Source organism: Mauremys reevesii, linkage group 12, assembly GCF_016161935.1.
Source record: "Mauremys reevesii isolate NIE-2019 linkage group 12, ASM1616193v1, whole genome shotgun sequence".
Taxonomy (NCBI): Eukaryota; Metazoa; Chordata; order Testudines; family Geoemydidae; genus Mauremys; species Mauremys reevesii.
The window spans coordinates 26,075,219-26,142,247 of record NC_052634.1 but is presented as its reverse complement, the minus strand read 5'-3'; the positions used below and the strand labels follow the sequence as shown (position 1 = coordinate 26,142,247).

The following is a 67,029-nucleotide window of genomic DNA, read 5'->3' as shown; positions in this document are numbered from 1 at the left end:
GAAGAACAAAAGGGTCAAATGGGGCCTGGAACCCTTTAGAAGAATCCACCCCACCAAGTACCAACACTTGTCGCTACCTGCTCTCAGCTCCACTGAGAATGTTTTGGGGTCACTCCTTGGCTTTATCAGCCTAGGGGGTCTCAGAAAACACTGATTGACAGTGGCACACTTGGTTAGCATGCAATACTGAGAGGAGCTATGCTGAGATTGTGAGTTCAAACCTCACCTATAGCACTGGTTTTCATTAACAACATGGCATCACCCTCTCATTTGGCCCTGTGGAATGTAGAACTCCAACCCAGGGAACCCTGAGAAGGAAAGGAGTCAATAATGCCCCCTTCCATTATTACCTCCTCTCCAGAGCTCAGGTCAGAATCTACAATCCTTTCTTCCCCCAGCCCCTGTGCCAGGATCCCTCAAGCAGAGCCTAGAGTCCACCATGGCATCTGTGCTATTGAGAAACACTAATTACCACAATCTAGTTGAAACAGGGTCAGTATGAAGTCTACCCTGCCATCTGTTGTCAAGGCCTTTTGGGGCTGATGTCATTTGCATGGTTACACCCACCCCGGATTGCATGATGGGATTGCTTGTCCAAATGGCCATTTCAGTTGCTGCGGCATCCCCAGTCTCTTTCTTATTGCAGCAGGAGTAATCCAGTGTATTTTCCTGTTGATTTTGGATCAAGGACAGAGTAACTGTACCTGGCATTTGAGGCCTGGGAGTGTCACCCTCGCCTCAAAAGTACTCACCGATAAGGGGTATGGGTTCCTAATGGCAAAACATGGTGGGTAGAAATGGATTTTGGGTGTGGGTGTGGGGTCAGTCATAGTTTGGTTGATGTCCTTTCTGGTGTAAAAAGACAGACAGTTTTGAATCTCTTAAAATTGTTGTTGGTGTTGCAGTTCCTCATCATAAGCTTATGCCATTAGATTTTTTTTCACAGTGTATTTTGGTCCTTAGAGGTAAAAGGTTGCTCTGTGTGTGGTGTTACAGAGTGAAATAGCAAATGTTAGTTACAAAGTTGGTGCATGTCCTGCAAAAGTCATGTGCCCCCACCACCGTGGTTCTGGTTGCAGTCAGGGTCTTCTCTTGTTAGAAAGGAGATGAAGCCTCTTCTGGTAAACTAGCATTTCACACTTGGTAATGCTTCTCTCCTGACTGGTGGCGGGGTTTAGTGCCAATGCTTATATATCACCTTACAACATGGGCTACGGCTATTATAGGTGAGAATAATGCATGCAGCAACTCACGAGCTTGTCAAACTCTAAACATGTTTTTATAAAGCTAATGCCTGTTTTAACAACACTAACAAACAGGTGAGCAAGACTAGTTTCCAGCCATGCGTTTGTCACTTTTCAGTAAGGCCTAGGGGCCTTGGCATGAGCTGGCACCTGGTCTGCCAGTGTCAGAAGAGGATCTGCCCTCTCTTATCCCCAGGTGTCTGTACTGGGAGCAGTACTGTTCAACTTATTCATAAATGATCTGGGGAAAGGGCTAAACAGTGAGGTGGCAAAATTTGCAGATGATACAAAATTGCTCAAGAGAGTTAAGTCCCAGGCAGACTGCCAAGAGCCACAAAGAGATCTCACAAAACTGGGTGACGGGACAACCGAATGGCAGATGAACATCGGTGCTCATAAGTGCAAAGTAATGCACATTGGCAAACATAATCCCAACTATCCCTATAAAATGATGGGGTCTAAATTAGCTGTTACCACTCGAGAAAGAGATCTGGGAGTCATTCTGGATAGTTCTCTGAAAAAAATCCACTCAATGTGCAGCGGAGCGTTGGGAATCATTAAGAAAGGAACAGGTAATAAGACAGAAACTATCATATCGCCTCAATATCAGTCCATGGTACGCCCACATCTTGAATACTGCGTGCTGATGCGGTCGCCCCAACCTCAAAAAAGATATATGGGAATGGGAAAGAGTCAGAAACGGAAAACAAAGATGATGAGGGGATATGGACCAGCTTCCGTCTAAGAAGAGATTCATAAGATTGGGACTTTTCATCTTGGAAAAGAGACGACTAAAGGGGGATACGAGGGAGGTCTATAAAACCATGACTGGCGTGGAGCAAGTAAATAAGGAAGAGTTATTTACTCCTGCTCATAACACACGAACTAGGGGTCACCAAATGAAATTAATAGGCAGCAGCCTTATAACAAACAAAAGGAAGTCTTTCTTCACGCACCACACAGTCAACCTGTGGAACTCTTTGCCAGAGGATGTCGCGAAGGCCAAGACTGTAACAGGGATCAAAAAAGCACTAGATAAATTCATGGAGGATAGGTCCATCTATGGCGCGGGTCGGTGCGTGCTGAACAGTTAAGTCAAAACAGCTCCGTCCGTCAGAGGTGTGCAAAGGGGAAAACCCGCTCCTGGGTGATGCGGCCACGCCTACCCTAACCCCCAGCGTAGCTAAGGGCATTCGGGGAGGCGGTGGGTGGGCCTAAAGTGACGGAAAGCCCTCCTCCAGCACGGGGTTGTGACAACCTAGTCTCCGTAGCACAGACAGGGTAGTTACCAAGAGACAGGAACAGACAGCGAAAGCCAAAGCGGCCCCAGGGCAGGGGGCGAGGCTGCCTGTTGGCTTAGGGGACCAGGTGGGACAGGCATTTTGGACAGGCCGTCCTCCCGTCAAAGGCTGAAGAGCCTGAGAAAGAGGGCCGGGCAAGAAACTACAAGCAGGCAAAGAAGCAGAGCAGGCAGGCAGGCAGCTCCCCTTAGAGCCAAAGAAGGCACCAGTCCAAGCCCCCCCAAAAACAGACTAGAAAGTAGACCAGCTGCAAAAGACCAGGGAAAACCAAGAACACAGAGAACCTTATAAGGCCTGAGTAAAGATTCAGAGCTGAGCTTTGCTTACAAGGAGGAATGACAAAGGTGCCCCAAAATACAGGGCCTGTGGAAAAGAGCATTCCCAAAGGTACAGAAAAAAACCCTGCTTTTGTTAGAGTCTGCTTTGCCTAAGCAGCCCATTTTTGGTTTTCTATTGTTCTAACCAATTACTAGGGGAAAGCATGAACGCAGTCCCCCACTACCACAAATTATGCAATTAAGTTCCCCACATTTGGGGAAATCACAGGAGATCAGTACACCCATAGTGCAATGGATAAGCCTCATCCTAGGAAAACCACCTTTGTGATCATGGTATCTCCCCTGCTAGGTAAGTATGAGTTCCTGCTGCCTGGCCGCTGCCCGCCCTCGCTCGCCCCGCACTTATAACACACGGGGCGGACCGACCGCCGGCCTCGCCCACACCGGCCCCCACTGCCGACAGCTGCCCCGACGCGTCCCCCGGAGCCCCTCCCTTCCCCACGCTGAGCTCCTGGTGCCAAAGTCGGGCCCTGCCTGGCAGCCTGCGTCCGCTCCCACAATGCTCTGCTCGCACACAGATCTGCATACCCGCTCCCACGGCTCCACCCCTCCGCTCGGGCCCCTCCCGCTGCCCGCCCGGGCCGCCGCTCTTGCCTGCCCTGTAGTGGTAGCCGGGTCCCGTCCCAGGAAGCCAGGCCATCAGAGAGACGACGTGGCCCACCTGCTGCTGGGGAAAGAGCGCAGCTTGCATTTTGCTTCTCTCTCTCTCGCTCTCTCCCTCTCTCTCTCCCCCCACCGGAAGTTGGTCCAATACAAGAATGACCTCCCCTGCCTTGTCTCATGTCAGTTTCTCCTCAGGGCAGAAGGTTGGGCGTTGTCAGCCACTCTCCAGAAACTGGACGGCCACTCGATCCCTTTTGTTACCTGCCAAGTGAGGCTGAGTGCACTGGCAGGCAGCGCCGTTTGAAGAGGTGGAAGATTGGACAAATGACCGGGGAGGAGTATAAAAATATTGCTCAGGCACGCAGGAGTGAAATCAGGAAGGGCAACTCATGCTTGGAGTTGCAGCTAGCAAGAGATGTGAAGAGTAACAACAAGAAGGGTTTCTTCAGGGATGTTAGCAACAAGAAGAAAGTCAAGGAAAGTGTGGGCCCCTTGCTGAATGAGGGAGGCGACCTAGTGACAGAGGATATGGAAAAAGCTAATGTACTCAATGCTTCCCCCCCTCCCCCTTCCCCGTCTTCATGAACAAAATCAGCTCCCAGACTGCTGCACTGGGCAGCACAGCATGGGGAGGAGGTGACCAGCCCTCTGTGGAGAAAGAAGTGCTTCGGGACTATTTAGAAAGCTGGATGAGCACAAATCCATGGGGCCGGATGTGCTGCATCCGAGGGTGCTAAAGGAGTTGGCAGTGCTGCAGGCTCCTTTGGTCAGTTCCCATGCAACTGTGTTGGGGGAAGGGCAGTGACAGCCTGAATTGTTCCTTATCCCGGCAGAGCCAGAGGACTGAAAGCAGCAACATCAAACCCCTGTGTAGCTCGCAGGAATGGACATAAACACTCCCTGGTATCTGAGGAGATGTTCAGCTTTGGTCAACTACAAGGCTAAAGGGAAAGAAGGTGGCGCCAGGTATAAAGAGTGAAACACGACACATCATAGTTATGCCCATGGCGGCTGCAAAATTTTTTGACGTACTTCTTCTTATCAGCAGTGTATTGTTTTCTCTGGAGCCTAGGCCTTGACCAAGAAATTTGTACTTTGCTAAAATAATCGACTGCCCCTGGTGAAGACAATGGTCTTGACACCCACTGGGGTGTCCCTACACAGGTACAAGTACTAACAACAGTGGCTTCCTTTTAGCCATAGATTTTAATCAGGGCAATAAATTGAAACAAACCCCTGTTAAATCATTTCTCAGCCCAAGTCCTTCACCCACATTCCCTAGAGCATTGGGCCACCATGTGGACGTTTCATTTCTGACCTCAGTTTCACACAGAGACAAAATTTCCTTTGCACAGATCCATGAACAGCAAAACCTCCCTGTGTCTCTGGTCTAAGACAGGGCATTCGATGCCAATGAACCTTTTTCTCCTGCAATGGCGACGGTCAGACAGAGGGGTCATGGCACCTGCATCCCTGTCAGGGAGATATTGGCTCCGCTCTTTCTTTCTTTCTGCTGCTGTTGTTAGTCCATGAAACATCAGGGATAGAATGCAAGACTGAATTCACGCACCAGCCCTCAGTGCCCCAGAGAAATCCTGCCCCCTGCTATTGGAACGATGTGCTGGAGATTTGACTAGGAAAGGGACTGTCTGAATTGTCAGAGTGGGGAATGAACAACAATCTACAGCAATGTCGTTCACACAAACACACTCTCATGCTGCTCCAGCCGGAAAGGAAATGGGCAGGAATTCTCGCTGTTCACCCAAGGACACACTTACACTGATGCGCAGCCGTGAGTGTGCTGGGGAAGCTGGTCTGAGCAAACAATTTGAAGTGACAATTCAGTGAGAACAAAATCATCATGCAGTGAAATGGACACATGTCAAGTAGTTGTGGCCGAGTGGTTAAGGTGATGAACTAGAAATCCATTGGGGTCTCCCTGCGCAGGTTCAAATCCTGCCAGCTGCGCAAGTGCTGAGCTGTTGTTGTTGTTATTGTAGTCTTAGTGCCTGAGCATCCATAGTGCAAACTGGAGATAAATCTAGTTTCACTCTGTCTACACTTAAAATGCTGCTGTGGCACTGCTATAGCACTTTGGAGTAGACAGTGACTGGAGGAATTTTCCCATCCCTGTAACAGCTGCATGGACAGAGCAATTCTTCCTTTTCTTTAGCACTATCTAACCCGGGATTAGGTCACCTTAACTATATGGGTTTATGGGGGGGTCACACACTGGGAGACATCGCTTTGCCAGTTCAGTGCCCAGCGTACACCAGTCCTTAGATCCCTCTGGGTATTTCAATGCAGGCACTGACCTGTGAGAGGAAAACATCAGCTCACAAACACAGAGACTGAATTTCCCACATTTAATCTCGCTGCACTTTCCAGAAAGTCACAAAATTCAATTCATTCTTGCTAGGACAGAGAAAAAATAAGTGATACTAAGTTTTTGGCTTGATTAAATAAAATTAAGTGTTTAATTAATATAGTAAAAATCTGTACTGATTCCTCTAACTAACACCATAGCGTTAAATAGGAACAGAGACAAATCTTGTCAGTGACGACTAATTTCACAAATGATCTTCCCATTATTAATTTCCACATTGCCCCTATTGGAGGTCTGGGCATCTCCAGTGTCATTGCTCTGCGTTCACCTTCCCCTAGAATTGTTCTCGGACATTCGACTTCCTCTGCGGCATGGGGCTCGGGTCACTTGCTGGAGGATTCCCTGCACCTTGAGGTCTTTAAGCCACAATTTGAGGACTTCAATAACTCAGACATAGGTTAGGGGTTTGTTACAGGAGTGGGTGAGTGAGATTCTGTGGCCTGTATTGTGCAGGAGGTCAGACTAGATGATCATAATGGTCCCTTCTGACCTTAAGTCTATGAATCTAGTCCCAAATTTGGAAAACTGTGCAGTTCAGAATGTGAATAGTGACCCCGTCTCCTTCCTGCACCTGCTCTACATTGCTCCACAGCAGCTTCTCTACCTGCAGAGTCACCCCAGCACGGCAGTGCAGCCGCCCAGGGTTCAGCAGGGGCCCCTGGCAAGGACAGTGGGTGCAGCTAACAGCCCAGTGTGCCTGGCCCTGAGGCAGCTGTAAAAAAGCAACACTCCCCCCAGAAGTACAGAGACTGAATTCCCCAACTATAACATCATGACCCCCTGTAGAAAGCCACACGTGTCAGTTGTATTTTCACAGGGAGATGCAAAAATCAAGTGACCAATTTTTAAGTTGAGTAAATAAAGTTGAGGAGATAGTTATTAACCTCACAAAAATATACTAAAGATCCCTCAACATAACACCTGAAGGTGAAATATGAACAGAGACAAACCTTGTCAGCAAAGGCTCATTTTCCAAACAATCCTCAAAATGTTACTAATTCCCACCCCTCCTCCACAGGAGCTCTGTGCAGTGTCACTGTTCTGCAGGCAGCTTCCCATTAAATGCTGTTGGGGGACATTCCCAGACCTGGAAATGTACCAATGACAGAATTTGAAGAGCAAACCTGGCTCCCTGCACCATGCGGGATTTGAGTGTTTTGTCCCTGTCACTTAGTCTTTGTCAATAGTACAGACGCCAGGGGCAGGACTCCAGGCTCTGCTTGAGGGATCCTGGCACAGGGGCTGGGTGGGAGAAAGGATGGTAGATTCTGACCTGGAGAGGAGGTAATAAGTGAAGGGGACATTTTTTATTAGCCCCCTCCTGAGGGTCCCCAGGGCTGGAATTTTACATTCACAGGGCCAAATAAGGGGGTGAAGCCACTTGGTTAATGAAAACCAGTGTTTCAGATCAGGCTTGAACTCACAACCTCAGCATAGCTCCTCTCAGCACTGCCCTATAAGTACTGTGCACTAACCAATTGCGCCACTGGAACACCTCCTAAATATGATTTTCTGAGACCCCTAGGTTGATACAGGCGAGGAGTGACCCCAAAACATTCTCAGTGGAGCTGAGAGCAGGTAGCGACAAGTATTGTACTGGGTGGGGTGGATTCTTCTTAAGGCTTCCAGGCCCCATTTCACCCTTTTGTTCTTCCCTGTGTAATAACAGAGCTGGTTCAGACTCAATGGAGAGTCTTGCTGCAGACCAACAGATCTGAAATCACTGATAACCAGCTCTAAGCATTAGTCCTGCTTTGGGACAGTGTCTCTCATGCAAGAAACTGCCCAGTCTGCGCTAGCAGGGAGGCTCCCTCACTAACAGCTGAAATCAGGGAGAGCTGTGTGAAGTGCAGGGCCCCAGGGGTGCCTGAACAGGGGGGAACAACACCCCAGGTCCCCAGAGGAGGAGAGGTGTGTTGGGCTCCAGCCTGGGACTCTGCCTCCCTCCTGCCTAGCCCTGAGTGTGAAGCCTGGCCCTGGTCCTCCTTCCTCTAAATGCCATGTGAGCAAGAGGAAGAGTGTGGCAGCTGCAGGGACCAAAGTTGTGGGCATCAGGTGAAGCAGCAAGAAACAACCATATGGTCAACCCGCAGGAATCTCTAGCCAGACTGTTAAGTTCTAGGACCCCAACCTATAGCATCCAGCCCATTGAACCAGCCAGACCAAAGACCTATCTCCAGTGGGTATCAGTCACCCAGCAGGAGGGAAAAACCTCACTCTAGTTCACCTTGACAGAGGGTAGCCAAGCAAATTGAGCTCCAAGGCTTTGCAGCAAACTAACATATCTCCAGAAGGTCCCACTGAGATTTAAACTCAGATTCCAGGATTCAAAAGGTCGGAGCTCCACCACCTTTTGTACTCACACTGTGAATGTGAAGAACAAGACTCCAACCCCATCATTCTTCAGTGGCCTGGAGGACCAGAGAGATGGGCCCTTCCTCCAATCACCCTCTGCCCGTCAAGCTACCCTGGAGTTGTTAATGTGCATTTCCTGAACACCCACCATGTCCAAGTCCAGCTGCTCCAAGGCAATGAACATCAAGTGCCTCCTCCTGGTCCCCCAACTCCCTTCCCCATGGCCACTTTCACAGATGCCCCTTCCCTGGTACTGCCCTCCCTCAGCTGCACAGAAGAGTTTTCATCCTCTCTACCTGCCTGTCACTGCCCAGCACCCCCTCTAGCACTCTCTTCCTGCCATATTGGGTCCACCAATAACTCACTTAGGAGAGACAGTTCCTGTCCCTCATTGTTAAATGTCAGGCCAGCCAATTAGGGGCAGAAGCCCACAGTATCTTTTCCTACTGCAGAGCCCAAGGACTCACCTTGGGTTCAGGGACCACTGTGCTCCCAGAAAACAAGCCACCACTGTGCAAAGAGGGATAAGAGAACCTGCCAAAGCCTGGGATTGAACCAGGGACCTTTAGATCTTCAGTCTAACGCTCTCCAAAACTGAGCTACTTTGGCAGCTCTATAGCAGTATTTTGGCCTGTTGCTTCTCTGCCCGAGATATTTTTGCAGCAGTTGCAGACAAAAAGGACGTCATTGGGAGCGGTCCATGAAGACAAGACTCGCTTTGGCTTGCCTTGCTCAGCTTGACTTGCTGCCTCACCCTGTTCCTGCCCTAGTGCCTGGGTTGACCTGGTGGTGGAAGGGGACTGGGGGCCAGTGGCGCGGGGAGGAAGTTGAGCTGGACCCTGAGCTAGACTAGACCCTGGCAGTGAGAGTCTGGCCACCACTTGCCGCCCCACCCTGTTGTCCTGGCTTCCCCCACTGGGCGTCATTTCGGGAGGGAAGTGGGGCTTCTGCCTCCCCTCCCCGATTTTCACACCGCAGAGGAGTGTGAACAGGAAAACGAACGGCTGCTCCACACCCCCACCGGAGGAACCCGACGCCCTTAGCTGCTCCCCCTGCTCCCCCCCAGCTATGCTACTGAGTGGAAGCGTCCTGTGCCCAGCACACAGAGGTCGATTAATCAAAACCCTCTTCTGCCAGCACCGGGCTTCCTGCTTCTTACACTGGGCCTGCAAGCGAGGGGGCAGCTGGCACAACACCAAGAGTCTAACCTGTGAGGCAGGAGGCGGCTGATGCCCGCACCCTGCTGGGGAGCTCCCAGAAGTTATTAAGGGACAGAGACTCCTCAATGACCTTAGTAACAAGAGTTTGGGGGTCACCGAGGCCAGTAAGAGGGTCACTGTGTCAGCCCTATAACCCTGGGTGTCAGGTCACTGTGCAGCTTTGATCTAGAGCTTGGATCCCAACAACCAACCAGCAGCCCACAGCCTCCCCCTGGGTCTGCCCCACCTGGTTACTTCTTACAGGCCGACCTTACCCCCCTTCCAGCCCCGGATTCGCCCCCTAATCATCCTACTGCCACTCAGAGCCACAGCCGTGGAGGTGCTGAAGGAGGCAGGGGTGACTCTAGGGTGGGGTTCTTCTCTAAAGATGGCTGGCAGAAAGGTGGTGCTCAGCTCTGCCAGGGACCTGCCCAGGTGCCTCGCTGCCAGGGGATGCAGACGTTTCTGTAAGGCCATTAAATGGGGTATTTGGCTTCTGAGTGAATGTGAGGAATGTGCAATCCTGAGAGGGAATTTCCATCCTTCTTTTTACTGCTCTTCAGGGCCCCAGTGGCCTAATGGATAAGGCATTGGCTTCCTAAGCCAGAGATTGTGGGTTCAAGTCCCATCTGGGGTGAAAAGCTCCTTCCTTCTTGTATATTGCAACAAAGCCTTGGTGTTATTTTCCCCAAGGAAGCTGGGAGACGTTTGAACCCAAAGTACTGGATCTTGGGAGCAATCCCCCAGAAACAGCATCTTCCACTTGACAAATCCTTTCTAGACCCATCAGTAGCAAACACTTAATACTAGTGTTTGTCTGAAAATAGAAGGAAGGGGGGTGTTTACTCCGACGCCTCAGTGAGTGAAACAGACAGAAAGAGCAAGGCTATCCTGAAAGAGAATGGATCTGTCTGGAGACAAAGCAGAACCTGAGAATGAGCAGCAGTGTGAAAAGAGGTTCAAATGTTTGTTAGGTGTTAGTTAGATTGGTCTGGCAAATGTCAAGAAAATACCAATGCTAGTAGACTGATGCAGACACTGGTTGTTTCTGATCTTTTACTGAGAGTTCATTGAGAAATATTTTCCTTAACTATGTTATGGAATATTGGGTGGGCTATGAAGGCACCATTCTTCCTGCTTTTGCCCTTGGAGACAACATGGCACCTTCCAGTCAACTGCTAGAGAAGACAACACAGACAGGGATGGGCAGGGCAGACTGGAGCTCCATGGAGATGGTGGGACCAGGTCTCATCAACAGGGATGTGGCCACCCCACCATGCACAAGGCTGAGCCAGCAAGTGTGGTGTGTGCTTCACCATGCCCCTACTCACTGCACGTGGTGGTGGAGGGCAGTTACTGAGTTTGGTTAGTCTGGCAAATTTAGGGCTTGGCTACACTTGCAGAGGTAGAGCACTGGGAGTTAAACCACAGCAGGGAAACCGCTGCCGTGTGTTCACACTGACAGCTGCAAGCGCACTGGAATGGCCACATTAGCAGCTCTGGCAATGCCACAGAGAGCAGTGCACTGGGGTAACTATCCCAGTGTGCAAGTGGCTGCAACGTGCTTTTCAAATGGGGGACGGGGGTGGAGTGTGACAGGGAGTGTGTTGTGTGTACGTGGGGGGAGCGACAGTGTGTTTGGGGGGCTGAGAGTGTGTCAGCATGCTGTCTTGTGTGTTCAGACAGCAGCAGACCCCCCTCTCTCACACACACTCACAACAGCAGCATTCCACACTAATGGTTGCTTTGTCCCGGAGCAGATAAGCAGCCGGCTGTCAGAAACGGAGCTTTGAAAGGGGATATCTGCATGCCTGCAGCCGATTTCAAAACAATGACCAGAGTGGGCACTTGACTTCAGGGGATTATGGGACATTTCCTGATGTCAAACATAGTGCAGTGATGCAAAACGTCGTCCACACTGATGCCAGGGCGTTTCAGCAGGGCTCAGCAAGCGTTATACTTCTCATGGAGGTGGATTACCAGGAGCGCTCCAGCTGCAGAGCCCAGGTGCTCCATGTGCCTTGCCAGTGTGGACACCTCAGGAGTTAGGGCACCCGGGGCTGCTTTAATGCGCTCTAACTTGCAAGTGTAGCCAAGCCCCTAGACTATGTCACTTGTGTGACTTACTTGTGCTATTGTAATAAATACAATAGACGTGCAATGGTCAGAAATTGCACCAGCAGAGATGTATATTGCAGGGAAACCGTAAGGAAATTAAGAGTTTAAATTATCCTCCACATGTCCCGCATCCCACTAAAATGAATCCAACCCACAGGTCACATGGGCAGAAGTATCAGTGTCAGGATGCTACATTGTTAGCACAGTAAATGAAGCTGCAAAATAAATGATGTTTAAATGACCTCACTCTATTTTTTACAATCCGGTATTAAGAGGTAATAGATACAGATGGACACCAGGCAGGGTCACTTGGAGGACGAAGCCTTTATGCTTCCATCCCCCACCACTGTCAAGTTTTAGCCAATTAGGACAAGTCAGCAAATAAGAACAACCTCAGGGCTCAGTAACTGCTGCAGGTAGCAAAGTCCTACAGGGAGCATTTTCTGGCACTACACCTGCGCAGCTCTGCTCCCCGGCTCTTCTCCGGCTCCTGCTCTCTCCTTAGCTCTGCCCCACTCTGGCCCAGGCAGTTCCAGCTCCCACGGAGGATGGGACCCCCTGGCCTGGTGACTCCCTCATTACACTGCCTGGCCTGTCAGTGCGGCTAACTTGGAGCTTTGGCCTCTCCCCATTGCCCCTGGGGACTGTCAGTCTCAGGGGCCTGATTTCCCAGTGGGCCTTCCCCCTTCTATTGGGACTGTGAAGTAGGCAACCAAAACCCCCACTAAGTTTTAGTAAGGGGTCAACAGTCCCTTACTCAAGCCGGCCCTGTGAGGGTCACCGATGCACAGAGACAGCAGCATGAGCTGGTCCGATGGTGTAATGTTCCATGGGCATCCTACTAGATTGCCAGCTGCTTTTCAACTGCAGTGTGGAGACTGTTTGTGTGTGGGGAGAGATAGTGAGTGTGTTGGGGAAGAGTGAGTGTGTTGAGGTAGGTAGGAGAGGATCATTATTATCCCTACTTGAAAGAGGGAGAAAAATAAGGCTGAGAAAGGAGAATTGACTTGTCTTAGGTCACACAGCCAGTCAGTGGCAGAGTTGGGAATAGGACCCAAGAGCCCTGATTTTCAAACTAACCATCAGATCTTGAATTTCAGACATTGAATGACCTGAATAAAGTGCTCTCAGATGAGCTCCACACCAACAACAGTGACAGTAATTATTCAGCAAGTATTTGAGGAGAACTGCAATGTTAGAGAGAATCATGAACTGCTCAGAGACAATTAATGCAGAGAAGCAGCAAAATTCATCAAACATAGAACTGGTTCTGACTTATTGACTTGGTCTTCAAAGAAAACAACAAGGACCTGAGTCTCCTCCCTGTCAGTAACCCCCTGCTCAGCCAATCAGGGTAGAGACTGAGGACAGGAGGCTGAGAGTTCTCACCAGAGAGCCCAAAGGATGGCCCAGGTCACCGGTGGGGATCACTGCCCGAGCACTATTTCAGCCCCACATATTTGGGTGGACCTCCCACAGTGGGAGCTGCCGAGCACTCCCCCACAACACACACACACACCTCGTTCCTGGTGTTGGGAGGGGAACAGGTGAAAGGAGCAAGAGACAAAGAGAAAGGAGGGAGGGATGGATGGAGGAAAAGGTGAAACAAAAAGGACAAACCCTAATGACCACAGTGATTCTAAGGGACAAAATCCCAGGTGCGGAATAAAATTCTGCCTCCTTGAGCTTCTGTTTTCCATGCCTAAAATTCAACTGTCACCAGATGGATCAGACTGAACAGGTTTCAAACCTCAAGGAGGCTCTTACCTTCTAAACAGGGACGGCTGTTTTCTAGTAAAATCAGGAAAAGGGAAGGAGAAAACTTGAAAGAGGTTCCTCCTGGCGCTCACGTCCGTGAACCCGAATACTCTCTCAGTACTCAAAGAGAGACCTGGAGAAGGAGATTTGCTGAAGCAAAGCCACAGGGGTCTCTGAGGTTTCCCTGGCCCCTCGCCCCGTCCTGCCTGCCTGATGTCAGCATCTCTCTGTGAGGTCACCACCTCCCCACCACCTTTGACCAATAGTCTGAGGTCCTGCAAAAGGCCTTTGTGATGTCACTGCCACACCCCTCCCTTGCTGTGCTAATGTCCTGCCCCTGGCCAGGCACTGTGGAGGTTTGAGCTACTCCCTGTGGATCACCCCACTCAAGGAGCGTTCGTTCTAGGAAGCAAGCCGGCTAGACAGGAAAACATCAGATGCTGCTCCCAATGCTATGCTCAGTTTTTCAGAAATTAGTCAACTTTATGGCCAGAAGAGACCATTAGAGCATCTAATCTGACCCCCTGCATATCACAGGCCTCCTGTATCACACAATAGCTACTTCTGGAGCAAACACATTCCAGAAAAGCATCTAGTCTTCATTAAAAGCAGCAAAGAATCCTGTGGCACCTTATAGACTAACAGACGTTTTGCAGCATGAGCTTTCGTGGGTGAATGCCCACTTCGTCGGATGCAAGAGTGGAAATTTCCAGGGGCCGGTAAATATAAGCAAGCAAGAAGCAAGCTAGAGATAACGAGGTTAGATCAATCAGGGAGGATGAGGCCCTGTTCTAGCAGTTGAGGTGTGAAAACCAAGGGAGGAGAAACTGGTTCTGTAGTTGGCAAGCCATTCACAGTCTTTGTTTAATCCTAAACTGATGGTGTCAAATTTGCAAATGAACTGGAGCTCAGCAGTTTCTCTTAGAAGTCTGGTCCTAAAGTTTTTTTGCTGGAGGATGGCCACCTTAAGATCTGCTATTGTGTGGCCAGGGAGGTTGAAGTGTTCTCCTACAGGTTTTTGTATATTGCCATTCCTAATATCTGATTTGTGTCCATTTATCCTTTTCCTTAGAGACTGTGCAGTTTGGCCGATGTACATAGCAGAGGGGCATTGCTGGCATATGATGGCATATATTACATTGGTGGATGTGCAGGTGAATGAACCGGTGATGGTGTGGCTGATCTGGTTAGGTCCTGTGATGGTGTTGCTGTTGTAGATATGTGGGCAGAGTTGGCATCGAGGTTTGTTGCATGGATTGGTTCCTGAGCTAGAGTTACTGTTGGGGCCTGGGGCTGAAGCCAAAAGTCTGAGCCCCACCACCCAGGGCTGAATCCCTCAAGCTCTGGTTTTGCCCTCCCCTACCTGGGGCAGGGCTCAGGCTTTATCTTTCCTGCCTCTGTCCAGTATGGAGGGGCCTGGTCCCTCTTTCCAGGATCATGTAGTAAGTTTTTTTTTTGGCAGAAGGGGGTTGCAGTGAAAGGAAGTTTGAGAAACCCTGGCATAGAGCCTCTGAATATGTCTAGACTTGGCTCCCTGGGGCATGGTGGGTGATCAGACACTGAATGTGCAGCCATGGAGACACCACACACCAGCCTTGCCTAACAGGCAAGAATCAAACCTCCACAGAAAGACGCCCGTTGCTTTCTAACCCAGCTCCCTAAGCCCTCAGCCACCACCACTTAACCCCACTCTTCTTTTACCACTAGCTCCTGCACTCCCTACCCTTGCACCTCCTTCACCCCTAACTCCTGCCCCCTCCTGTGCCCCCTTTGCCCTTAACAGGGGCGGCTCTAGACACCAGCGCGCCAAGCAGGCGCTTGGGGCGGCCGTTTCCCGGGGGGGCGGCATTTGGCTCCGGTGGAGCTCCCGCCGGCATGCCTGCGGCAGGTCCACCGGAGCCCGGGACGAGCGGACCTGCCGCAGGCATGACTGCGGCGGGTCCCGTCTTCCCGCGGCTCCGGTTGAGCTCCCGCAGGCATGACTGCGGCAGGTCCGCTCGTCCCGGGCTCCGGTGACCTGCCGCAGGCATGCCGGCAGGAGCTCAACCGGAGCCGCGGGAAGAGGGGACCCGCCGCGGGACCGGGGAAGGGCGGCGCAGCGCTCCGCGCTGCTTGGGGCAGCGTCATTTCTAGAGCCGCCCCTGGCCCTTAACTCCCTGGGCCACCAGCCATTGCCCCTCTCCTGCAGCCCCTTCACATGGCTCCAGTGCTGGGGCCCCACACTTGTTCTCCCTTTCCCTGGGCTTTGCCATCACTAGCCCCTGCTTAGCGAGTAGGGTTCAGTGGTCCCCAAAATGTGGGGCATGACTCCTAGGGGGACACAGAGGAACATTCATGGGGACACCTCAGGGCCTGAGCCAGCCCCCATGGAGGGAGCAGCACTCAGCCCCACTCTGTCCCAGCTCTTCCCCAACCCCACCCTCAGCCTGGGCCTCTGGCTCCCAGCTCGGCCTCGACCCCCTTACCCCTGTCTGCACCCCTCTCCCCAGCAAGCAACAGACCCACTCCCAGCCCCGGTTCTTGACCGTGGCTTCTGATGGGCCACAGCCATGGATGAGGGCACAGTGTGAAATATTTGGGGACCACTAGTTTAGGATGACGTTCTCAATCACTTCTATGAAGTCCAATGAAAGCTATTCCTCACCCACCCACCCCTCCATCAGGACAGACTAGGTATGTTCTGCTGCCCTTCACTCATGCAGGAAGGATAATAACATTTCATTCAACTCAATCCTAAAGTGATTTGTAACCCACCACCAGCAAAAACTGGTCATTTTGGGGAAGCGGCCCCATCATGCTGCATAGCTAGGCAGAGTAGGTGTGTCTGTGCAAACACGGTCTGTTCCTGAAGTCTTTCCCCCAGCTCCTCACTAGATGTGAGGGGGGAGCTCATTCAGCCCCTGCTTCCGCTTAGTATTTAAAAACTCCTTATTGTCCCTATCTCTGCTGGCCTTAGATTTCTCCACCTGTCCCTTTCTTGACAGTTCAAGTGAGGTGGCCAAGTGGTTAAGGTGGAGAACTGTTAATCTCTTGTGCTCTGCATGCATGGGTTCAAATCCCCTCCTAATCAGATGCATTTAGTTTTCACCCCTCCTTTATAGACAACCATCTCCCCCTTTGGTACAATAACAGAGCCAACAGTGTTGCTTCATGCAAACAAAAACCTCAGAAACTCAGGACCCCCTCTTGCTTTAAATAAAATGTCTAAATCCCAGATTTCTTTTAAAAAAAATTCTCTAGTGCTGTATTTCTTAGTTTTTATCTCAAAAGGGAACATCCTCATCATCTCCCCCAAACACCCTGGGACCTGCCCAAATTATTAAAATACCCTCAACCCGAGCAAGTGAACCAGAGCTAGTGTCTAGGACAAGCTGTTCTGAAGGAGGCAACTCCAACATTTTCTCTCTGTTTCCCTTGGCAAGTTCTGACTGAGAAAACAAAATTCCCCAAACTGAAAATTTTCTGCTGAAAAAACAAAAGTAGTCTGTTTGGGGACTTTGGTTTGCAAGTATTATTGTTATTATTCTCTTCTGTTTCTGAGTCAGTTCAGTTCAGTCTTTGTCCTCCAGGTGTGTTTCCAGCTGCTGAGTTGTGGGGGAGAGAGACCAAGTCATGATGTCTCTTCCCCTCTTTCATAGATTCTTCCAACTTGCTAGGAAGCTCCTTTGCTACCATGTGAGTCAAGCAGTGTCCATTGTCTCTGTGCTATCTCGGAGAAGCCTGCATTGTACACGGTTCCTGGGCTAGTCCTTGGGAGTGTGGATCCCTTCAATGGGCCAGCAGCGAGTCTGGCTCCTCCATTGTCACACCTGAAAGGCTGGTGGGGGGCATTTCCCAACCTCATAATGTATCTCAGTAACACACACACAGAGCAAAACTTCATAACTTCCCAACCAATGCGAGCACACACAATCCAACCTGATATTAATGTTCAACAGATCAAGACTTTTTAAATGATACCTCACGAGGCAGACTTTGTACAAACCATGTCATCATGATATGAGAGTGATGAATATGGGGCTTCCAGGTGCTGCTTTGAGCACAGCATGCCACACCTGGGCTTCCATTGCAATGGAGAGGTACCCTTAGAGTCCATCTCTCCTGGGATAAAGATGGCAGCACAGCTGGCCTGGGTCATCTGACTTGGGCTCCTGGACGTAAAGCTGAGGGGCTAAAAACTGTGGTGCAGATATTTGTGTTCACGCTGAAGCCTGGGAAGAAACCCTCACCCCTCATGGGGCCTCAGAGGTTGGGCTCAAGCCCATATGTCTGCACTGTAATTTTATAGAGGTTGGGAGGGAGTTTAGCAAGTGGAAACGGTAAAACCACATTGAGGGGACTGGATCACTGACCTATCAGCTCTTAACACCCAAACTTTCAGTAATTCTATTATCAGTGCCTGTGAGTGTAATTTAAACCATAGGTCCATCTAGCTCTGAATCTTCTCTTCTGACAATAGCCAATACCAGGTGCCCCAAAAGCCACTACCCACAGCACCCCTGGGAGTTGAACCCAGGATCTCTTGTTTACAAAAAGCAGTATTTTAACCAGCTAAGCCATGATACCTGCTATTACTTAAAGCATTGTCTTTGCCCACACCTGATTCTCTGCCAATCCCCACTGGGCCCTGACAAGTGTTGCTCGTGTTTGGATTCTGTAAAGCAGAGGAGCAGGTGAAGTTTTGCTCCCACGGTGTGTGTGTGATTCTTTGGACAGGTCTACACTACAAAATTAGGTGGGTGTAATTGCATTACTTAGGCTGACAATGCAGTTCTATCAACCTAATCTCGGTGTAGATAGTGGCTCAGCTGTCAGAACTTTCTGGAGCTATGAAAGGGGAGGGACCCTGCCTCTGTAGCAGGCAGGCGAGTTCATTGTGGGATACTGGTGGAGGCCAGTTATGGTGATATAATGACCAGCAGCATTTACACTGACAATGTGTCACTTTAAGTTTGCTGCACAAAGCTCTAGGCCTCTCGTCAAGGTGGTTTTATTTTGTCACCAAAACAGGGCAGTTTTGTCACCAGACGTGGCATTGCAGTGTGTGCACCAGCCAAAAACTGCTGACCGAGGGAGCGTTGTGTGTTTTTCACACACCTGAGCAATATAATGATGCTGAAATAACTTTGTAGTGCAGATCTGGCCAAAGATTCACAGACACAGCTTGCAAGGAAAACCTCACCTGCTCCTCTGCTTTGCAGAATCCAAACACAAGCAAAGCTTTTCAGGCCCCAGTGGGGATGGCAGGAAGTCAGGTGTGAGCAGACAATGTATTGTCACCACAGGCAGGCACCATGGCTTAGCTAGCTAAGAGCTTGTTCTGTAAATAAGAGATCCTGGGTTCAACTCCTGGTGGTACCTTGTTGATGAACTCTTGGGTGTACTTGGTATTGGCTGCTTTCAGAGGACCATACACAGAGCTAGATGGGCCTCTGGTCCAGCCCAGTACAGCTGTTTAAATTATGCTCACAGGCACTGATAACAGAGTTACTGAAAGTTTGAGTGTTAAGAGCTGATAGGTCAGTGGTCCAGTCCCCTCAATGCATTTTTACCATTCCAGGGGAGCAACCACAGCAGTTCTGGGGAGAGCTCTGGCTGCCAGGGGATCCAGCTAGGAGAAGGCGTGCTGGGGGCTCTGGAGGCCAGTCCAGTGGGGCTGTCAGAGGTGGCTTTACCAGTGGGGAGGTGCTAGGTCACATGTTGGTGGGATGGGGAAGTAGGGACTACAGGCTGTGAGGCTGGCTAAAATGAAACTGCACAAAAAACCCTCCCCCTTTGCTCCAGCTAAAGGCCCTACTTTGGCCTCTCCCCCTTTCATAAAAATCTCCATATCTACCCCAGCTCTCAGAAACCCCCTTTCTCCCATGGGTATTTTCACAGTTTCTTCCTTTTTTCATGGTCTCGTACAAATATTTTTGCCATGGAAATGATCAAGTACATTTAACATGAGAAAAACAATCAAACGACACATCTATATCTCCTTCCTCAAGCATGGTGTGTCTCAATTTATCTATAGAAAAGTCTAGGCAGGCAGAGTCACCCCTATGCTGTTTAGGGGAGGGATAGCTCAGTGGTTTGTGCATTAACTTACTACATACAGGATTGTGAGTTCAATTATTGAGAGGCCCCTTAGGAATCTGGGGCAAAATCAGTACTTGGTCCTGCTAGTGAAGGCAGGGGGCTGGACTCAATGGTCCCTTCCAGTTCTAGGGGACAGGGTACATCCATTATCTGTTTTTTCTTACTTCACATCAGACCCAGGACTTGCACCCAGCAGTTCTTGGGGCCATGGGACAGAACTGAGCTTCACTGGCAGCAGTGAGCAAGGATGGTTGGGACTGAGCTGTCTGGGGAATATTTTAATCCTTATCTAATTTTCAGAGCATTAAATCAATGCAGCTTCCACTTCTCCATCTCTCCCAAGGAAATGATGTTTCTGTGCAAAGTACCCAAACCTTTTAACAATAAGAAGTGAAATGAAATGGCCACATGATGGCAACAGAACCTAAGAAATTTGTTATTCTCTAAGGTGTCACATGTACTCCTGTTCTTTTTGAGGATACAGACTAACATGGCTGCTCCTCTGAAACCAAAGTGATGAGAAGCCATGTTCTTGTTCAATGAGCATTGAAGCTGAAAAGGGAGATTTTTTTTGTTTGATTTCTAGGCCCCCACCTCTAATCCACTAGACACCCCTTTCCTCCCACAGCCAGGAATAGAACCCCACAGGCATGACTACTAGGCCCCCAACCCTGCTCCCTAGGAGAACCTCTGAGACCCCTCTGCTGGCCCCTCACCTCCCTGCTTGTACTGCACTTGAAACCCAATGGGGTTTCCTTGGGCAGTTTTGACTCACTCCCAGGAAGGGTGTAATTTTAGGAGCAGGTTCCAAATAGTGCAATTAACCAGCCAGAAGGGGCAGCAGATGTCAGTGTAGGAGCCATTGAAATAACTCTGCACTTACTTAGAGGCAGACATAATGAGCTCTACGGTTGGTAAACGTACAGAGACTCTGCTGCTGCTCATGAACTAGCAGCACATGACCTGTAAACAGCTGCCATTTGAATGCGTCTGAAAGTTACAAGGAACAACGATCTGTGTTAAAGGAAGGTTGACATTTATTAGAGCCCCAATTGATGCCATGTGCACAAAGAGAGGTTTGAATGTGTAACAGGGAGTTTGGTAAATCTTGGTTATTTTATTTTTCTAAGAGATTCCTGTCCACCCCCAGGAGAGTTTTCAGTCCCAATGGCAACTTACTTACCAAATGTAATACAGACTAGTCCATGCCTCCCAAGTGGATGTGGTTCTTGTTCTTCTGCACATTGTAGCCCATGGAGGCCAAGGACCTGCAAATGTGTCTTCACGTGCCTTTGTTTCATTGATGAAAACAAACCTAGACACTTAGAGGATTGGAACTGATTTCAGCTGGGGACATGTTTGCTGGGTTTTTATGCATTTGCACAGGCAAACATTGAGTGTGTCCATTAATTTCAGGGATCCCTATTTAGTGGAGCTCCTGAAAATAGAAATATTTTTACTGAAAGAATGACTTTGTGAGGGGGCACTTGGATTTGAACCAAGGACCACTTGATCTGCAGTCAAACACTCTACCACTGAGCTATACCCCCATGACATTTACACAGCCAAGTCCATAATCTTAAGGATTTTGAAGGACGGGCTCTGCCTCAGAGAGCTCCTTTTCTATTCTCAGACCACAGGGGTTTTAAAAATGGGGTTTGATTAAACTTTATATATACATGTAGACACCACAGTTTGCACACCCACCAACATAGCTTCTCCCAGTGACATAGCTACCACCTCTTGGGGAGATGGGTTAACTGCACGGACGGGACAGCTCTCTCCCCTCCACTTAGAGCAGCTTCATTATTTATGAATAGGTGGAAATAACCCCTGAATGGACAGCAACCAATGTATCAGATATTGCTGTGCCTGCATTCAATATGGGTAACTGGTTATATTGGGCTGGATTAGTAGGAGCGTTGCCAGCAGATCGAGGGAAGTGATTATTCCTCTATTCAGCACTGGTGAGGCCACATCTGGAGCATTGCGTCCAGTTTTCACGCCCCCCCCCACTACAGAAACAAATTGTAGAGAGTCTAGGGGAGGGCAACAAATCCTGCCAACTACAGAGGAAGTTGTGGTTCTTTAGTTTCAGTGGAGCTGGGTCTTGTCTCACTCTTAAACTATGTCTACATGAAAGAATAATGTGGCTTTAGTTAAAGTGTTTTAATTGAACAGCTGTTGCATGTCCACCCTATGTCCCTGTGTCACCAGAGCACATCCATGCTAGCATCTCTTGGATTGCCACAGAGAGCAGTGCATTGTGGGTAGCTGGCTGCAGGGTGCTTTGGGAAAGGTTTGCAATGCCTCACGGGCTGCATCGCATGATGCAGGTTTCTATCCTATCAGGTTTCTATTAGGTTTCTTCTAGTAGGATGCCCATTGGTCCATGGGCATCCTACTAGATTGCCAGCTGCTTTTCAACTGCAATGTGCGTGGTGGGGTAGAGAGCATGTGTGTGGGGGGGAGAGACAGTGTGTGCATTGCGGAAGAGTGTGTGTGTCGCACACTGTCTCTAAGTTCAGACAGCTGCTGGAAGCAACCAGTCCTGAGACAGGGGACGGCCCCGACATCAGCCCCCCTTCTCTCACTGGCTCAGCTCAGCACAGCACTCTCTGTCACACACGCACACACACTGCTGCCTGCTTAGCTCTGTGTCAGGGGTGCTGGAACAGGGGGTTTAGAGCACCATGGCCCCACCACGCTTTACTGGCTGTTAGGAGAAATGATGGAGGGGAGGAGGGTGCAGTCTTGGGGAAGAGGCGTTCTGTGGGTGTGGCCTCAGGGGGAGAGGTGCTGTGAGTGGGGGTCCTTGGGGAAAGGGTGTCATGGGGGTGCCACAGTTTGGACAATGGTGCCCCCCCCCCACTGTAAGGAAGCTTCTGCCACCCCGGCTCTGTGTTGGCAGAGCGGGACAGAGCAGCATCCACGGCAGTGATTTGCTCCCCGGGGCTTCGGCAAGGGGGCTCGGGAGGTGATTTAAAGGGCCCAGGGCTTCGGCCGCAGCAGGGAGCCCTGGACCCTTGAAATCACCAGCCTGGGGAAGCCGGGCCGGGCTGGCACACCATACCGGCTCTTGCCGGTACCCCATACCGGAACATACCGGCTTACTTTCACCTCTGGAAGGTCCTCACGTGGATCAATAACTGGTTAAAAGATAGGAAACAAAGGGTAGGAATAAATGGTCAGTTTTCAGGATGGAAACAGGTAACTAGTGGTGTCTGTACTGGGACCAGGACTAGTCAACATATTCATAAATGATCTAATAAACAGTGACCTGACAAAATTTGCAGATGATCCAAAACTACCGGCTTGCTTCCTAGAACGAACGCTCCTTGAGTGGGGTGATCCACAGGGAGTAGCTCAAACCTCCACAGTGCCTGGCCAGGGGCAGGACATTAGCACAGCAAGGGAGGGGTGTGGCAGTGACATCACAAAGGCCTTTTGCAGGACCTCAGACTATTGGTCAAAGGTGGTGGGGAGGTGGTGACCTCACAGAGAGATGCTGACATCAGCCAGGCAGGAGAGGGGGGAGGGGCCAGGGAAACCTCAGAGACCCCTGTGGCTTTGCTTCAGCAAGTCTCCTTCTCCAGGTCTCTCTTTGAGGACTGAGAGAGTATTCGGGTTCATGGACGTGAGCGCCAGGAGGAACCTCTTTCGAGTTTTCTCCTTCCCTTTTCCTGATTTTACTAGAAAACAGCCGTCCCTGTTTAGAAGGTAAGAGCCTCCTCGAGGTTTGAAACCTGTTCAGTCTGATCCATCTGGTGACAGTTGAATTCTAGGCATGGAAAACACGAGCTTAAGGAGGCAGAATTTTATTCCATACCTGGGATTTTGTCCCTTAAAATCACTGGGGACATTAGGGTTTGTCCTTTTTGTTTCACCTTTTCCTCCATCCATCCCTCCCTCCTTTCTCTTTGTCTCTTGCTCCTTTCACCTGTTCCCCTCCCAACACCAGGAACGAGGTGTGTGTGTGTGTGTGTGTGTGTGTGTGTGTGTGTGTTGCGGGGGGAATGCTCGGCAGCTCCCACTGTGGGAGGTCCACCCAAATATGTGGGGCTGAAATAGTGCTCGGGCAGTGATCCCCACCGGTGACCTGGGCCATCCTTTGGGCTCTCTGGTGAGAGCCCTCAGCCTCCCGTCCTCAGTCTCTACCCTGATTGGCTGAGCAGGGGGTTACTGACAGGGGGGAGACTCAGGTCCTTGTTGTTCTCTTTGAAGACCAAGTAAATAAGTCAGAACCAGTTCTATGTTTGATTAATTTTGCTGCTTCTCTGCATTAATTGTCTCTGAGCAGTTCATGATTCTCTCTAACATTGCAGTTCTCCTCAAATACTTGCTGAATAATTACTGTGCACTGTTGTTGGTCTGGAGCTCATCTGAGAGCACTTTATTCAGGTCATTCAATGTCTGAAATTCAAGGTCTGATGGTTAGTTTGAAAATCAGGGCTCTTGGGTCCTGTTCCCAACTCTGCCACTGACTGGCTGTGTGACCTAAGACAAGTCAATTCTCCTTTCTCAGCCTTATTTTTCTCCCTCTTTCAAGTAGGGATAATAATGATCCGCTCCTGCCTACCTCAACACACTCACTCTTCCCCAACACACTCACTATCTCTCCCCACACACAGTCTCCACACTGCAGTTGAAAAGCAGCTGGCAATCTAGTAGGATGCCCATGGAACATTACACCATCGGACCAGCTCATGCTGCTGTCTCTGTGCATCGGTGACCCTCACAGGGCCGGCTTGAGTAAGGGACTGTTGACCCCTTACTAAAACTTAGTGGGGGTTTTGGTTGGCTAGTTCCCAGCACCAATAGAAGGGGGAAGGGCCAATGGGAAATCAGGCCCCTGAGACTGACAGTCCCCAGGGGCAATGGGGAGAGGCCAAAGCTTCAAGTTAGCCGCACTGACAGGCCAGGCCGTGTAATGAGGGAGTCACCAGGCCAGGGGGTCCCATCCTCCGTGGGAGCTGGAACTGCCTGGGTCAGAGTGGGGCAGGGCTAAGGGGAGAGCAGGAGCCCGAGAAGAGCCGGGGAGCAGAGCTGGGCAGCTGCAGTGCCAGAAAATGCTCCCTGTAGGATTTTGCTACCTCTAGCAGTTACTGAGACCTGAGGTTGTTCTTATTTGCTGACTTGTCCTAATTTGCTAAAACTTGACAGTGGTGGGGGATGGAAGCATAAAGGCTTCGTCCTCCAAGCGACCCTGCCTGGTGCACATCTGTATCTATTACCTCTTAATACCGGATTGTAAAAAATAGAGTGAGGTCATTTAAACATCATTTATTTTGCAGCTTCATTTACTGTGCTAACAATGTAGCATCCTGACACTGATACTTCTGCCCACGTGCCCTGTGGGTTGGATTCATTTTAGTGGGATGCGGGACATGTGGAAGATCATTTAAACGCTTAATTTCTTTACGGTTTCCCTTCAATATACTTCTCTGCTGGTTCAATTTCTGACCATTGCACGTCTATTGTATTTATTACAATAGCACAAGTAAGTCACACAAATGACATAGTCTAAGGGCTTGGCTACACTTGCAAGATACAGCCCATTAAAGCAGCCCCGGGTGCCCTAACTCCTGTGGTGTCCACACTGGCAAGGCACATGGAGCACCTGGGCTCTGCAGCTGGAGCGCTCCTGGTAATCCACCTCCATGAGAAGTATAAAGCTCACTGAGCCCTGCTGAAAAGCCCTGGTATTAGTGTGGACGACGTGTTGCATCACTGCACTGTGTTTGGCCTCAGGAAATGTCCCATAATCCCCTGAAGTCAAGTGCCCACTCTGGTCATTGTTTTGAAATCGGCTGCAGGCATGCGGATATCCCCTTTCAAAGCTCCGTTTCTGACAGCCGGCTGCTTATCTGCTCTGGGACAAAGCAACCATTAGTGTGGAATGCTGCTGTTGTGAGTGTGTGTGTGTGTGTGGGGGGGTCTGCTGCTGTCCGAACACACAAGACAGCATGCTGACACACTCTCAGCCCCCAAACACACCGTTGCTCCCCCCACGTACACACAACACACTTCCTGTCACACTCCACCCCGGCCCCCCATTTGAAAAGCACATTGCAGCCACTTGCACACTGGGATAGCTACCACAGTGCACTGCTCTCTGTGGTATTGGCAGAGCTGCTAAAGTGGCCACTCCAGTGCGCTTGCAGCTGTCAGTGTGAACACACGGCAGCGGTTTCCCTGCTGTGGTTTAACTCCCAGCGCTCTACCTCTGCAAGTGTAGCCAAGCCCTAAATTTCCCAAACCAACTGAACTCAGTAACTGCCCTCCACCACCACATGCAGGGAGTAAGGGCACCGTGGAGCACACGCCACACTTACTGGCTCAGCCTTGTGCATGCTGGGGTGGCCACCTCCCCATTGATGAGACCTGGTCCCACCGTCTCCGTGGAGCTCCAGTCTGCCCTGCTGCCATCATCTGGATTACCGTGTCTGGTTTTGGGCCCCACACTGCAAGAAGGATGTGGAAAAACTGAAAAGAGTCCAGCATAGGGCAACAAAAGTGATTAGGGGGCTGGAAGACATGATTTATGAGGAGAGGCTGAGGGAACTGGAATTGTTTAGTCTGCAGAAGAGAAGAATGAGGGGGGAGTTGATCGCTGCTTTCAACTACCTGAAAGGGGGTTCCAAAGAGGATGGATCTAGACTGTTCTCAGTGGCACCAGATGACAGAACGAGGAGCAATGGTCCCAAGTTGCGGTGGGGAAGGTTTAGGTTGGATCTTAGGAAAACCCTTTTTCACTAGGAGGGTGGTGAAGCACTGGAATGGGTTCCTTAGGGAGGTGGTGGAATCTCCTTCCTGAGAGGTTTTTAAGGTCAGCCTTGACAAAGCCCTGGCTGGGATGATTTAGTTGGGGATTGGGTTGGACTAGATGACCTCCTGAGGTCCCTTCCAACCCTGATATTCCATGATTTGAAGCTGTTCCCGTGTATCAAGGTGAGCTGCAGCTCAGCGAACCCCAAGGATCTGAGCGAGGCGAGCTACTTTGCAGCAGAGGCAGACCAAGCGGCAGGTACAACGCGGGGTCGCACCCCGGCCGGCAGATAGAATCTCATGTGCGAGATCCCGGCTCCTGTTACTTTGCAAAGTGTGTGCGTTTGCTCCGGGTTTTAGCTGTGGGCCAAGTGCCCTCTGGCTTCTCGTCCGGGCTCCGTCCTCCATGCGCCTGGGCATCAGCGGGACTGTCTCAGGAGAGCAGCTGCCCCAGCCCAATCTCCGCCCAGCCGGGGAAGGAGCAGAGGCAGCCCGGAGAAAAGACTCCTTTGAGCGCCGGAGATGGCCGGAGCATCTTATTTGCATAGCCACAGTGCATTGCGTGCAGCGAAGCGAGTCCCTGGTCGAGGGGCTGGTTTTGCTCCCTGTGTCCCCGGTTTCGATGATCCAACTCGGGCTGCCAATCGGTTCAATTCCATTTCCTCTGAAAGCTCGCGGTGTAGCGGGCTGGGAGAGTCGTCACCCTGACTTTTGGGAGCGTAGGCGGTTGCCCCGGCAGCGCCTCTGCCACGTGTTCTACGTACTCTGCTTTCTCTTCAGTTCGTATAAATCTTTCGCCTTTTACTAAAGATTTCCGTGGAGAGGAATGTTGATGAGTTTGTACCCAATTTTTTAAGGCTTTGCTTTGGCAAGGCTGTTGCCTGCTGTAAGAAAAACAGAAGAGTGCTCCCTGAGCTGGTGTCACTGGCTGAAGCTTTTCTATAGTATGAAAAAAGTATAGTAGGGGGCACCTGGCATTGGCTGCTGTCAGCAGACAGGATACTGGGCTAGGTCTTTAACTTGGACGGGTAGCTGGGAAGACAGTCAATCAGACAGAACCCGTTTGACAAACCTTTTCATTTCCTTGTTATTGCCTGACTCCTTTAATTCTTTTTCTTTTCCTTATTTCCCAGCAGACCGACTAGCCACCAGATTTGGGTGCTAGCAGAGGGACCTGACGAGCTCCTTCTTTTGGGCAGCGTTGAACATGCCAGGGCACAGTCAGCTTCTGGATGCTCATCTGAATGTAACGCCTAGCTCTCACCTTTATTTCTGTTTCTTAGCACTTTTGGGCCATCCATCTTTGGTCTGACCCGTAGGATCCCTGCATTAGGAGAGATGGCTAATTAATGAGCCCATAAACCTTGGAAATCAAATGAAACCTGAAGTCCGTAGAAGACCTCGAAAGGCCCTTGGGGGGTGGAGTGCGAGCTGAGGAAGAGTTCCCTGCACAGCTTACCTCTCCATTCTCGTTTTCCTGTCCTGAGCGCAAAAGCCAGGAAGCAGCTCCAGGTAGGGAGGATACCATATGTGTGCAGTGGTTAGACAGGAAACAGCAAGGAACTGGACTCGTATGGAGTGAAACTGTAAGCATCTTCTGTATGCCTGATGACTGCAGGTTTGAGAGAGTTATGTGGGAAGTGGAGGCTTTCGGTGGGCTTTCAGAGGAAATGTAATGGAAAGGCAGCCGAAAGTGGAATCCCAGGTTTTTAAACAATCCTCCACTAACACACCAAACAGCTCAGGTCTAGTTACTCATTGAAAATTAGAATAAAGTTACAGCAAGATTTCATCATAAATGAAGTCAAACCCTAAAGATTTCAGAACACAACTGCTATAAGGAGCCACGAGGAAGCAATACAAAGTCAACCTTGTCTCAGAGAAAGGCAGTTAAACAATTTCTCTTTTTAAAGCAGCATAATCTCCCCAAACGGAAGGGCACTGTTCCCGGAGAAGGGTCCTGGAGAGGTTTTCCTCGTTGGTGCCGGCCATCCACCTCCCGAAAGGCGGGAGCTAGGTCGACGGAAGAATTCTTCCGACCAAGGCGCGGACTGATGTAGCCGTGCGATTCGTTCCCGTGCAGCCCAGGCCCGAGGGTCGGTGCGTGCTGAACAGTTAAGTCAAAACAGCTCCGTCCGTCAGAGGTGTGCAAAAGGGAAAACCCGCTGCTGGGCGACACGGCCACGCCGCCCTAACCCACAGCGTAGCTAAAGGGCATTCGGGGAGGCGGTGGGTGGGCCTCAAGCGACGGAAAGCCCTCCTCCAGCATGGGGTTGTGACAGCCTAGTCTCCGTAGCACAGACAGGGTGGCCACCAAGAGACAGGAACAGACAGCGAAAGCCAAAGCGGCCCCAGGGCAGGGGGCGAGGCTGCCTGTTGGACGAGGAGACCGGGTGGGACAGGCGTTTTGGACAGGCCGTCCTCCCGTCAAAAGAGGAAGAGCCCGAGAAGAAGGGCCAGGCAAGAAGCTACAAGCAGGGAAAGAAGCAGAGCAGGCAGGCAGCTCCCCTTAGAGCCAAGGAAGGCACCGGTCCAAGCCCCCCAAAAGCAGACTAGAGAGCAGATCAGCTGCAAAAGACTAGGGAAAGCCAAGAACACAGAGAGACCCAAGCAAAGTTTCAGAGCTGAGCTTTGCTTACAAGGAGGAACGTGTGACAAAGATACCTAGAAGTACAGGGCCTGTGGAAAAGAGCACTCCCAAAGACCCAGAATAACAGCTGTTTTCCTGAGAATCTGCTTTGCAGTGCACTAAGCCTAAACAGCCCACTATCGGTTGTCTGTTGTTCAAACCAATCACCAGGGGAGAGCGCGAACGCAGTCCCCCACTACCACAAATTATGCAGTCGAGTTTCCCGCATTTGGGGAAATCGCAGGGGTCAGCACACCCGCAGTGCAATGGATGAGCCTCACCCTGGGAAAACCACCTTCGTGATCATGGTATCTCCCCTGCCAGGTAAGTATGAGTTCCTGCTGCCCGGCCGCCGCCCGCCCTCGCTCGCCCCGCACTTATAACACACGGGGCGGACCGCGCGCCCCACCGCCGGCCTCGCCCACACCGGCCCCACTGCCGACAGCTGCCCCGACCTGGCCCCGGAGACCGTCCCTTCCCACGCCGAGCTCCCGGTGCCAAAGTCGGGCCCTGCCTGGCAGCCTGCGTCCGCTCCACGATGCTCTGCTCGCACACAGATCTGCATACCTGCTCACGCGGCTCCGCCCCTCCGCTCAGGCCCCTCCCCTGCCCGCCGGGCCGCCGCTCTTGCGTGCTCAGCTCTTTGAGCTCAGATGGGGTGTAGTGCTCAGATCGAGTGCGACAGACCTTAACTTTGCCATGTGAGGGTCATTCTAGCCCCATTACCTGGCTTGCTTATTTATACCTACGACTGTCTTTAACTGTTGTATGCGTGATGTACCCTCACTGCTTGCTGACTGTATCTTGAACTCACCCACAGTATACCCCACATTGGGGACATTGCACACTGTATAAGTTATGTGCTGTCCAATACCAAAGTACTAGCATCCCCCTATACTCTGTATGTCACCCCTGATGACCAGTAACTGATGTTACAAACTCTCTGTATTATCTATTCTTAAACATTTTCTAATAAACATTTAAAACTAAAATTGCCCTATACTCTGTATGTCACCCCCGATGACCAATATCTGACATTTCAACTCTCTGTATGGTTCATTTTCAAATATTTTCTAATAAACTTTTAAATCTTGGCCTATCCAAGTGCTTGGCCGTGATCAAGTGTCTTGATGTTTTTGGTCTTTTGGCCTCGAGATGAAAACCTTGTCTGTGTCTTGGGAACCTTGAGGTAAAAAATTATCTAGGTTGTAGCGGGTCCCGTCCCGGGAAGCCAGGCCATCAGAGAGACGACGTGGCCCACCTGCTGCTGGGGAAAGAGTGCAGCTTGCATTTCGCTTCTCTCGCTCTCCCCACCGGAAGTTGGTCCAATACAAGAATGACCTCCCCTGCCTTGTCTCACGTCAGTTTCTCCTCAGGGCAGAAGGTCGGGTGTTGTCAGCCACTCTCCAGAAACTGGACGGCCACTCGATCCCTTTTGTTACCTGCCAAGTGAGGCTGAGTGCACTGGCAGGCAGCGCCGTTTGAAGAAGTGGAAGATTGGACAAATGACCAGGGAGGAGTATAAAAATATTGCTCAGGCACGCAGGAGTGAAATCAGGAAGGGCAACTCACGCTTGGAGTTGCAGCTAGCAAGAGATGTTAAGAGTAACAACAAGAAGGGTTTCTTCAGGGAGGTTAGCAACAAGAAGAAAGTCAAGGAAAGTGTGGGCCCCTTACAGAATGAGGGAGGCGACCTAGTGACAGAGGATGTGGAAAAAGCTAATGTACTCAATGCTTCCCCACCCTCCCCCTTCGTGATTTTGTCTTCACGAACAAAATCAGCTCCCAGACTGCTGCTCTGGGCAGCACAGCATGGAGAGGAGGTGACCAGCCCTCTGTGGAGAAAGAAGTGCTTCGGGACTATTTAGAAAAGCTGGATGAGCACAAATCCATGGGGCCGGATGCGCTGCATCCGAGGGTGCTAAAGGAGTTGGCGGGTGTGATTGCAGAGCCACTGGTCATTATCTTTGAAAATTGATGGCAATTTGGGGAGGTCCCAAATGACTGGGAAAAGGCTAATGTAGTGCCCATCTTTAAAAGAGGGAAGAAAGAAGGAGGATCCGGGGAACTACAGGCCAGTCAGCCTCACCTCAGTCCCTGGAAAAATCATGGAGCAGGTCCTCAAGGAATCAATTCTGAAGCACTTAGAGGAGAGGCAAGTGATCAGGAGCGGTCAGCATGGATTCAGCAAGGGCAAGTCACGCCTGACTAACCTAATTGCCTTCTGTGAGGAGAGAACTGGGTCTGTGGATGAGGAAAAGCAATGGATGTGTTCTTCCTTGACTTTAGCAAAGTTGTGGAGACGGGCTCCCACAGTATTCTTGTCGGCAAGTTCAAGAAGTTTGGGCTGGATGAATGGACTATAAGGTGGACTATAAGCTGGCTAGGTCCTCGGGCTCAACGGGTAGTGATCAATGGCTCCACGTCTAATTGGCAGCCGGTCTCAAGCGGCGTGCCGCAAGGCTCGGTCCTGGGGCCGGTTGTGTACAATATCTTCGTTAAGGATCTGGAGGATGGCGTGGACTGCACTCTCAGCAAGTTTGCAGATGACGCTAAACTGGGAGGAGCGGTCGATACGCTGGAGGGTACGGATAGGCTACAGAGGGACCTAGACAAATTGGAGGATTGGGCTGAAAGAAACCTGATGAGGTTCAACAAGGACAAGTGCCCAGTCCTGCCCTTAGGACGGAAGAATCCCGTGCACTGCTCCAGACTAGGGACCGAATGGCTAGGCAGCAGTTCTGCAGAACAGGACCTCGAGGTTACAGTGGAAGAGAAGCTGGATATGAGTCGACAGCGTGCCCTTGTTGCCAAGAAGGCTAACGGCATTTGGACTGTATACATAAGGGCATTGCCAGCAGATCGAGGGAAGTGGTCGTTCCCGTCTCTTCGACGTTGGTGAGGCCTCATCTGGATTACCGTGTCCGGTTTTGGGCCCCACACTGCAAGAAGGATGTGGAAAAACTGAAAAGAGTCCAGCATAGGGCAACAAAAGTGATTAGGGGGCTGGAAGACATGATTTATGAGGAGAGGCTGAGGGAACTGGGATTGTTTAGTCTGCAGAAGAGAAGAATGAGGGGGGAGTTGATCGCTGCTTTCAACTACCTGAAAGGGGGTTCCAAAGAGGATGGATCTAGACTGTTCTCAGTGGCACCAGATGACAGAACGAGGAGCAATGGTCCCAAGTTGCGGTGGGGAAGGTTTAGGTTGGATCTTAGGAAAACCCTTTTTCACTAGGAGGGTGGTGAAGCACTGGAATGGGTTCCCTAGGGAGGTGGTGGAATCTCCTTCCTGAGAGGTTTTTAAGGTCAGCCTTGACAAAGCCCTGGCTGGGATGATTTAGTTGGGGATTGGGTTGGACTAGATGACCTCCTGAGGTCCCTTCCAACCCTGATATTCCATGATTTGAAGCTGTTCCCGTGTATCAAGGTGAGCTGCAGCTCAGCGAACCCCAAGGATCTGAGCGAGGCGAGCTACTTTGCAGCAGAGGCAGACCAAGCGGCAGGTACAACGCGGGATCGCACCCCGGCCGGCAGATAGAATCTCATGTGCAAGATCCCGGCTCCTGTTACTTTGCAAAGTGTGCGTTTGCTCCGGGTTTTAGCTGTGGGCCAAGTGCCCTCTGGCTTCTCGTCCGGGCTCCGTCCTCCATGCGCCTGGGCATCAGCGGGACTGTCTCAGGAGAGCAGCTGCCCCAGCCCAATCTCCGCCCAGCCGGGGAAGGAGCAGAGGCAGCCCGGAGAAAAGACTCCTTTGAGCGCCGGAGACGGCCGGAGCATCTTATTTGCATAGCCACAGTGCATTGCGTGCAGCGAAGCGAGTCCCTGGTCGAGGGGCTGGTTTTGCTCCCTGTGTCCCCGGTTTCGATGATCCAACTCGGGCTGCCAATCGGTTCAATTCCATTTCCTCTGAAAGCTCGCGGTGTAGCGGGCTGGGAGAGTCGTCACCCTGACTTTTGGGAGCGTAGGCGGTTGCCCCGGCAGCGCCTCTGCCACGTGTTCTACATACTCTGCTTTCTCTTCAGTTCGTATAAATCTTTCGCCTTTTACTAAAGATTTCCGTGGAGAGGAATGTTGATGAGTTTGTACCCAATTTTTTAAGGCTTTGCTTTGGCAAGGCTGTTGCCTGCTGTAAGAAAAACAGAAGAGTGCTCCCTGAGCTGGTGTCACTGGCTGAAGCTTTTCTATAGTATGAAAAAAGTATAGTAGGGGGCACCTGGCATTGGCTGCTGTCAGCAGACAGGATACTGGGCTAGGTCTTTAACTTGGACGGGTAGCTGGGAAGACGGTCAATCAGACAGAACCCGTTCGACAAACCTTTTCATTTCCTTGTTATTGCCTGACTCCTTTAATTCTTTTTCTTTTCCTTATTTCCCAGCAGACCGACTAGCCACCAGATTTGGGTGCTAGCAGAGGGACCTGACGAGCTCCTTCTTTTGGGCAGCGTTGAACATGCCAGGGCACAGTCAGCTTCTGGATGCTCATCTGAATGTAACGCCTAGCTCTCACCTTTATTTCTGTTTCTTAGCACTTTTGGGCCATCGATCTTTGGTCTGACCCGTAGGATCCCTGCATTAGGAGAGATGGCTAATTAATGAGCCCATAAACCTTGGAAATCAAATGAAACCTGAAGTCCGTAGAAGACCTCGAAAGGCCCTTGGGGGTGGAGTGCGAGCTGAGGAAGAGTTCCTGCACAGCTTACCTCTCCATTCTCGTTTTCCTGTCCTGAGCGCAAAAGCCAGGAAGCAGCTCCGGGTAGGGAGGGGATACCATATGTGTGCAGTGGTTAGACAGGAAACAGCAAGGAACTGGACTCGTATGGAGTGAAACTGTAAGCATCTTCTGTATGCCTGATGACTGCAGGTTTGAGAGAGTTATGTGGGAAGTGGAGGCTTTCGGTGGGCTTTCAGAGGAAATGTAATGGAAAGGCAGCCAAAGTTGAATCCCACTTTTTAAAACCATCCACCACTAACACACCCAACAGCTCAAGACTAGTTACTCATTGAAAATTATAATAAAGTTACAGCAAGATTTCATCATAAAATAATAAAAACCCTAAAAATTTCAGAACACAACTGCTATAAGGAGCCACGAGGAAGCAATACAAAGTCAACCTTGTCTCAGAGAAAGGCAGTTAAACAATTTCTCTTTTTTAAAGCAGCATAATCTCCCCAAACGGAAGGGCACTGTTCCCGGAGAAGGGTCCTGGAGAGGGTTTTCCTCGTTGGTGCCGGCCATCCACCTCCCCGAAAGGCGGGAGCTAGGTCGACGGAAGAATTCTTCCAACCAAGGCGCGGACTGATGTAGCCGTGCCGATTTACGTTCCCCGTGCAGCCCAGGCCCGAGGGTCGGTGCGTGCTGAACAGTTAAGTCAAAACAGCTCCGTCCGTCAGAGGTGTGCAAAAGGGAAAACCCGCTGCTGGGCGACACGGCCACGCCGCCCTAACCCACAGCGTAGCTAAAGGGCATTCGGGGAGGCGGTGGGTGGGCCTCAAGCGACGGAAAGCCCTCCTCCAGCATGGGGTTGTGACAGCCTAGTCTCCGTAGCACAGACAGGGTGGCCACCAAGAGACAGGAACAGACAGCGAAAGCCAAAGCGGCCCCAGGGCAGGGGGCGAGGCTGCCTGTTGGACGAGGAGACCGGGTGGGACAGGCGTTTTGGACAGGCCGTCCTCCCGTCAAAGAGGAAGAGCCCGAGAAGAAGGGCCAGGCAAGAAGCTACAAGCAGGGAAAGAAGCAGAGCAGGCAGGCAGCTCCCCTTAGAGCCAAGGAAGGCACCAGTCCAAGCCCCCCAAAAGCAGACTAGAGAGCAGATCAGCTGCAAAAGACTAGGGAAAGCCAAGAACACAGAGAGACCCAAGCAAAGTTTCAGAGCTGAGCTTTGCTTACAAGGAGGAACGTGTGACAAAGATACCTAGAAGTACAGGGCCTGTGGAAAAGAGCACTCCCAAAGACCCAGAATAACAGCTGTTTTCCTGAGAATCTGCTTTGCAGTGCACTAAGCCTAAACAGCCCACTATCGGTTGTCTGTTGTTCAAACCAATCACCAGGGGAGAGCGCGAACGCAGTCCCCCACTACCACAAATTATGCAGTCGAGTTTCCCGCATTTGGGGAAATCGCAGGGGTCAGCACACCCGCAGTGCAATGGATGAGCCTCACCCTGGGAAAACCACCTTCGTGATCATGGTATCTCCCCTGCCAGGTAAGTATGAGTTCCTGCTGCCCGGCCGCCGCCCGCCCTCGCTCGCCCCGCACTTATAACACACGGGGCGGACCGCCGCGCCCCCACCGCCGGCCTCGCCCACACCGGCCCCCACTGCCGACAGCTGCCCCGACCTGGCCCCCGGAGACCGTCCCTTCCCCACGCCGAGCTCCCGGTGCCAAAGTCGGGCCCTGCCTGGCAGCCTGCGTCCGCTCCCACGATGCTCTGCTCGCACACAGATCTGCATACCTGCTCACGCGGCTCCGCCCCTCCGCTCGGGCCCCTCCCCCTGCCCGCCCGGGCCGCCGCTCTTGCGTGCTCAGCTCTTTGAGCTCAGATGGGGTGTAGTGCTCAGATCGAGTGCGACAGACCTTAACTTTGCCATGTGAGGGTCATTCTAGCCCCATTACCTGGCTTGCTTATTTATACCTACGACTGTCTTTAACTGTTGTATGCGTGATGTACCCTCACTGCTTGCTGACTGTATCTTGAACTCACCCACAGTATACCCCACATTGGGGACATTGCACACTGTATAAGTTATGTGCTGTCCAATACCAAAGTACTAGCATCCCCCTATACTCTGTATGTCACCCCTGATGACCAGTAACTGATGTTACAAACTCTCTGTATTATCTATTCTTAAACATTTTCTAATAAACATTTAAAACTAAAATTGCCCTATACTCTGTATGTCACCCCCGATGACCAATATCTGACATTTCAACTCTCTGTATGGTTCATTTTCAAATATTTTCTAATAAACTTTTAAATCTTGGCCTATCCAAGTGCTTGGCCGTGATCAAGTGTCTTGATGTTTTTGGTCTTTTGGCCTCGAGATGAAAACCTTGTCTGTGTCTTGGGAACCTTGAGGTAAAAAATTATCTAGGTTGTAGCGGGTCCCGTCCCGGGAAGCCAGGCCATCAGAGAGACGACGTGGCCCACCTGCTGCTGGGGAAAGAGTGCAGCTTGCATTTCGCTTCTCTCTCGCTCTCTCCCCACCGGAAGTTGGTCCAATACAAGAATGACCTCCCCTGCCTTGTCTCACGTCAGTTTCTCCTCAGGGCAGAAGGTCGGGTGTTGTCAGCCACTCTCCAGAAACTGGACGGCCACTCGATCCCTTTTGTTACCTGCCAAGTGAGGCTGAGTGCACTGGCAGGCAGCGCCGTTTGAAGAAGTGGAAGATTGGACAAATGACCAGGGAGGAGTATAAAAATATTGCTCAGGCACGCAGGAGTGAAATCAGGAAGGGCAACTCACGCTTGGAGTTGCAGCTAGCAAGAGATGTTAAGAGTAACAACAAGAAGGGTTTCTTCAGGGAGGTTAGCAACAAGAAGAAAGTCAAGGAAAGTGTGGGCCCCTTACAGAATGAGGGAGGCGACCTAGTGACAGAGGATGTGGAAAAAGCTAATGTACTCAATGCTTCCCACCCTCCCCTTCGTGATTTTGTCTTCACGAACAAAATCAGCTCCCAGACTGCTGCTCTGGGCAGCACAGCATGGAGAGGAGGTGACCAGCCCTCTGTGGAGAAAGAAGTGCTTCGGGACTATTTAGAAAAGCTGGATGAGCACAAATCCATGGGGCCGGATGCGCTGCATCCGAGGGTGCTAAAGGAGTTGGCGGGTGTGATTGCAGAGCCACTGGTCATTATCTTTGAAAATTCATGGCCATTGGGAGGTCCCAAATGACTGGGAAAAGGCTAATGTAGTGCCCATCTTTAAAGAGGGAAGAAAGAAGGAGGATCCGGGAACTACAGGCCAGTCAGCCTCACCTCAGTCCCTGGAAAAATCATGGAGCAGGTCCTCAAGGAATCAATTCTGAAGCACTTAGAGGAGAGGCAAGTGATCAGGAGCGGTCAGCATGGATTCAGCAAGGGCAAGTCACGCCTGACTAACCTAATTGCCTTCTGTGAGGAGAGAACTGGGTCTGTGGATGAGGAAAAGCAATGGATGTGTTCTTCCTTGACTTTAGCAAAGTTTTTGATACGGTCTCCCACAGTATTCTTGTCGGCAAGTTCAAGAAGTTTGGGCTGGATGAATGGACTATAAGGTGGACTATAAGCTGGCTAGGTCCTCGGGCTCAACGGGTAGTGATCAATGGCTCCACGTCTAATTGGCAGCCGGTCTCAAGCGGCGTGCCGCAAGGCTCGGTCCTGGGGCCGGTTGTGTACAATATCTTCGTTAAGGATCTGGAGGATGGCGTGGACTGCACTCTCAGCAAGTTTGCAGATGACGCTAAACTGGGAGGAGCGGTCGATACGCTGGAGGGTACGGATAGGCTACAGAGGGACCTAGACAAATTGGAGGATTGGGCTGAAAGAAACCTGATGAGGTTCAACAAGGACAAGTGCCCAGTCCTGCCCTTAGGACGGAAGAATCCCGTGCACTGCTCCAGACTAGGGACCGAATGGCTAGGCAGCAGTTCTGCAGAACAGGACCTCGAGGTTACAGTGGAAGAGAAGCTGGATATGAGTCGACAGCGTGCCCTTGTTGCCAAGAAGGCTAACGGCATTTGGACTGTATACATAGGGGCATTGCCAGCAGATCGAGGGATGTGGTCGTTCCCGTCTCTTCGACGTTGGTGAGGCCTCATCTGGATTACCGTGTCCGGTTTTGGGCCCCACACTGCAAGAAGGATGTGGAAAAACTGAAAAGAGTCCAGCATAGGGCAACAAAAGTGATTAGGGGGCTGGAAGACATGATTTATGAGGAGAGGCTGAGGGAACTGGGATTGTTTAGTCTGCAGAAGAGAAGAATGAGGGGAGTTGATCGCTGCTTTCAACTACCTGAAAGGGGTTCCAAAGAGGATGGATCTAGACTGTTCTCAGTGGCACCAGATGACAGAACGAGGAGCAATGGTCCCAAGTTGCGGTGGGGAAGGTTTAGGTTGGATCTTAGGAAAACCCTTTTTCACTAGGAGGGTGGTGAAGCACTGGAATGGGTTCCCTAGGGAGGTGGTGGAATCTCCTTCCTGAGAGGTTTTTAAGGTCAGCCTTGACAAAGCCCTGGCTGGGATGATTTAGTTGGGGATTGGGTTGGACTAGATGACCTCCTGAGGTCCCTTCCAACCCTGATATTCCATGATTTGAAGCTGTTCCCGTGTATCAAGGTGAGCTGCAGCTCAGCGAACCCCAAGGATCTGAGCGAGGCGAGCTACTTTGCAGCAGAGGCAGACCAAGCGGCAGGTACAACGGGTCGCACCCCGGCCGGCAGATAGAATCTCATGTGCAAGATCCCGGCTCCTGTTACTTTGCAAAGTGTGTGCGTTTGCTCCGGGTTTTAGCTGTGGGCCAAGTGCCCTCTGGCTTCTCGTCCGGGCTCCGTCCTCCATGCGCCTGGGCATCAGCGGGACTGTCTCAGGAGAGCAGCTGCCCCAGCCCAATCTCCGCCCAGCCGGGGAAGGAGCAGAGGCAGCCCGGAGAAAAGACTCCTTTGAGCGCCGGAGACGGCGGAGCATCTTATTTGCATAGCCACAGTGCATTGCGTGCAGCGGCGAGTCCCTGGTCGAGGGGCTGGTTTTGCTCCCTGTGTCCCCGGTTTCGATGATCCAACTCGGGCTGCCAATCGGTTCAATTCCATTTCCTCTGAAAGCTCGCGGTGTAGCGGGCTGGGAGAGTCGTCACCCTGACTTTTGGGAGCGTAGGCGGTTGCCCCGGCAGCGCCTCTGCCACGTGTTCTACATACTCTGCTTTCTCTTCAGTTCGTATAAATCTTTCGCCTTTTACTAAAGATTTCCGTGGAGAGGAATGTTGATGAGTTTGTACCCATTTTTTTAAGGCTTTGCTTTGGCAAGGCTGTTGCCTGCTGTAAGAAAAACAGAAGAGTGTTTCCCTGAGCTGGTGTCACTGGCTGAAGCTTTTCTATAGTATGAAAAAAGTATAGTAGGGGGCACCTGGCATTGGCTGATGTCAGCAGACAGGATACTGGGCTAGGTCTTTAACTTGGACGGGTAGCTGGGAAGACGGTCAATCAGACAGAACCCGTTCGACAAACCTTTTCATTTCCTTGTTATTGCCTGACTCCTTTAATTCTTTTTCTTTTCCTTATTTCCCAGCAGACCGACTAGCCACCAGATTTGGGTGCTAGCAGAGGGACCTGACGAGCTCCTTCTTTTGGGCAGCGTTGAACATGCCAGGGCACAGTCAGCTTCTGGATGCTCATCTGAATGTAACGCCTAGCTCTCACCTTTATTTCTGTTTCTTAGCACTTTTGGGCCATCCATCTTTGGTCTGACCCGTAGGATCCCTGCATTAGGAGAGATGGCTAATTAATGAGCCCATAAACCTTGGAAATCAAATGAAACCTGAAGTCCGTAGAAGACCTCGAAAGGCCCTTGGGGGGTGGAGTGCGAGCTGAGGAAGAGTTCCCTGCACAGCTTACCTCTCCATTCTCGTTTTCCTGTCCTGAGCGCAAAGCCAGGAAGCAGCTCGGGTAGGGAGGATACCATATGTGTGCAGTGGTTAGACAGGAAACAGCAAGGAACTGGACTCGTATGGAGTGAAACTGTAAGCATCTTCTGTATGCCTGATGACTGCAGGTTTGAGAGAGTTATGTGGGAAGTGGAGGCTTTCGGTGGGCTTTCAGAGGAAATGTAATGGAAAGGCAGCCGAAAGTGGAATCCCAGGTTTTTAAACAATCCTCCACTAACACACCAAACAGCTCAGGTCTAGTTACTCATTGAAAATTAGAATAAAGTTACAGCAAGATTTCATCATAAATGAAGTCAAACCCTAAAGATTTCAGAACACAACTGCTATAAGGAGCCACGAGGGAAGCAATACAAAGTCAACCTTGTCTCAGAGAAAGGCAGTTAAACAATTTCTCTTTTTTAAAGCAGCATAATCTCCCCAAACGGAAGGGCACTGTTCCCGGAGAAGGGTCCTGGAGAGGGTTTTCCTCGTTGGTGCCGGCCATCCACCTCCCCGAAAGGCGGGAGCTAGGTCGACGGAAGAATTCTTCCGACCAAGGCGCGGACTGATGTAGCCGTGCCGATTTACGTTCCCCGTGCAGCCCAGGCCCGAGGGTCGGTGCGTGCTGAACAGTTAAGTCAAAACAGCTCCGTCCGTCAGAGGTGTGCAAAAGGGAAAACCCGCTGCTGGGCGACACGGCCACGCCGCCCTAACCCACAGCGTAGCTAAAGGGCATTCGGGGAGGCGGTGGGTGGGCCTCAAGCGACGGAAAGCCCTCCTCCAGCATGGGGTTGTGACAGCCTAGTCTCCGTAGCACAGACAGGGTGGCCACCAAGAGACAGGAACAGACAGCGAAAGCCAAAGCGGCCCCAGGGCAGGGGGCGAGGCTGCCTGTTGGACGAGGAGACCGGGTGGGACAGGCGTTTTGGACAGGCCGTCCTCCCGTCAAAAGAGGAAGAGCCCGAGAAGAAGGGCCAGGCAAGAAGCTACAAGCAGGGAAAGAAGCAGAGCAGGCAGGCAGCTCCCCTTAGAGCCAAGGAAGGCACCGGTCCAAGCCCCCCAAAAGCAGACTAGAGAGCAGATCAGCTGCAAAAGACTAGGGAAAGCCAAGAACACAGAGAGACCCAAGCAAAGTTTCAGAGCTGAGCTTTGCTTACAAGGAGGAACGTGTGACAAAGATACCTAGAAGTACAGGGCCTGTGGAAAAGAGCACTCCCAAAGACCCAGAATAACAGCTGTTTTCCTGAGAATCTGCTTTGCAGTGCACTAAGCCTAAACAGCCCACTATCGGTTGTCTGTTGTTCAAACCAATCACCAGGGGAGAGCGCGAACGCAGTCCCCCACTACCACAAATTATGCAGTCGAGTTTCCCGCATTTGGGGAAATCGCAGGGGTCAGCACACCCGCAGTGCAATGGATGAGCCTCACCCTGGGAAAACCACCTTCGTGATCATGGTATCTCCCCTGCCAGGTAAGTATGAGTTCCTGCTGCCCGGCCGCCGCCCGCCCTCGCTCGCCCCGCACTTATAACACACGGGGCGGACCGCGCCCCACCGCCGGCCTCGCCACACCGGCCCCCACTGCCGACAGCTGCCCCGACCTGGCCCCCGGAGACCGTCCCTTCCCCACGCCGAGCTCCCGGTGCCAAAGTCGGGCCCTGCCTGGCAGCCTGCGTCCGCTCCCACGATGCTCTGCTCGCACACAGATCTGCATACCTGCTCACGCGGCTCCGCCCCTCCGCTCGGGCCCCTCCCCCTGCCCGCCCGGGCCGCCGCTCTTGCGTGCTCAGCTCTTTGAGCTCAGATGGGGTGTAGTGCTCAGATCGAGTGCGACAGACCTTAACTTTGCCATGTGAGGGTCATTCTAGCCCCATTACCTGGCTTGCTTATTTATACCTACGACTGTCTTTAACTGTTGTATGCGTGATGTACCCTCACTGCTTGCTGACTGTATCTTGAACTCACCCACAGTATACCCCACATTGGGGACATTGCACACTGTATAAGTTATGTGCTGTCCAATACCAAAGTACTAGCATCCCCCTATACTCTGTATGTCACCCCTGATGACCAGTAAGTGATGTTACAAACTCTCTGTATTATCTATTCTTAAACATTTTCTAATAAACATTTAAAACTAAAATTGCCCTATACTCTGTATGTCACCCCCGATGACCAATATCTGACATTTCAACTCTCTGTATGGTTCATTTTCAAATATTTTCTAATAAACTTTTAAATCTTGGCCTATCCAAGTGCTTGGCCGTGATCAAGTGTCTTGATGTTTTTGGTCTTTTGGCCTCGAGATGAAAACCTTGTCTGTGTCTTGGGAACCTTGAGGTAAAAAATTATCTAAGTTGTAGCGGGTCCCGTCCCGGGAAGCCAGGCCATCAGAGAGACGACGTGGCCCACCTGCTGCTGGGGAAAGAGTGCAGCTTGCATTTCGCTTCTCTCTCGCTCTCTCCCCACCGGAAGTTGGTCCAATACAAGAATGACCTCCCCTGCCTTGTCTCACGTCAGTTTCTCCTCAGGGCAGAAGGTCGGGTGTTGTCAGCCACTCTCCAGAAACTGGACGGCCACTCGATCCCTTTGTTACCTGCCAAGTGAGGCTGAGTGCACTGGCAGGCAGCGCCGTTTGAAGAAGTGGAAGATTGGACAAATGACCAGGGAGGAGTATAAAAATATTGCTCAGGCACGCAGGAGTGAAATCAGGAAGGGCAACTCACGCTTGGAGTTGCAGCTAGCAAGAGATGTTAAGAGTAACAACAAGAAGGGTTTCTTCAGGGAGGTTAGCAACAAGAAGAAAGTCAAGGAAAGTGTGGGCCCCTTACAGAATGAGGGAGGCGACCTAGTGACAGAGGATGTGGAAAAAGCTAATGTACTCAATGCTTCCCCACCCTCCCCCTTCGTGATTTTGTCTTCACGAACAAAATCAGCTCCCAGACTGCTGCTCTGGGCAGCACAGCATGGAGAGGAGGTGACCAGCCCTCTGTGGAGAAAGAAGTGCTTCGGGACTATTTAGAAAAGCTGGATGAGCACAAATCCATGGGGCCGGATGCGCTGCATCCGAGGGTGCTAAAGGAGTTGGCGGGTGTGATTGCAGAGCCACTGGTCATTATCTTTGAAAATTCATGGCCATTGGGGGAGGTCCCAAATGACTGGGAAAAGGCTAATGTAGTGCCCATCTTTAAAAGAGGGAAGAAAGAAGGAGGATCCGGGGAACTACAGGCCAGTCAGCCTCACCTCAGTCCCTGGAAAAATCATGGAGCAGGTCCTCAAGGAATCAATTCTGAAGCACTTAGAGGAGAGGCAAGTGATCAGGAGCGGTCAGCATGGATTCAGCAAGGGCAAGTCACGCCTGACTAACCTAATTGCCTTCTGTGAGGAGAGAACTGGGTCTGTGGATGAGGGAAAAGCAATGGATGTGTTCTTCCTTGACTTTAGCAAAGTTTTGATACGGTCTCCACAGTATTCTTGTCGGCAAGTTCAAGAAGTTTGGGCTGGATGAATGGACTATAAGGTGGACTATAAGCTGGCTAGGTCCTCGGGCTCAACGGGTAGTGATCAATGGCTCCACGTCTAATTGGCAGCCGGTCTCAAGCGGCGTGCCGCAAGGCTCGGTCCTGGGGCCGGTTGTGTACAATATCTTCGTTAAGGATCTGGAGGATGGCGTGGACTGCACTCTCAGCAAGTTTGCAGATGACGCTAAACTGGGAGGAGCGGTCGATACGCTGGAGGGTACGGATAGGCTACAGAGGGACCTAGACAAATTGGAGGATTGGGCTGAAAGAAACCTGATGAGGTTCAACAAGGACAAGTGCCCAGTCCTGCCCTTAGGACGGAAGAATCCCGTGCACTGCTCCAGACTAGGGACCGAATGGCTAGGCAGCAGTTCTGCAGAACAGGACCTCGAGGTTACAGTGGAAGAGAAGCTGGATATGAGTCGACAGCGTGCCCTTGTTGCCAAGAAGGCTAACGGCATTTTGGACTGTATACATAGGGGCATTGCCAGCAGATCGAGGGATGTGGTCGTTCCCGTCTCTTTGACGTTGGTGAGGCCTCATCTGGATTACCGTGTCCGGTTTTGGGCCCCACACTGCAAGAAGGATGTGGAAAAACTGAAAAGAGTCCAGCATAGGGCAACAAAAGTGATTAGGGGGCTGGAAGACATGATTTATGAGGAGAGGCTGAGGGAACTGGGATTGTTTAGTCTGCAGAAGAGAAGAATGAGGGGGGAGTTGATCGCTGCTTTCAACTACCTGAAAGGGGGTTCCAAAGAGGATGGATCTAGACTGTTCTCAGTGGCACCAGATGACAGAACGAGGAGCAATGGTCCCAAGTTGCGGTGGGGAAGGTTTAGGTTGGATCTTAGGAAAACCCTTTTTCACTAGGAGGGTGGTGAAGCACTGGAATGGGTTCCCTAGGGAGGTGGTGGAATCTCCTTCCTGAGAGGTTTTTAAGGTCAGCCTTGACAAAGCCCTGGCTGGGATGATTTAGTTGGGGATTGGGTTGGACTAGATGACCTCCTGAGGTCCCTTCCAACCCTGATATTCCATGATTTGAAGCTGTTCCCGTGTATCAAGGTGAGCTGCAGCTCAGCGAACCCCAAGGATCTGAGCGAGGCGAGCTATTTTGCAGCAGAGGCAGACCAAGCGGCAGGTACAACGCGGGGTCGCACCCCGGCCGGCAGATAGAATCTCATGTGCAAGATCCCGGCTCCTGTTACTTTGCAAAGTGTGTGCGTTTGCTCCGGGTTTTAGCTGTGGGCCAAGTGCCCTCTGGCTTCTCGTCCGGGCTCCGTCCTCCATGCGCCTGGGCATCAGCGGGACTGTCTCAGGAGAGCAGCTGCCCCAGCCCAATCTCCGCCCAGCCGGGGAAGGAGCAGAGGCAGCCCGGAGAAAAGACTCCTTTGAGCGCCGGAGACGGCCGGAGCATCTTATTTGCATAGCCACAGTGCATTGCGTGCAGCGAAGCGAGTCCCTGGTCGAGGGGCTGGTTTTGCTCCCTGTGTCCCCGGTTTCGATGATCCAACTCTGGCTGCCAATCGGTTCAATTCCATTTCCTCTGAAAGCTCGCGGTGTAGCGGGCTGGGAGAGTCGTCACCCTGACTTTTGGGAGCGTAGGCGGTTGCCCCGGCAGCGCCTCTGCCACGTGTTCTACATACTCTGCTTTCTCTTCAGTTCGTATAAATCTTTCGCCTTTTACTAAAGATTTCCGTGGAGAGGAATGTTGATGAGTTTGTACCCAATTTTTTAAGGCTTTGCTTTGGCAAGGCTGTTGCCTGCTGTAAGAAAAACAGAAGAGTGCTCCTGAGCTGGTGTCACTGGCTGAAGCTTTTCTATAGTATGAAAAAAGTATAGTAGGGGGCACCTGGCATTGGCTGCTGTCAGCAGACAGGATACTGGGCTAGGTCTTTAACTTGGACGGGTAGCTGGGAAGACGGTCAATCAGACAGAACCCGTTCGACAAACCTTTTCATTTCGTTGTTATTGCCTGACTCCTTTAATTCTTTTTCTTTTCCTTATTTCCCAGCAGACCGACTAGCCACCAGATTTGGGTGCTAGCAGAGGGACCTGACGAGCTCCTTCTTTTGGGCAGCGTTGAACATGCCAGGGCACAGTCAGCTTCTGGATGCTCATCTGAATGTAACGCCTAGCTCTCACCTTTATTTCTGTTTCTTAGCACTTTTGGGCCATCCATCTTTGGTCTGACCCGTAGGATCCCTGCATTAGGAGAGATGGCTAATTAATGAGCCCATAAACCTTGGAAATCAAATGAAACCTGAAGTCCGTAGAAGACCTCGAAAGGCCCTTGGGGGGTGGAGTGCGAGCTGAGGAAGAGTTCCCTGCACAGCTTACCTCTCCATTCTCGTTTTCCTGTCCTGAGCGCAACAGCCAGGAAGCAGCTCCGGGTAGGGAGGGGATACCATATGTGTGCAGTGGTTAGACAGGAAACAGCAAGGAACTGGACTCGTATGGAGTGAAACTGTAAGCATCTTCTGTATGCCTGATGACTGCAGGTTTGAGAGAGTTATGTGGGAAGTGGAGGCTTTCGGTGGGCTTTCAGAGGAAATGTAATGGAAAGGCAGCCGAAAGTGGAATCCCAGGTTTTAAACAATCCTCCACTAACACACCAAACAGCTCAGGTCTAGTTACTCATTGAAAATTAGAATAAAGTTACAGCAAGATTTCATCATAAATGAAGTCAAACCCTAAAGATTTCAGAACACAACTGCTATAAGGAGCCACGAGGGAAGCAATACAAAGTCAACCTTGTCTCAGAGAAAGGCAGTTAAACAATTTCTCTTTTTTAAAGCAGCATAATCTCCCCAAACGGAAGGGCACTGTTCCCGGAGAAGGGTCCTGGAGAGGGTTTTCCTCGTTGGTGCCGGCCATCCACCTCCCCGAAAGGCGGGAGCTAGGTCGACGGAAGAATTCTTCCGACCAAGGCGCGGACTGATGTAGCCGTGCCGATTTACGTTCCCCGTGCAGCCCAGGCCCGAGGGTCGGTGCGTGCTGAACAGTTAAGTCAAAACAGCTCCGTCCGTCAGAGGTGTGCAAAAGGGAAAACCCGCTGCTGGGCGACACGGCCACGCCGCCCTAACCCACAGCGTAGCTAAAGGGCATTCGGGGAGGCGGTGGGTGGGCCTCAAGCGACGGAAAGCCCTCCTCCAGCATGGGGTTGTGACAGCCTAGTCTCCGTAGCACAGACAGGGTGGCCACCAAGAGACAGGAACAGACAGCGAAAGCCAAAGCGGCCCCAGGGCAGGGGGCGAGGCTGCCTGTTGGACGAGGAGACCGGGTGGGACAGGCGTTTTGGACAGGCCGTCCTCCCGTCAAAAGAGGAAGAGCCCGAGAAGAAGGGCCAGGCAAGAAGCTACAAGCAGGGAAAGAAGCAGAGCAGGCAGGCAGCTCCCCTTAGAGCCAAGGAAGGCACCGGTCCAAGCCCCCCAAAAGCAGACTAGAGAGCAGATCAGCTGCAAAAGACTAGGGAAAGCCAAGAACACAGAGAGACCCAAGCAAAGTTTCAGAGCTGAGCTTTGCTTACAAGGAGGAACGTGTGACAAAGATACCTAGAAGTACAGGGCCTGTGGAAAAGAGCACTCCCAAAGACCCAGAATAACAGCTGTTTTCCTGAGAATCTGCTTTGCAGTGCACTAAGCCTAAACAGCCCACTATCGGTTGTCTGTTGTTCAAACCAATCACCAGGGGAGAGCGCGAACGCAGTCCCCCACTACCACAAATTATGCAGTCGAGTTTCCCGCATTTGGGGAAATCGCAGGGGTCAGCACACCCGCAGTGCAATGGATGAGCCTCACCCTGGGAAAACCACCTTCGTGATCATGGTATCTCCCCTGCCAGGTAAGTATGAGTTCCTGCTGCCCGGCCGCCGCCTCGCTCGCCCGCACTTATAACACACGGGGCGGACCGCCGCGCCCCCACCGCCGGCCTCGCCCACACCGGCCCCCACTGCCGACAGCTGCCCCGACCTGGCCCCCGGAGACCGTCCCTTCCCCACGCCGAGCTCCCGGTGCCAAAGTCGGGCCCTGCCTGGCAGCCTGCGTCCGCTCCCACGATGCTCTGCTCGCACACAGATCTGCATACCTGCTCACGCGGCTCCGCCCCTCCGCTCGGGCCCCTCCCCCTGCCCGCCCGGGCCGCCGCTCTTGCGTGCTCAGCTCTTTGAGCTCAGATGGGGTGTAGTGCTCAGATCGAGTGCGACAGACCTTAACTTTGCCATGTGAGGGTCATTCTAGCCCCATTACCTGGCTTGCTTATTTATACCTACGACTGTCTTTAACTGTTGTATGCGTGATGTACCCTCACTGCTTGCTGACTGTATCTTGAACTCACCCACAGTATACCCCACATTGGGGACATTGCACACTGTATAAGTTATGTGCTGTCCAATACCAAAGTACTAGCATCCCCCTATACTCTGTATGTCACCCCTGATGACCAGTAACTGATGTTACAAACTCTCTGTATTATCTATTCTTAAACATTTTCTAATAAACATTTAAAACTAAAATTGCCCTATACTCTGTATGTCACCCCCGATGACCAATATCTGACATTTCAACTCTCTGTATGGTTCATTTTCAAATATTTTCTAATAAACTTTTAAATCTTGGCCTATCCAAGTGCTTGGCCGTGATCAAGTGTCTTGATGTTTTTGGTCTTTTGGCCTCGAGATGAAAACCTTGTCTGTGTCTTGGGAACCTTGAGGTAAAAATTATCTAGGTTGTAGCGGGTCCCGTCCGGGAAGCCAGGCCATCAGAGAGACGACGTGGCCCACCTGCTGCTGGGAAAGAGTGCAGCTTGCATTTCGCTTCTCTCTCGCTCTCTCCCCACCGGAAGTTGGTCCAATACAAGAATGACCTCCCTGCCTTGTCTCACGTCAGTTTCTCCTCAGGGCAGAAGGTCGGGTGTTGTCAGCCACTCTCCAGAAACTGGACGGCCACTCGATCCCTTTGTTACCTGCCAAGTGAGGCTGAGTGCACTGGCAGGCAGCGCCGTTTGAAGAAGTGGAAGATTGGACAAATGACCAGGAGGAGTATAAAAATATTGCTCAGGCACGCAGGAGTGAAATCAGGAAGGGCAACTCACGCTTGGAGTTGCAGCTAGCAAGAGATGTTAAGAGTAACAACAAGAAGGGTTTCTTCAGGAGGTTAGCAACAAGAAGAAAGTCAAGGAAAGTGTGGGCCCCTTACAGAATGAGGAGGCGACCTAGTGACAGAGGATGTGGAAAAAGCTAATGTACTCAATGCTTCCCCACCCTCCCCTTCGTGATTTTGTCTTCACGAACAAAATCAGCTCCCAGACTGCTGCTCTGGGCAGCACAGCATGGAGAGGAGGTGACCAGCCCTCTGTGGAGAAAGAAGTGCTTCGGGACTATTTAGAAAAGCTGGATGAGCACAAATCCATGGGGCCGGATGCGCTGCATCCGAGGGTGCTAAAGGAGTTGGCGGGTGTGATTGCAGAGCCACTGGTCATTATCTTTGAAAATTCATGGCCATTGGGAGGTCCCAAATGACTGGGAAAAGGCTAATGTAGTGCCCATCTTTAAAAGAGGGAAGAAAGAAGGAGGATCCGGGAACTACAGGCCAGTCAGCCTCACCTCAGTCCCTGGAAAAATCATGGAGCAGGTCCTCAAGGAATCAATTCTGAAGCACTTAGAGGAGAGGCAAGTGATCAGGAGCGGTCAGCATGGATTCAGCAAGGGCAAGTCACGCCTGACTAACCTAATTGCCTTCTGTGAGGAGAGAACTGGGTCTGTGGATGAGGGAAAAGCAATGGATGTGTTCTTCCTTGACTTTAGCAAAGTTTTTGATACGGTCTCCCACAGTATTCTTGTCGGCAAGTTCAAGAAGTTTGGGCTGGATGAATGGACTATAAGGTGGACTATAAGCTGGCTAGGTCCTCGGGCTCAACGGGTAGTGATCAATGGCTCCACGTCTAATTGGCAGCCGGTCTCAAGCGGCGTGCCGCAAGGCTCGGTCCTGGGGCGGTTGTGTACAATATCTTCGTTAAGGATCTGGAGGATGGCGTGGACTGCACTCTCAGCAAGTTTGCAGATGGCGCTAACCTGGGAGGAGCGGTCGATACGCTGGAGGGTACGGATAGGCTACAGAGGGACCTAGACAAATTGGAGGATTGGGCTGAAAGAAACCTGATGAGGTTCAACAAGGACAAGTGCCCAGTCCTGCCCTTAGGACGGAAGAATCCCGTGCACTGCTCCAGACTAGGGACCGAATGGCTAGGCAGCAGTTCTGCAGAACAGGACCTCGAGGTTACAGTGGAAGAGAAGCTGGATATGAGTCGACAGCGTGCCCTTGTTGCCAAGAAGGCTAACGGCATTTGGACTGTATACATAGGGGCATTGCCAGCAGATCGAGGATGTGGTCGTTCCGTCTCTTCGACGTTGGTGAGGCCTCATCTGGATTACCGTGTCCGGTTTGGGCCCCACACTGCAAGAAGGATGTGGAAAAACTGAAAAGAGTCCAGCATAGGGCAACAAAAGTGATTAGGGGGCTGGAAGACATGATTTATGAGGAGAGGCTGAGGGAACTGGGATTGTTTAGTCTGCAGAAGAGAAGAATGAGGGGGGAGTTGATCGCTGCTTTCAACTACCTGAAAGGGGTTCAAAGAGGATGGATCTAGACTGTTCTCAGTGGCACCAGATGACAGAACGAGGAGCAATGGTCCCAAGTTGCGGTGGGGAAGGTTTAGGTTGGATCTTAGGAAAACCCTTTTTCACTAGGAGGGTGGTGAAGCACTGGAATGGGTTCCCTAGGGAGGTGGTGGAATCTCCTTCCTGAGAGGTTTTTAAGGTCAGCCTTGACAAAGCCCTGGCTGGGATGATTTAGTTGGGGATTGGGTTGGACTAGATGACCTCCTGAGGTCCCTTCCAACCCTGATATTCCATGATTTGAAGCTGTTCCCGTGTATCAAGGTGAGCTGCAGCTCAGCGAACCCCAAGGATCTGAGCGAGGCGAGCTACTTTGCAGCAGAGGCAGACCAAGCGGCAGGTACAACGCGGGGTCGCACCCCGGCCGGCAGATAGAATCTCATGTGCAAGATCCCGGCTCCTGTTACTTTGCAAAGTGTGTGCGTTTGCTCCGGGTTTTAGCTGTGGGCCAAGTGCCCTCTGGCTTCTCGTCCGGGCTCCGTCCTCCATGCGCCTGGGCATCAGCGGGACTGTCTCAGGAGAGCAGCTGCCCCAGCCCAATCTCCGCCCAGCCGGGGAAGGAGCAGAGGCAGCCCGGAGAAAAGACTCCTTTGAGCGCGGAGACGGCGGAGCATCTTATTTGCATAGCCACAGTGCATTGCGTGCAGCGAAGCGAGTCCCTGGTCGAGGGGCTGGTTTTGCTCCCTGTGTCCCCGGTTTCGATGATCCAACTCGGGCTGCCAATCGGTTCAATTCCATTTCCTCTGAAAGCTCGCGGTGTAGCGGGCTGGGAGAGTCGTCACCCTGACTTTTGGGAGCGTAGGCGGTTGCCCCGGCAGCGCCTCTGCCACGTGTTCTACATACTCTGCTTTCTCTTCAGTTCGTATAAATCTTTCGCCTTTTACTAAAGATTTCCGTGGAGAGGAATGTTGATGAGTTTGTACCCAATTTTTTAAGGCTTTGCTTTGGCAAGGCTGTTGCCTGCTGTAAGAAAAACAGAAGAGTGCTCCCTGAGCTGGTGTCACTGGCTGAAGCTTTTCTATAGTATGAAAAAAGTATAGTAGGGGGCACCTGGCATTGGCTGATGTCAGCAGACAGGATACTGGGCTAGGTCTTTAACTTGGACGGGTAGCTGGGAAGACGGTCAATCAGACAGAACCCGTTCGACAAACCTTTTCATTTCCTTGTTATTGCCTGACTCCTTTAATTCTTTTTCTTTTCCTTATTTCCCAGCAGACCGACTAGCCACCAGATTTGGGTGCTAGCAGAGGACCTGACGAGCTCCTTCTTTTGGGCAGCGTTGAACATGCCAGGGCACAGTCAGCTTCTGGATGCTCATCTGAATGTAACGCCTAGCTCTCACCTTTATTTCTGTTTCTTAGCACTTTTGGGCCATCCATCTTTGGTCTGACCCGTAGGATCCCTGCATTAGGAGAGATGGCTAATTAATGAGCCCATAAACCTTGGAAATCAAATGAAACCTGAAGTCCGTAGAAGACCTCGAAAGGCCCTTGGGGGGTGGAGTGCGAGCTGAGGAAGAGTTCCCTGCACAGCTTACCTCTCCATTCTCGTTTTCCTGTCCTGAGCGCAAAAGCCAGGAAGCAGCTCAGGTAGGGAGGGGATACCATATGTGTGCAGTGGTTAGACAGGAAACAGCAAGGAACTGGACTCGTATGGAGTGAAACTGTAAGCATCTTCTGTATGCCTGATGACTGCAGGTTTGAGAGAGTTATGTGGGAAGTGGAGGCTTTCGGTGGGCTTTCAGAGGAAATGTAATGGAAAGGCAGCCGAAAGTGGAATCCCAGGTTTTTAAACAATCCTCCACTAACACACCAAACAGCTCAGGTCTAGTTACTCATTGAAAATTAGAATAAAGTTACAGCAAGATTTCATCATAAATGAAGTCAAACCCTAAAGATTTCAGAACACAACTGCTATAAGGAGCCACGAGGAAGCAATACAAAGTCAACCTTGTCTCAGAGAAAGGCAGTTAAACAATTTCTCTTTTAAAGCAGCATAATCTCCCCAAACGGAAGGGCACTGTTCCCGGAGAAGGGTCCTGGAGAGGTTTTCCTCGTTGGTGCCGGCCATCCACCTCCCGAAGGCGGGAGCTAGGTCGACGGAAGAATTCTTCCGACCAAGGCGCGGACTGATGTAGCCGTGCCGATTCGTTCCCGTGCAGCCCAGGCCCGAGGGTCGGTGCGTGCTGAACAGTTAAGTCAAAACAGCTCCGTCCGTCAGAGGTGTGCAAAGGAAAACCGCTGCTGGGCGACACGGCCACGCCGCCTAACCCACAGCGTAGCTAAAGGGCATTCGGGAGGCGGTGGGTGGGCCTCAAGCGACGGAAAGCCCTCCTCCAGCATGGGGTTGTGACAGCCTAGTCTCCGTAGCACAGACAGGGTGGCCACCAGAGACAGGAACAGACAGCGAAAGCCAAAGCGGCCCCAGGGCAGGGGCGAGGCTGCCTGTTGGACGAGGAGACCGGGTGGGACAGGCGTTTTGGACAGGCCGTCCTCCCGTCAAAGAGGAAGAGCCCGAGAAGAAGGGCCAGGCAAGAAGCTACAAGCAGGGAAAGAAGCAGAGCAGGCAGGCAGCTCCCCTTAGAGCCAAGGAAGGCACCGGTCCAAGCCCCCCAAAAGCAGACTAGAGAGCAGAGCAGCTGCAAAAGACTAGGAAAGCCAAGAACACAGAGACCCAAGCAAAGTTTCAGAGCTGAGCTTTGCTTACAAGGAGGAACGTGTGACAAAGATACCTAGAAGTACAGGGCCTGTGGAAAAGAGCACTCCCAAAGACCCAGAATAACAGCTGTTTTCCTGAGAATCTGCTTTGCAGTGCACTAAGCCTAAACAGCCCACTATCGGTTGTCTGTTGTTCAAACCAATCACCAGGGGAGAGCGCGAACGCAGTCCCCCACTACCACAAATTATGCAGTCGAGTTTCCCGCATTTGGGGAAATCGCAGGGGTCAGCACACCCGCAGTGCAATGGATGAGCCTCACCCTGGGAAAACCACCTTCGTGATCATGGTATCTCCCCTGCCAGGTAAGTATGAATTCCTGCTGCCCGGCCGCCGCCCGCCTCGCTCGCCCGCACTTATAACACGGGGCGGACCGCGCGCCCCACCGCCGGCCTCGCCCACCGGCCCCCACTGCCGACAGCTGCCCCGACCTGGCCCCCGGAGACCGTCCCTTCCCCACGCCGAGCTCCCGGTGCCAAAGTCGGGCCCTGCCTGGCAGCCTGCGTCCGCTCCCACGATGCTCTGCTCGCACACAGATCTGCATACCTGCTCACGCGGCTCCGCCCCTCCGCTCGGGCCCCTCCCCCTGCCCGCCCGGGCCGCCGCTCTTGCGTGCTCAGCTCTTTGAGCTCAGATGGGGTGTAGTGCTCAGATCGAGTGCGACAGACCTTAACTTTGCCATGTGAGGGTCATTCTAGCCCCATTACCTGGCTTGCTTATTTATACCTACGACTGTCTTTAACTGTTGTATGCGTGATGTACCCTCACTGCTTGCTGACTGTATCTTGAACTCACCCACAGTATACCCCACATTGGGGACATTGCACACTGTATAAGTTATGTGCTGTCCAATACCAAAGTACTAGCATCCCCCTATACTCTGTATGTCACCCCTGATGACCAGTAACTGATGTTACAAACTCTCTGTATTATCTATTCTTAAACATTTTCTAATAAACATTTAAAACTAAAATTGCCCTATACTCTGTATGTCACCCCCGATGACCAATATCTGACATTTCAACTCTCTGTATGGTTCATTTTCAAATATTTTCTAATAAACTTTTAAATCTTGGCCTATCCAAGTGCTTGGCCGTGATCAAGTGTCTTGATGTTTTTGGTCTTTTGGCCTCGAGATGAAAACCTTGTCTGTGTCTTGGGAACCTTGAGGTAAAAATTATCTAAGTTAGCGGGTCCCGTCCGGAAGCCAGGCCATCAGAGAGACGACGTGGCCCACCTGCTGCTGGGGAAAGAGTGCAGCTTGCATTTCGCTTCTCTCGCTCTCTCCCCACCGGAAGTTGGTCCAATACAAGAATGACCTCCCCTGCCTTGTCTCACGTCAGTTTCTCCTCAGGGCAGAAGGTCGGGTGTTGTCAGCCACTCTCCAGAAACTGGACGGCCACTCGATCCCTTTTGTTACCTGCCAAGTGAGGCTGAGTGCACTGGCAGGCAGCGCCGTTTGAAGAAGTGGAAGATTGGACAAATGACCAGGGAGGAGTATAAAAATATTGCTCAGGCACGCAGGAGTGAAATCAGGAAGGGCAACTCACGCTTGGAGTTGCAGCTAGCAAGAGATGTTAAGAGTAACAACAAGAAGGGTTTCTTCAGGAGGTTAGCAACAAGAAGAAAGTCAAGGAAAGTGTGGGCCCCTTACAGAATGAGGAGGCGACCTAGTGACAGAGGATGTGGAAAAAGCTAATGTACTCAATGCTTCCCCACCCTCCCCTTCGTGATTTTGTCTTCACGAACAAAATCAGCTCCCAGACTGCTGCTCTGGGCAGCACAGCATGGAGAGGAGGTGACCAGCCCTCTGTGGAGAAAGAAGTGCTTCAGGACTATTTAGAAAAGCTGGATGAGCACAAATCCATGGGGCCGGATGCGCTGCATCCGAGGGTGCTAAAGGAGTTGGCGGGTGTGATTGCAGAGCCACTGGTCATTATCTTTGAAAATTCATGGCCATTGGGGAGGTCCCAAATGACTGGGAAAAGGCTAATGTAGTGCCCATCTTTAAAGAGGGAAGAAAGAAGGAGGATCCGGGAACTACAGGCCAGTCAGCCTCACCTCAGTCCCTGGAAAAATCATGGAGCAGGTCCTCAAGGAATCAATTCTGAAGCACTTAGAGGAGAGGCAAGTGATCAGGAGCAGTCAGCATGGATTCAGCAAGGGCAAGTCACGCCTGACTAACCTAATTGCCTTCTGTGAGGAGAGAACTGGGTCTGTGGATGAGGAAAAGCAATGGATGTGTTCTTCCTTGACTTTAGCAAAGTTTTGATACGGTCTCCCACAGTATTCTTGTCGGCAAGTTCAAGAAGTTTGGGCTGGATGAATGGACTATAAGGTGGACTATAAGCTGGCTAGGTCCTCGGGCTCAACGGGTAGTGATCAATGGCTCCACGTCTAATTGGCAGCCGGTCTCAAGCGGCGTGCCGCAAGGCTCGGTCCTGGGGCCGGTTGTGTACAATATCTTCGTTAAGGATCTGGAGGATGGCGTGGACTGCACTCTCAGCAAGTTTGCAGATGACGCTAAACTGGGAGGAGCGGTCGATACGCTGGAGGGTACGGATAGGCTACAGAGGACCTAGACAAATTGGAGGATTGGGCTGAAAGAAACCTGATGAGGTTCAACAAGGACAAGTGCCCAGTCCTGCCCTTAGGACGGAAGAATCCCGTGCACTGCTCCAGACTAGGGACCGAATGGCTAGGCAGCAGTTCTGCAGAACAGGACCTCGAGGTTACAGTGGAAGAGAAGCTGGATATGAGTCGACAGCGTGCCCTTGTTGCCAAGAAGGCTAACGGCATTTTGGACTGTATACATAGGGGCATTGCCAGCAGATCGAGGGATGTGGTCGTTCCCGTCTCTTCGACGTTGGTGAGGCCTCATCTGGATTACCGTGTCCGGTTTTGGGCCCACACTGCAAGAAGGATGTGGAAAAACTGAAAAGAGTCCAGCATAGGGCAACAAAAGTGATTAGGGGCTGGAAGACATGATTTATGAGGAGAGGCTGAGGAACTGGGATTGTTTAGTCTGCAGAAGAGAAGAATGAGGGGAGTTGATCGCTGCTTTCAACTACCTGAAAGGGGTTCCAAAGAGGATGGATCTAGACTGTTCTCAGTGGCACCAGATGACAGAACGAGGAGCAATGGTCCCAAGTTGCGGTGGGAAGGTTTAGGTTGGATCTTAGGAAAACCCTTTTTCACTAGGAGGGTGGTGAAGCACTGGAATGGGTTCCCTAGGAGGTGGTGGAATCTCCTTCCTGAGAGGTTTTAAGGTCAGCCTTGACAAAGCCCTGGCTGGGATGATTTAGTTGGGGATTGGGTTGGACTAGATGACCTCCTGAGGTCCCTTCCAACCCTGATATTCCATGATTTGAAGCTGTTCCCGTGTATCAAGGTGAGCTGCAGCTCAGCGAACCCCAAGGATCTGAGCGAGGCGAGCTACTTTGCAGCAGAGGCAGACCAAGCGGCAGGTACAACGCGGTCGCACCCGGCCGGCAGATAGAATCTCATGTGCAAGATCCGGCTCCTGTTACTTTGCAAAGTGTGCGTTTGCTACGGGTTTTAGCTGTGGGACAAGTGCACTCTGGCTTCTCGTCCGGTCTCCGACCTCCAATCGCATGGTCATCAGCGGGACAGTCTCAGGAGAGCAGCTGCCCCAGCCCAATCTCCGCCCAGCCTGGCAAGGAGCAGAGGCAGCCCGGAGAAAAGACTCCTTTGAGCGCGGAGACGGCGGAGCATCTTATTTGCATAGCCACAGTGCATTGCGTGCAGCGGCGAGTCCCTGGTCGAGGGCTGGTTTTGCTCCCTGTGTCCCGGTTTCGATGATCCAACTCTGGCTGCCAATCGGTTCAATTCCATTTCCTCTGAAAGCTCGCGGTGTAGCGGGCTGGGAGAGTCGTCACCCTGACTTTTGGGAGCGTAGGCGGTTGCCCCGGCAGCGCCTCTGCCACGTGTTCTACATACTCTGCTTTCTCTTCAGTTCGTATAAATCTTTCGCCTTTTACTAAAGATTTCCGTGGAGAGGAATGTTGATGAGTTTGTACCCAATTTTTTAAGGCTTTGCTTTGGCAAGGCTGTTGCCTGCTGTAAGAAAAACAGAAGAGTGCTCCCTGAGCTGGTGTCACTGGCTGAAGCTTTTCTATAGTATGAAAAAAGTATAGTAGGGGGCACCTGGCATTGGCTGATGTCAGCAGACAGGATACTGGGCTAGGTCTTTAACTTGGACGGGTAGCTGGGAAGACGGTCAATCAGACAGAACCCGTTCGACAAACCTTTTCATTTCCTTGTTATTGCCTGACTCCTTTAATTCTTTTTCTTTTCCTTATTTCCCAGCAGACCGACTAGCCACCAGATTTGGGTGCTAGCAGAGGGACCTGACGAGCTCCTTCTTTTGGGCAGCGTTGAACATGCCAGGGCACAGTCAGCTTCTGGATGCTCATCTGAATGTAACGCCTAGCTCTCACCTTTATTTCTGTTTCTTAGCACTTTTGGGCCATCCATCTTTGGTCTGACCCGTAGGATCCCTGCATTAGGAGAGATGGCTAATTAATGAGCCCATAAACCTTGGAAATCAAATGAAACCTGAAGTCCGTAGAAGACCTCGAAAGGCCCTTGGGGGGTGGAGTGCGAGCTGAGGAAGAGTTCCCTGCACAGCTTACCTCTCCATTCTCGTTTTCCTGTCCTGAGCGCAAAAGCCAGGAAGCAGCTCCAGGTAGGGAGGGGATACCATATGTGTGCAGTGGTTAGACAGGAAACAGCAAGGAACTGGACTCGTATGGAGTGAAACTGTAAGCATCTTCTGTATGCCTGATGACTGCAGGTTTGAGAGAGTTATGTGGGAAGTGGAGGCTTTCGGTGGGCTTTCAGAGGAAATGTAATGGAAAGGCAGCCGAAAGTGGAATCCCAGGTTTTAAACAATCCTCCACTAACACACCAAACAGCTCAGGTCTAGTTACTCATTGAAAATTAGAATAAAGTTACAGCAAGATTTCATCATAAATGAAGTCAAACCTAAAGATTTCAGAACACAACTGCTATAAGGAGCCACGAGGAAGCAATACAAAGTCAACCTTGTCTCAGAGAAAGGCAGTTAAACAATTTCTCTTTTTAAAGCAGCATAATCTCCCCAAACGGAAGGGCACTGTTCCCGGAGAAGGGTCCTGGAGAGGTTTTCCTCGTTGGTGCCGGCCATCCACCTCCCGAAAGGCGGGAGCTAGGTCGACGGAAGAATTCTTCCGACCAAGCGCGGACTGATGTAGCCGTGCGATTTACGTTCCCCGTGCAGCCCAGGCCCGAGGGTCGGTGCGTGCTGAACAGTTAAGTCAAAACAGCTCCGTCCGTCAGAGGTGTGCAAAAGGGAAAACCCGCTGCTGGGCGACACGGCCACGCCGCCCTAACCCACAGCGTAGCTAAAGGGCATTCGGGGAGGCGGTGGGTGGGCCTCAAGCGACGGAAAGCCCTCCTCCAGCATGGGGTTGTGACAGCCTAGTCTCCGTAGCACAGACAGGGTGGCCACCAAGAGACAGGAACAGACAGCGAAAGCCAAAGCGGCCCCAGGGCAGGGGGCGAGGCTGCCTGTTGGACGAGGAGACCGGGTGGGACAGGCGTTTTGGACAGGCCGTCCTCCCGTCAAAAGAGGAAGAGCCCGAGAAGAAGGGCCAGGCAAGAAGCTACAAGCAGGGAAAGAAGCAGAGCAGGCAGGCAGCTCCCCTTAGAGCCAAGGAAGGCACCGGTCCAAGCCCCCCAAAAGCAGACTAGAGAGCAGATCAGCTGCAAAAGACTAAGGAAAGCCACAACACAGAGAGACCCAAGCAAAGTTTCAGAGCTGAGCTTTGCTTACAAGGAGGAATGTGTGACAAAGATACCTAGAAGTACAGGGCCTGTGGAAAAGAGCACTCCCAAAGACCCAGAATAACAGCTGTTTTCCTGAGAATCTGCTTTGCAGTGCACTAAGCCTAAACAGCCCACTATCGGTTGTCTGTTGTTCAAACCAATCACCAGGGGAGAGCGCGAACGCAGTCCCCCACTACCACAAATTATGCAGTCGAGTTTCCCGCATTTGGGAAATCGCGAGTCAACACACCCGCAGTGCAATGGATGAGCCTCACCCTGGGAAAACCACCTTCGTGATCATGGTATCTCCCCTGCCAGGTAAGTATGAGTTCCTGCTGCCCGGCCGCCGCCTGCCCTCGCTCGCCCCGCACTTATAACACACGGGGCGGACCGCGCGCCCCACCGCCGGCCTCGCCCACACCGGCCCCACTGCCGACAGCTGCCCCGACCTGGCCCCGGAGACCGTCCCTTCCCACGCCGAGCTCCCGGTGCCAAAGTCAGGCCCTGCCTGGCAGCCTGCGTCCGCTCCACGATGCTCTGCTCGCACACAGATCTGCATACCTGCTCACGCGGCTCCGCCCCTCCGCTCAGGCCTCCCCTGCCCGCCCGGGCCGCCGCTCTTGCGTGCTCAGCTCTTTGAGCTCAGATGGGGTGTAGTGCTCAGATCGAGTGCGACAGACCTTAACTTTGCCATGTGAGGTCATTCTAGCCCCATTACCTGGCTTGCTTATTTATACCTACGACTGTCTTTAACTGTTGTATGCGTGATGTACCCTCACTGCTTGCTGACTGTATCTTGAACTCACCCACAGTATACCCCACATTGGGGACATTGCACACTGTATAAGTTATGTGCTGTCCAATACCAAAGTACTAGCATCCCCCTATACTCTGTATGTCACCCCTGATGACCAGTAACTGATGTTACAAACTCTCTGTATTATCTATTCTTAAACATTTTCTAATAAACATTTAAAACTAAAATTGCCCTATACTCTGTATGTCACCCCCGATGACCAATATCTGACATTTCAACTCTCTGTATGGTTCATTTTCAAATATTTTCTAATAAACTTTTAAATCTTGGCCTATCCAAGTGCTTGGCCGTGATCAAGTGTCTTGATGTTTTTGGTCTTTTGGCCTCGAGATGAAAACCTTGTCTGTGTCTTGGGAACCTTGAGGTAAAAAATTATCTAAGTTGTAGCGGGTCCCGTCCGGAAGCCAGGCCATCAGAGAGACGACGTGGCCCACCTGCTGCTGGGGAAAGAGTGCAGCTTGCATTTCGCTTCTCTCTCGCTCTCTCCCCACCGGAAGTTGGTCCAATACAAGAATGACCTCCTGCCTTGTCTCACGTCAGTTTCTCCTCAGGGCAGAAGGTCGGGTGTTGTCAGCCACTCTCCAGAAACTGGACGGCCACTCGATCCCTTTTGTTACCTGCCAAGTGAGGCTGAGTGCACTGGCAGGCAGCGCCGTTTGAAGAAGTGGAAGATTGGACAAATGACCAGGGAGGAGTATAAAAATATTGCTCAGGCACGCAGGAGTGAAATCAGGAAGGGCAACTCACGCTTGGAGTTGCAGCTAGCAAGAGATGTTAAGAGTAACAACAAGAAGGGTTTCTTCAGGAGGTTAGCAACAAGAAGAAAGTCAAGGAAAGTGTGGGCCCCTTACAGAATGAGGAGGCGACCTAGTGACAGAGGATGTGGAAAAAGCTAATGTACTCAATGCTTCCCCACCCTCCCCTTCGTGATTTTGTCTTCACGAACAAAATCAGCTCCCAGACTGCTGCTCTGGGCAGCACAGCATGGAGAGGAGGTGACCAGCCCTCTGTGGAGAAAGAAGTGCTTCAGGACTATTTAGAAAAGCTGGATGAGCACAAATCCATGGGGCCGGATGCGCTGCATCCGAGGGTGCTAAAGGAGTTGGCGGGTGTGATTGCAGAGCCACTGGTCATTATCTTTGAAAATTCATGGCCATTGGGGAGGTCCCAAATGACTGGGAAAAGGCTAATGTAGTGCCCATCTTTAAAGAGGAAGAAAGAAGGAGGATCCGGGAACTACAGGCCAGTCAGCCTCACCTCAGTCCCTGGAAAAATCATGGAGCAGGTCCTCAAGGAATCAATTCTGAAGCACTTAGAGGAGAGGCAAGTGATCAGGAGCGGTCAGCATGGATTCAGCAAGGGCAAGTCACGCCTGACTAACCTAATTGCCTTCTGTGAGGAGAGAACTGGGTCTGTGGATGAGGAAAAGCAATGGATGTGTTCTTCCTTGACTTTAGCAAAGTTTTGATACGGTCTCCCACAGTATTCTTGTCGGCAAGTTCAAGAAGTTTGGGCTGGATGAATGGACTATAAGGTGGACTATAAGCTGGCTAGGTCCTCGGGCTCAGCGGGTAGTGATCAATGGCTCCACGTCTAATTGGCAGCCGGTCTCAAGCGGCGTGCCGCAAGGCTCAGTCCTGGGGCCGGTTGTGTACAATATCTTCGTTAAGGATCTGGAGGATGGCGTGGACTGCACTCTCAGCAAGTTTGCAGATGGCGCTAAACTGGGAGGAGCGGTCGATACGCTGGAGAATGCGGATAGGCTACAGAGGACCTAGACAAATTGGAGGATTGGGCTGAAAGAAACCTGATGAGGTTCAACAAGGACAAGTGCCCAGTCCTGCCCTTAGGACGGAAGAATCCCGTGCACTGCTCCAGACTAGGGACCGAATGGCTAGGCAGCAGTTCTGCAGAACAGGACCTCGAGGTTACAGTGGAAGAGAAGCTGGATATGAGTCGACAGCGTGCCCTTGTTGCCAAGAAGGCTAACGGCATTTTGGACTGTATACATAGGGGCATTGCCAGCAGATCGAGGATGTGGTCGTTCCGTCTCTTCGACGTTGGTGAGGCCTCATCTGGATTACCGTGTCGGTTTTGGGCCCCACACTGCAAGAAGGATGTGGAAAAACTGAAAAGAGTCCAGCATAGGGCAACAAAAGTGATTAGGGGCTGGAAGACATGATTTATGAGGAGAGGCTGAGGAACTGGGATTGTTTAGTCTGCAGAAGAGAAGAATGAGGGGAGTTGATCGCTGCTTTCAACTACCTGAAAGGGGTTCAAAGAGGATGGATCTAGACTGTTCTCAGTGGCACCAGATGACAGAACGAGGAGCAATGGTCCCAAGTTGCGGTGGGGAAGGTTTAGGTTGGATCTTAGGAAAACCCTTTTTCACTAGGAGGGTGGTGAAGCACTGGAATGGGTTCCCTAGGGAGGTGGTGGAATCTCCTTCCTGAGAGGTTTTAAGGTCAGCCTTGACAAAGCCCTGGCTGGGATGATTTAGTTGGGGATTGGGTTGGACTAGATGACCTCCTGAGGTCCCTTCCAACCCTGATATTCCATGATTTGAAGCTGTTCCCGTGTATCAAGGTGAGCTGCAGCTCAGCGAACCCCAGGATCTGAGCGAGGCGAGCTACTTTGCAGCAGAGGCAGACCAAGCGGCAGGTACAGCGGGGTCGCACCCCGGCCGGCAGATAGAATCTCATGTGCAAGATCCCGGCTCCTGTTACTTTGCAAAGTGTGTGCGTTTGCTCCGGGTTTTAGCTGTGGGCCAAGTGCCCTCTGGCTTCTCGTCCGGGCTCCGTCCTCCATGCGCCTGGGCATCAGCGGGACTGTCTCAGGAGAGCAGCTGCCCCAGCCCAATCTCCGCCCAGCCGGGGAAGGAGCAGAGGCAGCCCGGAGAAAAGACTCCTTTGAGCGCCGGAGACGGCCGGAGCATCTTATTTGCATAGCCACAGTGCATTGCGTGCAGCGAAGCGAGTCCCTGGTCGAGGGGCTGGTTTTGCTCCCTGTGTCCCCGGTTCGATGATCCAACTCTGGCTGCCAATCGGTTCAATTCCATTTCCTCTGAAAGCTCGCGGTGTAGCGGGCTGGGAGAGTCGTCACCCTGACTTTTGGGAGCGTAGGCGGTTGCCCCGGCAGCGCCTCTGCCACGTGTTCTACATACTCTGCTTTCTCTTCAGTTCGTATAAATCTTTCGCCTTTTACTAAAGATTTCCGTGGAGAGGAATGTTGATGAGTTTGTACCCAATTTTTTAAGGCTTTGCTTTGGCAAGGCTGTTGCCTGCTGTAAGAAAAACAGAAGAGTGCTCCCTGAGCTGGTGTCACTGGCTGAAGCTTTTCTATAGTATGAAAAAAGTATAGTAGGGGGCACCTGGCATTGGCTGATGTCAGCAGACAGGATACTGGGCTAGGTCTTTAACTTGGACGGGTAGCTGGGAAGACGGTCAATCAGACAGAACCCGTTCGACAAACCTTTTCATTTCGTTGTTATTGCCTGACTCCTTTAATTCTTTTTCTTTTCCTTATTTCCCAGCAGACCGACTAGCCACCAGATTTGGGTGCTAGCAGAGGGACCTGACGAGCTCCTTCTTTTGGGCAGCGTTGAACATGCCAGGGCACAGTCAGCTTCTGGATGCTCATCTGAATGTAACGCCTAGCTCTCACCTTTATTTCTGTTTCTTAGCACTTTTGGGCCATCCATCTTTGGTCTGACCCGTAGGATCCCTGCATTAGGAGAGATGGCTAATTAATGAGCCCATAAACCTTGGAAATCAAATGAAACCTGAAGTCCGTAGAAGACCTCGAAAGGCCCTTGGGGGGTGGAGTGCGAGCTGAGGAAGAGTTCCCTGCACAGCTTACCTCTCCATTCTCGTTTTCCTGTCCTGAGCGCAAAAGCCAGGAAGCAGCTCAGGTAGGGAGGATACCATATGTGTGCAGTGGTTAGACAGGAAACAGCAAGGAACTGGACTCGTATGGAGTGAAACTGTAAGCATCTTCTGTATGCCTGATGACTGCAGGTTTGAGAGAGTTATGTGGGAAGTGGAGGCTTTCGGTGGGCTTTCAGAGGAAATGTAATGGAAAGGCAGCCGAAAGTGGAATCCCAGGTTTTAAACAATCCTCCACTAACACACCAAACAGCTCAGGTCTAGTTACTCATTGAAAATTAGAATAAAGTTACAGCAAGATTTCATCATAAATGAAGTCAAACCTAAAGATTTCAGAACACAACTGCTATAAGGAGCCACGAGGAAGCAATACAAAGTCAACCTTGTCTCAGAAAGGCAGTTAAACAATTTCTCTTTTTAAAGCAGCATAATCTCCCCAAACGGAAGGGCACTGTTCCCGGAGAAGGGTCCTGGAGAGGGTTTTCCTCGTTGGTGCCGGCCATCCACCTCCCCGAAAGGCGGGAGCTAGGTCGACGGAAGAATTCTTCCGACCAAGGCGCGGACTGATGTAGCGCGTGCGATTTACGTTCCCGTGCAGCCCAGGCCCGAGGGTCGGTGCGTGCTGAACAGTTAAGTCAAAACAGCTCCGTCCGTCAGAGGTGTGCAAAAGGAAAACCGCTGCTGGGCGACACGGCCACGCCGCCTAACCCACAGCGTAGCTAAAGGGCATTCGGGAGGCGGTGGGTGGGCCTCAAGCGACGGAAAGCCCTCCTCCAGCATGGGGTTGTGACAGCCTAGTCTCCGTAGCACAGACAGGGTGGCCACCAGAGACAGGAACAGACAGCGAAAGCCAAAGCGGCCCCAGGGCAGGGGCGAGGCTGCCTGTTGGACGAGGAGACCAGGTGGGACAGGCGTTTTGGACAGGCCGTCCTCCGTCAAAGAGGAAGAGCCCGAGAAGAAGGGCCAGGCAGAAGCTACAAGCAGGGAAAGAAGCAGAGCAGGCAGGCAGCTCCTTAGAGCCAAGGAAGGCACCGGTCCAAGCCCCCAAAAGCAGACTAGAGAGCAGATCAGCTGCAAAAGACTAGGAAAGCCAAGAACACAGAGACCCAAGCAAAGTTTCAGAGCTGAGCTTTGCTTACAAGGAGGAACGTGTGACAAAGATACCTAGAAGTACAGGGCCTGTGGAAAGAGCACTCCCAAAGACCCAGAATAACAGCTGTTTTCCTGAGAATCTGCTTTGCAGTGCACTAAGCCTAAACAGCCCACTATCAGTTGTCTGTTGTTCAAACCAATCACCAGGGAGAGCGCGACGCAGTCCCCACTACCACAAATTATGCAGTCGAGTTTCCCGCATTTGGGGAAATCGCAGGGTCAACACACCCGCAGTGCAATGGATGAGCCTCACCCTGGGAAAACCACCTTCGTGATCATGGTATCTCCCTGCCAGGTAAGTATGAGTTCCTGCTGCCCGGCCGCCGCCATCTCGCTCGCCCGCACTTATAACACACGGGGCGGACCGCGCGCCCCACCGCCGGCCTCGCCCACACCGGCCCCACTGCCGACAGCTGCCCCGACCTGGCCCCGGAGACCGTCCCTTCCCACGCCGAGCTCCCGGTGCCAAAGTCGGCCCTGCCTGGCAGCCTGCGTCCGCTCCCACGATGCTCTGCTCGCACACAGATCTGCATACCTGCTCACGCGGCTCCGCCCCTCCGCTCAGGCCCCTCCCCTGCCCGGGCCGCCGCTCTTGCGTGCTCAGCTCTTTGAGCTCAGATGGGGTGTAGTGCTCAGATCGAGTGCGACAGACCTTAACTTTGCCATGTGAGGGTCATTCTAGCCCCATTACCTGGCTTGCTTATTTATACCTACGACTGTCTTTAACTGTTGTATGCGTGATGTACCCTCACTGCTTGCTGACTGTATCGCTGACTGATCGCTTTCTCGACTTCTGGGTAAGAAGTTGAACTCACCCACAGTATACCCCACATTGGGGACATTGCACACTGTATAAGTTATGTGCTGTCCAATACCAAAGTACTAGCATCCCCCTATACTCTGTATGTCACCCCTGATGACCAGTAACTGATGTTACAAACTCTCTGTATTATCTATTCTTAAACATTTTCTAATAAACATTTAAAACTAAAATTGCCCTATACTCTGTATGTCACCCCCGATGACCAATATCTGACATTTCAACTCTCTGTATGGTTCATTTTCAAATATTTTCTAATAAACTTTTAAATCTTGGCCTATCCAAGTGCTTGGCCGTGATCAAGTGTCTTGATGTTTTTGGTCTTTTGGCCTCGAGATGAAAACCTTGTCTGTGTCTTGGGAACCTTGAGGTAAAAAATTATCTAGGTTGTAGCGGGTCCCGTCCCGGGAAGCCAGGCCATCAGAGAGACGTGGCCCACCTGCTGCTGGGAAAGAGTGCAGCTTGCATTTCGCTTCTCTCTCGCTCTCCCCACCGGAAGTTGGTCCAATACAAGAATGACCTCCCATGCCTTGTCTCACGTCAGTTTCTCCTCAGGGCAGAAGGTCGGGTGTTGTCAGCCACTCTCCAGAAACTGGACGGCCACTCGATCCCTTTTGTTACCTGCCAAGTGAGGCTGAGTGCACTGGCAGGCAGCGCCATTTGAAGAAGTGGAAGATTGGACAAATGACCAGGGAGTATAAAAATATTGCTCAGGCACGCAGGAGTGAAATCAGGAAGGGCAACTCACGCTTGGAGTTGCAGCTAGCAAGAGATGTTAAGAGTAACAACAAGAAGGGTTTCTTCAGGGAGGTTAGCAACAAGAAGAAAGTCAAGGAAAGTGTGGGCCCCTTACAGAATGAGGAGGCGACCTAGTGACAGAGGATGTGGAAAAAGCTAATGTACTCAATGCTTTACCCTCCCCCTTCGTGATTTTGTCTTCACGAACAAAATCAGCTCCCAGACTGCTGCTCTGGGCAGCACAGCATGGAGAGGAGGTGACCAGCCTCTGTGGAGAAAGAAGTGCTTCGGGACTATTTAGAAAAGCTGGATAAGCACAAATCCATGGGGCCGGATGCGCTGCATCCGAGGGTGCTAAAGGAGTTGGCGGGTGTGATTGCAGAGCCACTGGTCATTATCTTTGAAAATTCATGGCCATTGGGGGAGGTCCCAAATGACTGGGAAAAGGCTAATGTAGTGCCCATCTTTAAAGGAGGGAAGAAAGAAGGAGGATCCGGGGAACTACAGGCCAGTCAGCCTCACCTCAGTCCCTGGAAAAATCATGGAGCAGGTCCTCAAGGAATCAATTCTGAAGCACTTAGAGGAGAGGCAAGTGATCAGGAGCGGTCAGCATGGATTCAGCAAGGGCAAGTCATGCCTGACTAACCTAATTGCCTTCTGTGAGGAGAGAACTGGGTCTGTGGATGAGGAAAAGCAATGGATGTGTTCTTCCTTGACTTTAGCAAAGTTTTGATACGGTCTCCCACAGTATTCTTGTCGGCAGAAGTTCAAGAAGTTTGGGCTGGATGAATGGACTATAAGGTGGACTATAAGCTGGCTGAGTCCTCGGGCTCAACGGTAGTGATCAATGGCTCCACGTCTAATTGGCAGCCGGTCTCAAGCGGCGTGCCGCAAGGCTCGGTCCTGGGGCCGGTTGTGTACAATATCTTCGTTAAGGATCTGAGGATGGCGTGGACTGCACTCTCAGCAAGTTTGCAGATGACGCTAAACTGGGAGGAGCGATCGATACGCTGGAGGAATGCGGATAGGCTACAGAGGGACCTAGACAAATTGGAGGATTGGGCTGAAAGAAACCTGATGAGGTTCAACAAGGACAAGTGCCCAGTCCTGCCCTTAGGACGGAAGAATCCCGTGCACTGCTCCAGACTAGGGACCGAATGGCTAGGCAGCAGTTCTGCAGAACAGGACCTCGAGGTTACAGTGGAAGAGAAGCTGGATATGAGTCGACAGCGTGCCCTTGTTGCCAAGAAGGCTAACGGCATTTTGGACTGTATACATAGGGGCATTGCCAGCAGATCGAGGGATGTGGTCGTTCCCGCTCTTGACGTTGGTGAGGCCTCATCTGGATTACCGTGTCCGGTTTTGGGCCCCACACTGCAAGAAGGATGTGGAAAACTGAAAAGAGTCCAGCATGGGCAACAAAAGTGATTAGGGGGCTGGAAGACATGATTTATGAGGAGAGGCTGAGGGAACTGGGATTGTTTAGTCTGCAGA

At 51.6% G+C, this 67,029-nt stretch overlaps 18 non-coding genes across 18 annotated transcripts; 8 read left to right on the top strand and 10 right to left on the bottom strand.

Annotated features, from left to right (window-relative positions):
• Window positions 1-3,015: 3,015 nt before the first annotated feature.
• Window positions 3,016-3,180, bottom strand: LOC120376259. Its single transcript, XR_005587161.1, has one exon. It is a non-coding gene; the product is annotated as a U1 spliceosomal RNA (small nuclear RNA).
• A 5,582-nt stretch (window positions 3,181-8,762) lies between these two features.
• Window positions 8,763-8,836, bottom strand: TRNAF-GAA. Its single transcript has one exon. It is a non-coding gene; the product is annotated as a tRNA-Phe (tRNA).
• Window positions 8,837-9,990: 1,154 nt separating this feature from the next.
• TRNAR-CCU lies at window positions 9,991-10,063 on the top strand. The gene has a single exon. It is a non-coding gene; the product is annotated as a tRNA-Arg (tRNA).
• A 10,798-nt stretch (window positions 10,064-20,861) lies between these two features.
• Window positions 20,862-20,933, bottom strand: TRNAC-GCA. Its single transcript has one exon. It is a non-coding gene; the product is annotated as a tRNA-Cys (tRNA).
• A 5,978-nt stretch (window positions 20,934-26,911) lies between these two features.
• LOC120375983 lies at window positions 26,912-27,027 on the top strand. Its single transcript, XR_005586910.1, has one exon. It is a non-coding gene; the product is annotated as a U5 spliceosomal RNA (small nuclear RNA).
• A 1,921-nt stretch (window positions 27,028-28,948) lies between these two features.
• Window positions 28,949-29,112, bottom strand: LOC120376108. Its single transcript, XR_005587026.1, has one exon. It is a non-coding gene; the product is annotated as a U1 spliceosomal RNA (small nuclear RNA).
• Window positions 29,113-32,784: 3,672 nt separating this feature from the next.
• On the top strand, window positions 32,785-32,900 carry LOC120375971. The gene has a single exon (XR_005586899.1). It is a non-coding gene; the product is annotated as a U5 spliceosomal RNA (small nuclear RNA).
• A 1,926-nt stretch (window positions 32,901-34,826) lies between these two features.
• Window positions 34,827-34,990, bottom strand: LOC120376107. Its single transcript, XR_005587025.1, has one exon. It is a non-coding gene; the product is annotated as a U1 spliceosomal RNA (small nuclear RNA).
• Window positions 34,991-38,661: 3,671 nt separating this feature from the next.
• On the top strand, window positions 38,662-38,777 carry LOC120376003. Its single transcript, XR_005586930.1, has one exon. It is a non-coding gene; the product is annotated as a U5 spliceosomal RNA (small nuclear RNA).
• A 1,928-nt stretch (window positions 38,778-40,705) lies between these two features.
• LOC120376105 lies at window positions 40,706-40,869 on the bottom strand. Its single transcript, XR_005587024.1, has one exon. It is a non-coding gene; the product is annotated as a U1 spliceosomal RNA (small nuclear RNA).
• A 3,680-nt stretch (window positions 40,870-44,549) lies between these two features.
• Window positions 44,550-44,665, top strand: LOC120375970. The gene has a single exon (XR_005586898.1). It is a non-coding gene; the product is annotated as a U5 spliceosomal RNA (small nuclear RNA).
• Window positions 44,666-46,594: 1,929 nt separating this feature from the next.
• LOC120376094 lies at window positions 46,595-46,758 on the bottom strand. The gene has a single exon (XR_005587014.1). It is a non-coding gene; the product is annotated as a U1 spliceosomal RNA (small nuclear RNA).
• A 3,661-nt stretch (window positions 46,759-50,419) lies between these two features.
• LOC120375969 lies at window positions 50,420-50,535 on the top strand. The gene has a single exon (XR_005586897.1). It is a non-coding gene; the product is annotated as a U5 spliceosomal RNA (small nuclear RNA).
• A 1,909-nt stretch (window positions 50,536-52,444) lies between these two features.
• LOC120376093 lies at window positions 52,445-52,608 on the bottom strand. Its single transcript, XR_005587013.1, has one exon. It is a non-coding gene; the product is annotated as a U1 spliceosomal RNA (small nuclear RNA).
• Window positions 52,609-56,251: 3,643 nt separating this feature from the next.
• LOC120375967 lies at window positions 56,252-56,367 on the top strand. The gene has a single exon (XR_005586896.1). It is a non-coding gene; the product is annotated as a U5 spliceosomal RNA (small nuclear RNA).
• Window positions 56,368-58,289: 1,922 nt separating this feature from the next.
• Window positions 58,290-58,450, bottom strand: LOC120376222. Its single transcript, XR_005587127.1, has one exon. It is a non-coding gene; the product is annotated as a U1 spliceosomal RNA (small nuclear RNA).
• A 3,650-nt stretch (window positions 58,451-62,100) lies between these two features.
• LOC120375964 lies at window positions 62,101-62,216 on the top strand. The gene has a single exon (XR_005586895.1). It is a non-coding gene; the product is annotated as a U5 spliceosomal RNA (small nuclear RNA).
• Window positions 62,217-64,121: 1,905 nt separating this feature from the next.
• Window positions 64,122-64,280, bottom strand: LOC120376268. Its single transcript, XR_005587169.1, has one exon. It is a non-coding gene; the product is annotated as a U1 spliceosomal RNA (small nuclear RNA).
• Between the last annotated feature and the right edge of the window lie 2,749 nt (window positions 64,281-67,029).